This window comes from Cervus elaphus, chromosome 1, assembly GCF_910594005.1.
Source record: "Cervus elaphus chromosome 1, mCerEla1.1, whole genome shotgun sequence".
Taxonomy (NCBI): Eukaryota; Metazoa; Chordata; class Mammalia; order Artiodactyla; family Cervidae; genus Cervus; species Cervus elaphus.
The window spans coordinates 29,240,224-29,312,312 of record NC_057815.1 but is presented as its reverse complement, the minus strand read 5'-3'; positions in this window follow the sequence as shown (position 1 = coordinate 29,312,312).

Below are 72,089 nucleotides of genomic sequence, written 5' to 3'. Positions count from 1 at the left end.
TGACAACTCAAAACCTATGGGATGCAGCAAAAACAGTTCTAAGAGGGAAGTTTATAGCAATAGAATCCTACCTCAAGAAACAAGAAAAACATTGAATAGACTACCTAACTTTACACCTAAAACAACTGGAAACAGAAGAACAACAACAAAAAATTAGCAGAAGGAGAGAAATCATAAAGATCTGAGCAGAAGTAAATAAAAAAGAAATGAAAGAAACAATAGTAAATATTAATACAACTAAAAGCTGGTTCTTCAAGAAGATAAAAAAAAAAAAATTGGCAAATCTTTAGCCAGACTCATCAAGAATAAAAAAGAGAAGAATCAAATCAACAAAATTAGAAATGAAAAAGGAGAGGTTACAACAGACAATGTAGAAATACAAAGGATTATAAGAGACTATTATGAACAACTATATGGCAATAAAATGGATAACCTGGAGGAAATGGACAGATTCTTAGAAAAGTTCAATCTTCCAAGACTGAACCAGGAAGAAGCAGAAATTATGAACAACCCAATTACAAGTACTGAAAATGAAGCTGTGATCAAAAGTCTCCCAAAAAATGAAAGCCCAGGACCAGATGACATCACAGGAGAGTTCTATCAAACATTTAGAGAAGAGCTAATGACTATCCTTTTTAAACGCTTTCAAAAAATTGCAGAGGAAGGAACACTTCTGAACTCATTCTACAAGGCCACCATCAGCCTGATACCAAAACCAGACAAAGACAACACAAAAAAAGAAAACTACAGGCCAATATCATTGATGAACATAAATGCAGAAATTCTCAACAAAATTTTAGTAAACAGAATCCAAACAACACATCAAAAAGCTCACCCCATGATCAAGTTGGGTTTATTCCAGGGATGCCAGGATTCTTCAATACATACAAATCAATCAATGTGATACACATATTAACAAACTGAAAGATTAAAACCGCATGATAATCTCAACAGATGCAGAAAAAGCCTTTGACAAGATTCAGCACCCATGTATGATTAAAACTTCAAAAAATGGGCATAGAAGGAACCTACCTCTACATATATGGCTATATATGACAAACCTATGGCAAACATTATTCTCAATGGTGAAAAAATTGAAAGCATTCCCCCTAAGATCAGGAACAAGACTAGGGTGTCCACTTTTACCATTATTCGACATAGTTCTGGAAGTCCTAGCTACAGCAATCAGAGAAGAAAAAGAAATGAATACAGATCAGAAAAGAAGAAGTAAAATGCTCACTGTTTGCAGATGACATGACACTGTGTATAGAAAACCCTAAAGATAGTATCAGAAAATTACTTGAGCTAACCAGTGAATTTAGAAAAGTTGAAGGATACAAAATCAATACACAGAAATCACTTGCATTTCTATATACTAACAATGATAAATCAGAAGGAGAAATTAATCCCATTCACCATTGCAACAACAACAAAAAATATCTAGGAATAGACTTACCCCTTTTAAGGAGACAAAAGAACTGTACCCAGAAAATTATAAGACACTGATGAAAGAAATAAAAGATGATATAAACAGATGGAGAGATAGTCCATGTTCCTGGGTAGGAAGAATCAATATTGTGAAAATGACTATACTACCAAACTCAATCTACAGATTCAACCCGATCCTTATCAAATTACCAATGGCACTTTACACAGAACTAGAACAAAAAATTTCACAATTCATAAGGGAACACAAAAGACCCAAATAGCTAAAGCAGTCTTGAGAAAGAAGAATGGAGCTGGAGGTATCAACCTTCCTGACTTCAGATTATATTGCAAAGCTACAGTCATCAAGACAGTATGGTACTTACAGAAAAACAGAAATATAGACCTATGGAACAAGATAGAAAGCCCAGACTTAAACCCATGCACCTATGGGTATCTTATTTTTGACAAAGGAGGCAAGAATATACAACAGGACAAAGACAGCCTCTTCAATAGATTGTGCTGGGAAAACTGGAGAGCTACATGTAAAAGAATGAAATTAGAACATTTCCTAACACCATACAGAAAGACAAACTCAAAATGGATTAAAGATCTAAATGTAAGACCAGAAACTATGAAACTCTTAGCGGAAAACATAGGCAGAACACTCGATGACATAAATCAAAACAAGATCCTCTATGATCCACCTCTTAAAGTAACAGAAATAAAAACAAAAGTAAACAAGTGGGACCTGATTAAACTTAAAAGCTTTTGCACAGCAAAGGAAACTACAAGCAAGGTGAAAAGACAACCCTCCAAATGGAAGAAAATAGTAGCAAATTAAACAGCTGACAAAGGATTCATTTCCAAAATATACAAGCAGCTCATACAACTCAGTACCAGAAAAATAAACAACCCAATCAAAAAGTGGGGGAAAGACCTAGACAGACATTTCTCCAAAGAAGACATGCAGATGGCTAACAAACACATGAAGAGATGTTCAACATTGCTCATTATTAGAGAAATGCAAATCAAAACTACAATGAGTTATCACCTCACACCAGTCCGAATGGCCATCATCAAAAAATCTACAAACAATAAATGCCGGAGATAGTGTGGAGAAAAGGAACGCTCTTGCACTGTGGGTGGGAATTAAATTGATACAGTCACTATGGAAGACGGTATGGAAGTTCCTTAAAAAACTAGGAATAAAATCACCATATGACTCAGCAATCCCACTCCTAGGCATACCCTGAGGAAACCAAAATTGAAAAAGACACATTTACCCCATTGTTCTTTGCAGCACTATTTACAGTAGCTAGAACATGGAAGCAACCTAGATGTCCATTGAGAGATGAATGAATAAAGAAGTTGTGGTACATATACACAGTGGAATATTACTCAGCCATAAAAGGGAACACATTTGAGACATTTCTAATGAAGTGGATGAACCTGGAGCCTATTATACAGAGTGAAGTAAGTCAGAAAGAGAAAGAGAAATATAGTATACTAACACATACATACTGAATCTAGAACAATGGTACTGAAGAATTTATTTTCAGGGCAGCAAAGGAAAAACAGACCTATAGAATAGACTTATGGACATGGGGAGAGGGGAGGAGATGTATGGAGAGAGTAAGATGGAAACTTACATTGCCACATGTAAAATAGATAACCAATGGGGATTTGCTGTATGTCTCAGGAAACTCAAACACGGGCTCTGAATCAACCTAGAGGGGTGGGATGGGTAGGAAGATGGGAGGGAGGTTCAAAAGGGAGGGGGTGTATGTATACCTGTGGCTGATTCATGTTGAGGTTTGACAGAAAACAGCAAAATTCTTTTTTTTTTTTTGCTTTTGGGATGTCTTTAATTTTCATTACCTTTTACAGTTGTACGCAAAGTTAGATTAAATCAGATATGGTATCAGTGTTGGGTTTTCAAGAGAGCTATGTATAGAAGGATTAAGATACATTTTTTTATCAGTACCAGGTAATTTGATGAAAATTTATTATGTCTCAAGTTTCTTTTATTTTCCTAAGTAAGTTAATTCTAGTTTGACTGATACCTTGATATTATTTGTAGTTAAAATTGGTACCATCTGTGTATCTTTCAGTTCAGTTCAGTCGCTCAGTCGTGTCCGACTCTTTGCCACCCATGAACCACAGCACACCAGGCCTCCCTGTCCACCACCAACTGCCAGAGTTTACCCAAACCCATGTACACTGAGTCTGCGATGCCATCCAACCATCTCATCCTCTGTCATCCCCTTCTCCTCCTGCCCTCAATCCTTCCCAGCATCAGGGTCTTTTCCAATGAGTCAATTCTTTGCATCAGGTGGCCAAAGTATTGGAGTTTCAGCTTCAGCATCAGTCCTTTCAAAGAATATTCAGGACTGATTTCTTTTAGGACTGACTGGTTTGATGTCCTTTCAGTCCAAGGGACTCTCAAGAGTTTTCTCCAGTTCAAAAGCATCAATTCTTCGGCACTCAGCTTTCTTTATAGTCCAACTCTCACATCCATACATGACTACTGGAAAAACCATAGCCTTGACTAGACGAACCTTTGTTGACAAAGTAATGTCTCTGCTTTTTAATATGCTGCCTAGGTTGGTCATAACTTTCCTTCCAACGAGTAAGCGTCTTTTAATTTCATGGCTGCAATCACCATCTGCAGTGGTTTTGGAGCCCCCAAAAATAAAGTCAGCCACTGTTCCCCCATCTATTCACCAAGAAGTGATGGGACCAGATGCCATGATCTTAGTTTTCTGAATGTTGAGCTTTAAGCCAACTTGTTCACTCTCCTCTTTCACTTTCGTCAAGAGGTTCTTTAGTTCTTCTTCACTTTCTGCCATCAGAGTGGTGTCATCTGCATATCTGAGGTTATTGATATTTCTCCCAGCAGTCTTGATTCCAGCTTGTGCTTCTTCCAGCACAGCGTTTCTCATGATGTACTCTGCATATAAGTTAAATAAGCAGAGTAACAATATACAGCCTTGACATACTCATTTTTCTGTTTGGAACCAGTCTGTTGTTCCATGTCCAGTTCTAACTGTTGCTTCCTGACCTGCACACAGATGTCTCAAGAGGCAGGTCAGGTGGTCTGGTATTCCCATATCTTTCAGAATTTTTCACAGTTTATTGTGATCCACACAGTCAAAGGCTTTGGCATAGTCAATAAAGCAGAAATAGATGTTTTTCTGGAACTCTCTTGCTTTTTTGATGATCCAGCGGATGTTGGCAATTTGATCTCTGGTTCCTCTGCCTTTTCTAAAACCAGCTTGAACATCTGGAAGTTCACGGTTCATGTATTGCTAAAGCCTGGCTTGGAGAATTTTGAGCATCACTTTACTAGCATGTGAGATGAGTACAATTGTGTGATAGTTTGAGTATTCTTTGGCATTGCCTTTCTTAGGGATTGGAATGAAAACTGTGTATCTTTTTTTTTTTTTCCATTTATTTTTATTCATTGGAGGCTAATTACTTTACAATATTGTAGTGGTTTTTGCCATACATTGACATGAATCAGCCATGGATTTGCATGTGTTCCCCATCCTGATCTCCCCTCCCACCTCCCTCCCCATCCCATCCCTCTGGGTCTTCCCAGTGCACCAGCCCTGAGCACTTGTCTCATGCATCCAACCTGGGCTGGTGATCTGTTTCACCCTTGATAGTATACTTGTTTCAATGCTGTTCTCTCTGAACATCCCACCCTCGCCTTCTCCCACAGAGTCTAAAAGTCTGTTCTGTACATCTGTGTCTCTTTTTCTGTTTTGCATGTAGGGTTATTGTTACCATCTTTTAAAATTCCATATATATGCGTTAGTATACTGTATTGGTCTTTATCTTTCTGGCTTACTTCACTCTGTATAATGGGCTCCAGTTTCATCCATCTCATTAGCACTGATTCAAATGAATTCTTTTTAATGGCTGAGTAATATTTCATGGAGTATATGTACCACAGCTTCCTTATCCATTCGTCTGCTGATGGGCATCTAGGTTGCTTCCATGTCCTGGCAATTATAAACAGTGCTGCAATGAACATTGGGGTGCACGTGTCTCTTTCAGTTCTAGTTTCCACGGTGTGTATGCCCAGGAGTGGGATTGCTGGGTCGTATGGCAGTTCTATTTCCAGTTTTTTAAGGAATCTCCACACTGTTCTCCATAGTGGCTGTACTAGTTTGCATTCCCACCAACAGTGTAAGAGGGTTTCCTTTTCTCCACACCCTCTCCAGCATTTATTGCTTATAGACTTTTGGATAGTAGCCATTCTGACTGGTGTGTAATAGTACCTCATTGAGGTTTTGATTTGCAAGAAAACAACAAAATTCTATAAAGCAATTTTCCTTCATTTAAAAATAGATAAATTAGAAAAAAAAATCGTCTAATGGATTCTTAGTAAAAAGAGGCAATAAACACATATGCTCATTCCATGATCCTGAATTAGAAGTCAGAAGGAGAATTTTGTCTTCAATTTATCTCTTTCAGGAATTTGTGTAAGGATAGTACCTTCTGGGCTGTTTTTTGGTTTTTGTTTTTTAACTCAAAGCTATATGATATCAACAGAGCTTTAAGTGATTGGACTCACAGCAGAATAAGTTAGTTAAAAAGTATTGTGAGCATCTATGTCTTCTATAAGTGAGAGCCATAGCACCTACCTTATGTGATTTTTATGAGAATGTAAGAATAATATATACATATATGTAAATAATATATTTACTTATTTTGAACATGCCTAGCAAAATTCATAGATCATGGAAGGAACTAAATTAAAACTAGTTCTTTCTCCTCTCCCCTGTCACCTGCCATGTGTGTGCTAGCTTAAAATAACTATTAATTTTTAACTGAATTATTGATATCATCTCACCCCAACTTCTGCCCTGTAGCAGCCAAAAATTTTACATGCAATCGGCATAATTACAGGGCATTCTGCTAGTAATTTGAATGTAGTGTTGCTGATTCCTTTTTGGTTATTGTAAATAGTAGACTAAAGAAAGTTGAGCATTCAGTAGCTTTGGTTGCTATCATTTGTTTATTATTATTTTCTAGCTTGTATTACTTGAACTCCAGTTAGGTAATAGAAGAATTCTCTTCCCAAATCTTGAGCAGCTAATGGATTTTTCAATTACTGGTTTTAGGAAAAAAATTTACTAGACTTCATTTAGAAGGAGTCAATATCCAGTGAACACAAGTTCACTCCTTAAAAGAAGGAGTAGAGACTCCATGGGGCCAGAGGTAACTCCAGCCTGGAGAACACAGCCCAGAGTCAGCTCATGAGTCAGGAATGAACTCCATATTGTAAATAAGCCCAGAAACATTATACCAAGGCAGGGCTAGGTTGACACATACTCTGGGCATCGTTAGCTAGCTGGGTCTTGAAAAATATGAAGATCATGACCAGGCAGAGGCCTTTCCTATGATTCATTTTTTCCTGAATCTGACTTTTGCTGAGGCTCTGCAGCTTGGGGAAGCTATGTGTTGGGGTAGGATGAGCAAAGTTTAGGAGATAAAGACCCGTATTTAACCTTGACCTTACCTTAGCATTTATGTCCTTCAGCTATTTATATCAACCCTCTAAGATTTAGCTTCCTCACTTGAAAAATATGATTAATAATATTTACCATATAAGGTTTTGGTGAGGATTGAAGTTTAAGGTGTGAAGCAGTATGCTTGGCACAGAACAGATTTTCAGTATATGTTAGTTACTGTCCCTCCTTACCCCACCTTTACGGATTGTCCCACAGGGAAATAAGACAGTGATTACCATACTGACTAGAGCGGTCTATGAAGGCATTGAAGAACCCAGAAAGTGTTTGGCTTGATCCCAGCCTTTAAACACTTGCACTCTACATGACTGGGTGACTCATGAAAATGATGGGCCTTGAAATACAGGAACATAAATTTAGAATAACCAGAAGAGTTGGAAAGTGGATTAAAGTTATTTACAAAGCAGTGGAATGGTACAACCAATGTTCTAAGTTTTAACTTCTAAACAAATATATTGAACCTAAATTTTCTTGAAAGCATTAGGAATTCACAGTCATTTTATCTTACCCCACAAAAATCGTCTTTTTTTTCTTTTGTTTTCTTTTAGGTTGGAGATTTCTCTGGAGGTTGAGGAGATAAAGAACAAAAGCAAGCATCCTTTGCATATTAAGTCCACAGGGCATTTACCTCCTCTCTGGCTGATGACCTCAAACTAAACAAGTCACTAAAAAACCTGGAAGAAAAAGAAATATAGCAATTTTGCAAGCAAAGTTCTTTCAGCCTGGTCAAGACATACAGAATAGATTGCAAATAGTATTTCAAAACTTTCCAATTTCATTTGGTTTCTGATCTTGAAAGAAATCTAAAACAAATATCTAAAAAATTTCTTTAAAATCCCCCCAAAATACTAGAATTCCAAGGGCATAAGAACTCTAGATGACTAAACCATTTCCCCACCCCCTTCAGGATGTTTGGGGAGGAAATCTGCAAGACAAATTCCCAAATATCCCAAAGATCATTTTTCACGCCTTCTAATAGATTTCAAAAGCTGTTTTGGAGAGGTTGTGGGGCTGAACAGTATCCAGATGTATCTGAAATAATTTTTGCCTTTTGGCAAACAAGTTGGGCAACTTTTATAGTAGGTCCACTGAAAGCTCAGAGTGGGCCTACCAATATTTTTAAAGGTTTCCATCTCAGAATGGGTGCATGAAAAATGCATTGATTGAGTTAATTTGATGGGGAGAAAAAAATCCTTCCTTCTCCCCATATTCCAATTGGAAAACATTTTAATTCTACTTAAGTCTGAAAAATCTGCTGCTTCAGATTAATTTGCTGGGCTCAAGATTTTGCTCCTCATAGAAATTCCAAACCTCATCATGAGTCAGTTAATCATTTTTATTGTAGCTTGCATAATTTGACTGAGTAAACTAAACTTTTACTTGAGAGCTGGTTTTGATGAAAAGTCATAAATGGAGATAAGAGAATCCTTGGTCCTCTGTGAGGAGGGATCTTGGTGGAAAGGGGAATTACTGGTTCTTTCCTTATTTATTGCATCCCTCTGTTGAGACAGAAACTTACTTCGCTTTCCACTAGGAACCACCATTCAGGATACTAATAGAGAGGCACTGTTGTTGCTGGAAAGGAGCCCGAGAGCCCAAGAGTGGGTTCTTGTCTAACAGTGGGAAAGGAATTGACCAAGGAGACTCTTGTACTGACAGCAAAAGACTTTTTTGGAAAGGGGCACCTGGGTGGATGCAGCAGTGAGAACTGCTCATGTGACTAAGAGAACTGCTCGGTCACATGACATGCACTGTCAGGTTGTATGGTGATGGAGTTAATTTCCGGGTTGTCTCTGGCCAATCCTCTTGCTTATGCTCATATCTGGCCTGACTCAAGGCCATTCTTGGTGGTGGGCACATCTCTCAGCCAAGATGGATTCCAGACTGAGAGCTCTGCGGAGGTTGGCAGGGCACATTAAGGGCTGGCAACTCCTCCCTCCTTTCTGGTGTGTTAATCACTCAGCCGTGTCTGACTCTTTGCCACCCCATGGACTGTAGCCCACCAGGCCCCTCTGACCATGGGGTTCTCTGGGCAAGAATACTGGAGTGGGTTGCTATTTCTTTCTCCAGAGGATCTTCCTGATTCCGGGATTGAACCTGGGTTTCCTGCATTGCAGGCAGATTACTTACCACCTGAGCCCCCCGGGAAGCCCTCCGTTTGGCCCCTCCCAAATTATCCCAGTTAGTTTTCTGTGGCAGCATCATGTTTCTTACTGGGACCTCCTGTTGTGAGACAACTCGTGCAAAGGATTATTATCGTGCTTGGCCAAGGGGGGGTGGTTTCAGTCAACGGTTCCTTGAAGTGTAGCACAGTGGTCAAGCCAGACACTCTTGAATTCAAATTTCAGGCTTATTTACTAACTAGCTTAACATCTTAAACAATTTATTTAAACTTGAGCCTCAGTCTTCATCTTAACAATGGAAATGATAACAGCTACCTCCTAGGATTATGGTGAGAATTTGATGAAACCATACATTTTAAGGCTTTTTGGTAGTGCCTGGAGTAAACACTCAAAAAACTGTGGACATTGTCACCATCACCATCATCTGGTCCCAGTAGGTGTGACCTCTGAGCACAAATCATCTGTTATCAGTTAGCTGCTGCCTAGCCAGATTCAGTTCTATTTGATCCTGGGTTTTCATCTGTCCTTTCTTGAGCTGTGAAAAGCAAGGCACACACATCACAGCACACTCTGACTTAGGGAGAGGAACAGGCTAACAGGGACTCATGCACACTGGGTCTTGAACACCTCCCTAAAGTTGGATCTGTGTCATATTTAAGACCCCAAAGTCCTGAATAAGAAGACAGAAATAGTCACAGAGAACTGTGGATGAATTTTTTGGATCTAGATATCATGGTATCTTTTCAAGATGTGCTAACTCTCTTCCCGGGCCTGTTTTTAAAATGTTTAAAAGGTCTCACAGGGGGAGAAAAAAATAAGTCAAGTTTTTGGCCTGCTTCCACACCCTATGGAATCTCTTGGGATATTTTTCTTCAATATTCAGCCATCATGTGAATGTGGCCCCATGATATGACTTTTGCGAACAGCTCTGTGCTAACAATATGATCTTGTTTCTCTCCCCCTTTTCAATTCCCCGTGGAATTTTGGGGGATGATGAGTAGAGCCTTTTTATCTTGAAAGCAAGAATAAGTTAGTATCCAGTTCTCTTTTTACTGTCTTCCCTCCCCCACTCTCTTCAAATCAATCTTCATTCAGGGATTTGTACTGTGAAGAAGACAAGTCCTGAATTGTTCTGTTATGTGCAAAGTTGAAAGGAGTCAGAGAAAGAGAACCATTCCCCAACCTCAGGAGCTTTGGAAAAATATATTTTATTCATAGAAATGCATTCAAAGGCACACCTTTCCAGTATATATAAAAGGGACTATTTTCAAAAAATCACATGGCCTTCCCAAGAGCCTCCTTGAGACTGACTCACTGAGAGTCAGTCTGAAAATGCAAATGATGAGCCAGGAAGCTCAGAACATCACATGTGGGCCTCATCTGCACAAGAGATTTGTAACTGAAATGACAACTTAAGATATGACTTAGGTAATGTAGATATGACTGACTCGATTTCCCCATTTGCATTCTGTGGAAAGTCCAATCCTTCCCAAGATTTCTGCAAATCCCCAGGGGACTTACATGCCCATGATAACCTTTGAACTGAGCAATTTACACTGAATTTCAATTAATTCCATGAATTTTAAGCTGACCCTCTTTTGAACTAGGTATGGAACAATCCCTGATGCTTACAAAACTCTGCTCTCATGGCCCTTTTTTGGAGATTTGTAAAAGCAGAGAAGTAATTAGAAAGCAACATGCATGTGTATGTGCTCAGTCGCTCAGTCATGTCTGACTCGGAGACCCCATGGACTGTAGCCCGCCAGGCTCGTCAGTCCATGAGATTTTCCAGGCAGGAGTACTGGAGTGGGTTGCCATTTCCTCCCCCAGGGGGATCTTCCTGATCCAGGGATCGAACCCACATCTCCTGTGTATCCTGTATTGGTAAGCAGATTCTTGACTACTGAGACATATGGGAAGCCCATAAAGCGACATAGGCACCATTTGCTTATTAGCCAAATCTGTCTTTGAAGATGTGCTTTAGATACATTCCAGCTTGGGCAACAGCCTCCCCCCAAGCTGATGGGCTTCCTGTCTCTTGTCCCCTATCCTACTCATTCCTAGTGGAAATTTATCAAGCTCCCTTTCTTGCTTTTTCTTTCATTCTTTTTTTCTTCTTCCTCTTCTCCTTTGGATTGTCTCCTGCTTATGTGTGCCCACAGAGCACCATACTTTCAACCTTTCAACACCCAGGACTTCCTAAGGTGCTTTTCTGTATAAAACCAGTTCCTTTCCAGAGAAGAAATTTTGAAGAAAGCTGCTAAGATAATAGTGGTTTTCAAAACTTTTACAAATATGCTCTGGAGTTGTACAAAAGTTCGCTGAAAAAATGACTCCAATCTTAATTTGAGGAAAGTTCACTATTTAGAAGATTGATATGTTGAAACCACAGGAAATGTGAAAAATTCTTATTTTGGATTTCCAGACTATTTTAATGAAAGAATTCTAAGTTGTTCTTCTTTCTACTTGGCACCAGGATGGATGGAAGGGCTCTGTGATATTTCTTTCCATAGGAAGAAGGATTGTGGCCAAGCTATTTATTAGCTTCTAAAAGGAGATGCATACCACATGCTTTTCAGCTGTATGTCAAGCAGTGGTGTCTAGGCCTCGTCCCCAAATGGAATGCACACATAAACACCCAAACCCACCACACAGAAGAATCTCTCTCTTATGTGTGGAGGAAGAGGCAAACAATTAAACTGGCATAATTTAGGAACAGGGAGGAAGAGTCTTTTTCTTTCCACAATAACATCTCCAATTTCATTCTGACTCCTGAAAAGTCTGATTTAATCCTCTATTCTACAGTTTGATGTAGGGCTTAAAATTCTGTCCAAGAGAGGGAGCATGGGTAGTATATATTCATACATTTACATTCAGATGTGAATTAGTATGATATCTTTTTTCTTAATAGCTATTTTTTTTTTTACAGGAAAAAGTAATCCCAGAGGCCTTGAAGTATGGGGAGTTGAAAAAGTGAACAGAATGGAAATGCTGTGATGTAGATAAAGTCTATCTATAAAAGAGAGAAGATTAGAAGGGAAAGGGGACTGATGTCCACTGAGTCCTTGCCTTATGCCAGGCAAAGTTCTGGGATTTTACCAATGTATATAATTTTACCATCATATATAATCCCCAAACACTCTGAAGGATACGAAAGAGTGCCTTTTGTACTGAGCCACATCTGCCTAACTTTTAGTCACCCTAACCCATTCCTTAACTGTAATAATGTAACAAAGCTCTATGGACTACCTCCAGCTACCCCATGTCCCCACTCACTCCTACACATAAGCACAATGAGGTGCAAAGTATCCGATATGGATCATTAGGAACTAAAAAGTACCACTCCCCAACACATGTTTACTCCACTATCTGCTTATCTCTGTTTTGTGCAACCATGCTAATATAATATAACCATGCTAATACATGCTTTGTGCAATCAAAAATATAAAACTTGTTCGAGTGGAATTGGTGGGTCTTATGGTAGCTTTATGCTTGCATTTGAAGAAGTGCCAAGACTGTTTTCTAAAGCAACTGTGGTGTTTTTTTGTTGTTTTTTAAAAAGTAATCTCTTTCTTTAAAAAGAATTATTATTCAGTCATGTCCAGCTCTTTGTGACCCCGTGGACTCTAGAGCCTGCCAGGCTCCTCTGTTTAGATGTCTGCAAAAAGGGCCACTCTTTCATATATCAGAGGAAAGAAAAAGGATGCAGAGTATTAAGGAAATAGACTAATGCCCATTTTCTTCCTGTGTTGAAGGCAAGGTGGTGTGCGTGTATGTGCATGTGTATGTGTAAGTACACTTTCAATGTATGAAGAGGCCTGGACACAGGTGGACAACCCTAGTCACCTTAAAAACACGTAGTGTAACTCCACCATTAGATCCTAATGATGACCTGACCATGAAATTCTCTACTAGGGAAAGGAATTTCATAGAGCATTTTCCTTCCATTTTTATGTCATGTAATCTAGAACAATTCATAGTTCTATTGTTTTAAACACCTAGAAGAAATAATCTAAGGAGTAATTAGCCACATTGCTAGTGGATTCAATGTAGCGGCCCTCCCAAAAGGAGTTTTCCTTGGTTACTTATGGGTGCTTCTGAGCCTCATGTGGGGAGAAGCCAGAAAAAGAAACTGACTTGACTGTTCAAGAGAAATTTCACCTTGAAACTAAGTTCAAGTACAGTTGTTTTGAGGCCCAGGCAACAAATTGCGGCACTGATTCTGGAAGGAGCATCTTCTGTCTCCTCCCATCACTCTTCTTGGCTGTGGATGCCATCAACTCCCGCACCTTGAGACGGGGACATTGACAGTGTCTGGAGGGAGTGGCTCTTAGGTGGATAGTGGTTGCGGAAAGCATTTTTCTTTGCTGCTTTGCAGGTAGCTGCTGGGGACAAAGGGGAACTAAAGTGAGAGAGAGGCTGACCTGAGGCCATGTGCTGGCCACAGCTTTCAGAATGGTTTAAGGAAAACTGCAAAAACCTCCTTCAGGGGATCTGTTATTATTGAAGGGTAAGGGTCAGAGGGTACTCTGTAGAGGTTGATTGGGGTCTTGCTCAGATGAGAGCTGTCAGGTTTATAGATATTTGGACTGTGCAGACTTCCTTACCTTGATGAGATGAGGTGGCTCCTCTGGTGGAGGGAATATCCATCAAATATCCAAGAGCAATACATAACTTATTTTCCCCAACGCACATTGATCATGGGAGAAACCAAGGTTCCTATCAGGCCCAAAGTAACAATCAAAGAAATTTAACTCCAGTCCCACAAGGTTGTTGCCTGTGCCCCAACACCAAAATCACCCTCAGCCTCAGCATCCTGTCTTAGACCTTTTCTCCTGGTAATAAGGACAGTCGTAAGAAATTACTCTTCCTAGAACTAAAGAGCCTCCTGATGAAAGTGAAAGAGGACAGTGAAAAAGTTGGTTTAAAGCTCAACATTCAGAAAACTAAGACCATGGCATCTGGTCCCATCACTTCATGGGAAATAGATGAGGAAACAGTGGAAGCAGTGTCAGACTTTATTTTGGGGGGACTCCAAAACCACTGCAGATGGTGATTGCAGCCATGAAGTTAAAAGATGATTGCTCCTTGGAAAGAAAGTTATGACCAACCTAGAGAGCATATTAAAAAGCAGAAACATTACTTTGCTAACAAAGGTCCGTCTGGTCAAGGCTATGGTTTTTTCCAGTAGTCATGTATGGATGTGAGAGTGGGACTATAAAGAAAGCTGAGTGCAGAAGAATTGATGCTTTTTTGAACTGTGGTGTTGGGGAAGACTCTTGAGAGTCCCTTGGACTGCAAGGAGATCCAACCAGTCCATCCTAAAGGAGATCAGTCCTGGGTGCTCATTGGAAGGACTGATGTTGAAGCCGAAACTCCAATACTTTGGCCACCTGATGTGAAGGGCTGACTCATTTGAAAAGAACCCGATGCTGGGAGGGATTGGGGACAGGAGGAGAAGGGGACGACAGAGGATGAGATGGTTGGATGGCATCACTGGCTCAATGGACATGAGCTTGAATAAACTCTGGCAGTTGGTGATGGACAGAGAGGACTGGCATGCTGTGGTCCATGGGGTCATGAAGAGTCAGACACGACTGAGTGACTGAACTGAACTGAACTATATTTTGCTAACCTCTGACATCTCCTTTCACCACCATAGGACTCAAAAAGGAGCCATAGAGACTGGACTAGAAGACAAATTATTAGAAGAAATATGACCCTATGAATGGAGAAGAAGGACAATTTCTTCTAGGGCTGAAGTTTGACAGTCTGATTTCTCTCTTAGGTTAATTCTCTCATTATCTCTAATGCAAGAGTCCCCAACCTCTTGATCTAATGCCTGGTGATTTGAAGTGGAGCAGACACAACAATTGATGCTTTTGAAGTGTGGTGTTGGAGAAGACTCTTGAGAGTTCCTTGGACTGCAAGGAGATCAAACCAGTTAAATCCTAAAGGAAATCAGTCCCAGAAAGACTGATGCTAAAGCTGAAACTCCAGTACTTTGGCCATCTAATGTGAAGAACTGATTCATTGGAAAAGACCCTGATGCTGGGAAAGAGGGAAGGTGGGAGGAGAAGGGGATGACAGAGGATGAGATGGCTGGATCGCATCACCGACTTAATGGACATGAGTTTGAGCAAGCTCCGGGAGTTGGTGATGGACAGGGAGGCCTGGCATGCTGCAGTCACAAACAGTTGGACATGACTGAGTGGCTGAACTGAACCGGAACATAACAATAATAGAAATAAAGTACACAATAAATGTAATGCATTTGAATCATCCCCAGATCATGCCTCTCTCCCCCACCCAGTCTATGGAAGAATTGTCTCCCACAAAACTGATCCCTGGTGCCAAAAAGATTGGAGACCACTAACAATCTAATGCAAACAGATTGTTGGCAGTGTCATCCACCCAACCTATCCAATGCAGTCTGATGTATCTTAGTCTCAGCAAACACTGTTTGGGTCAAGGTTAAGGAGACTAGTTAGGTTAGACACAACCTAATGTCAAACTGAAACTCCAATACTTTGGCCACCTGATGCATAGAGCTGACTCATTGGAAAAGACCCAGATGCTGGAAAAGATTGAAGGCGTGAGGAGAAAAGGATGACAGAGGATGAGATGGTTGGATGGCATCACCGACTCAATGGACATGAGTTGGAGAAAACTCCTGGAGATAATGAAGGACAGGGAAATTTGGGATGCTGCAGTTCACGGGGTCACAAAGAGTAAGATATGACTTAGCAACTGAACCACAACATTCATGTCAAAGGATCTGTCTGCTAGTTCCAAAGTCCCTAAGCCATGCTGTTCTCTCTCAAGTGATCTGAGAGACCCTCATTCAAAGTGTATGCCTTGACTTCTCAGAGTTCTTGAAGTGGGCATGCAGATTGTGTTTCCTGGCATCTCCTTTTTGATAGAGCACATAATTAAAAAAAAAAAAAAGACAGTGATGCAACCAGCATAAGCAATGGCCTGGGGTAAGAACAAGGTAAAAACAATTCATTCCAACTGGGAGATCAGATAAGATTTCATGAAAGAGGTTAAATTTGGATTAAGGTCTTTTAAACACTGGGCAGAATTTCAGCAGATGAATAAGCACTAAAGGCATTCATTCATTCACCCATTCCACAAGCATTTACTGAGATTCCATTGGCTGGCTCTACTTTAGGCCCTAAGAACGTACATTAAATAGGGTGTTCTTGCCTCCAGAGAGCACGCAGAATCCTCCTTGCTGGCTGAAGAGACAGCGTGAGCAAAGGCACAGACAGACATCCACAATACATATGACAAATTCAGAGAAGAGCGTGATTGAGACTGAGGTCCGTTGTGTTAGGGATCAGGAAGAAAGTACAGGGGAGAAAGAGGCAGGAAAAAAGGCTGGAGACCAAACACAGAGGATTTTAATACTACCGTAGAAGGTGTAAATTATTCTGTATGCTATGATAAGTCACTAGCAGTTTTGAGCTGAAAAGGGGCATGATTAATTTCTATTTTAGCTGAAAGTATTTCACTGGCTTCCCGTTGCCTAAAACACTTCAGAGGTTCTTCATTACTCATGAGATAAAGAAGAAAGTTTTCAGCATTGATTTTAAAGATTTGCAATGTCTGGCCCCCACCTATCTCTTTAGTCTTATCTTAAATCTCTCATCCCCACTTGGAGCATGTGGGCCTCACTGATCTCCCATGATCACAACACACTACAACCCACCACAGGGTCTTTGTACACTTTGTTTCCTCTTCCATGAATCCCTTTCCCCTTTGCTTAATTCTCCACCTTCAGATCTCCGCTGAATCACTGTTTCTTTGAGAAAACTTTTCCTGATCCTCTCTCCCATAGATCTAATCCTCTAGTATGTCCCCATGTGTATCTGTGACTCCTACTTTTTGTCTCTTTTGCTAAGATACAATCAAGAGCAAGGACTTTGTTTTGTTCATCATTTTCTCTCCAGCTCCTACCACAGTGCCTGGCATATTGTAGGCATGCTGTAAACACTTATGCAAAGCAAACTAGAAAATCTTTTTTTTTCTGTGACAACACAGAGGATCATTTGGAGTAGGGGGACTAGGTTGTAGGCAGGACTCAAGCTTGTACCCAGGGTACCAGCACATACTCTAGTCAAGCATGTAGTTGTATATGAATAATCTCTCCTTCTGGCAGCCCTGGACAGCCTGGAAGACAGCCCTGGAAAACATCAAAGTGATGTCTTCCCCTAGCAGCTGATTAGGCTGAATTCAGGGGCTGATGAATCCTTTTCTCCAGGAATCATCTCAGTCTTGTTTTTTATGTTTATTTGTTATTTTTGTTTCCTAGTTTATCCCCATTGGTTATTACTAATTATGTGCAGTGACTGGTCACAGATCAGAAAGGTGAAGGTATCACATTGAGTGAGAACATGCAGAGAATGGAAAGGCAGTGAATTTTAGCCGTATTATGGATGAAGTGGTTAACATTCAAATCACAGAAAGGAGACGACACATGGAAAATTGCTTTATCACAACTGTCTCTGAAACTGTGAAGGGTTAGAATAAGTGGGCGGATGAATCAGGGCTTCTCTTCTGTAACCTCACTCCCTGCTCCCCCCTACTGAGGACTGCATGAGAGAAATGGTCTCCATCCACAGGGAGAGAAATTTGAGCAAACAATTTCTCAACAGATTTCCAGAGGGAGTTTATAAGGTCTTTGTTTCTGGAGAAAGAATAAGGTGGAACCAATAACTTTCACTGATGAGCACTGCCCTGTCTTGAAACAGTGTGAGCTGTGGCAGTGGGGAGTGAGGAGCATATTGTCCCCCAACTATGCTGCCCACATTGGCATTACGTTACCACACAGGTTTCTGAAGCTATGGAATGGCTGCTCTGCATGGTGTTTCTTGTTTGACTCTTTTAATGCTTTGCAAACCCCATGAATCATCACATATACCATGCTCGAAAGATTTTGACAAGTTTTATGAGTCCACCTAGTGCTATTTATTTTCGTTCTCTCTCATTCCTTCCCTATAGGGAGGCATTCTTTCAAGGGCATCGTTCACAGAATTGGCCAGGGGCCACAGTGACAAATCTAACTCCATCATCCTGGGGCAAGGAGTAGCATGTTTTGCTTTTGCCAGCTCCCTGGCATGATGTTAACATGACTGATGGAGTCAGCTATTTGCACAACCAGTAACAAGGGCAGACTGCAGAAATTGGTGTGGGCAAGTGAGATGCTATTTTTCTAACATAAATAAGCCATGCTGGGATGTCCAGACCCATATGTTTGCTGAGGACCTATCTGGTAGAATTGAAAATTCACCCACAGTCTCTATCCCAAATATTTCCAACATGGCCCACTGTCTGAACCATCCTCCATGATGATTCATTCTGTGGGATATGGCACTGAAAGAACTATAAATAAGCAAACTTGCTATGTGGAGATAGTAGCAAGCAAAACAGTGTTATTTTATCATCTAACTAGATTATTTGGCTTAATTACTAAATCTGTGTTGCCCAATACAATGACCACTAGCCCACATATAGTTATTGAGAGCTTGAAATATGACTAGTTAACTAAATCATCACAGTCTACTTAATTTCAATTTTGTGAGATTTTGATTAGTATGAGACTCCAAAACCAAAGTGAGATCCATGCTCAGTGAGTCTGAGAACTCTGACTTTTGAAAAGTTAAACTTCTTTTCTATAGCACAATTTCTAACAGTCTTCAACATATCAATATTCATGATGTCTTTCTCAGAAAAGGATGCTATAGGCCACTTTTACAACAATATCTAACCACAGGAGAGATTTTTGTCTCTTTCCAAAGTGTATCTCAAGGAATACCATTTGGGAACTGACACTTTTCATGGATAGAACCCAGAAATAATATTCCAGACAGAGCTCTATGCCTTTAATGAAAGAAGGTGTGTCCCAAAAGCAGATCCTGGAGTGTGAACTGCAGGATGGTAAAACTTACTATAATTTCTTTATTATGTATATATTCATACTGTTTTTGTGAAATTTGACATCTTTTGTGTCTTTATCTGTCACTTTTACCTTATACTTGGAGAAGGAAATGGCAACCCACTCCAGTATTGGTGCCTGGAGAATCCTATGGACAGAGGAGCCTGCCAGGCTATATAGTCCTTGAGGTCTTAACGAGTCGGACACAACTGGGTGACTAACACACTTCACCCTACACTGACTTTAGTGATATTGTTTCTCCTTTGGAAAAAAAGGGAAATTGTTAAGATGAACTATATGGTCTTCTCCAGGTTTAAAATCCTACAATCCATTCTTTGACTTTAATCTTTCAATTTCCTACTTTTCAGTTGGATAGTGCCTGAATAAGTTGAAAAATTAGCTGAGATTCCTGTGGATGGTAGCTTTCTACTTCCCCGAGTGCTTCCTGCCTGTAGGAAAGGAAAGCAGACCATGAAGAGAATGATATGATCCTGAGGGTCATGCATGTGTGCTAAGTTGCTTCAGCTGTGTTCAACTCCATGTGACCCTATGGAGCCTGCAAGTCTCCTTGTTCATGGGATTATCCAGACAAGAATACTGGAGTGGGTTTTCATGCCCTCCTCCAGGGGATCTTTCTGACCCAGGGATCAAACCCACCTCTCCTGTGTCTCCTACATTGCAGGTGGATTCTCTACCACTAGCAGCACCTAGAAAGTCCCCTGAGAGACATGAAAAGTGGAAGTGAAAGTCGCTCACTCATGTCCGACTCTTTGCAACCCCGTGGACTATACAATCCATGGAATTCTCTGGGCCAGAATGCTGGAGTGGGTAGCTTCTCCAGGGGATCTTCCCAACCAAGGGATTAAACCCAGGTCTCCTGCATTGCGGGCGGACTGTTTACCAGCTGAGCCACAAGGGAAACCCAAGAACACGTGGTAGACATATGCGGTACCAAACTAAGAAGTTGATGCAGAAGCTGGAAGACAGGGTAAAATCTTTTTTTTTTTTTTTTTTTTAGTAACTAAATTGGTCTGCAAGGGCTTTAAATTATGAGTTTATGTTGATCATAATTTTGAGCCCCTGAAGACAGAGAAGTAATAGGATCACTGACAGACCAGGAGCAGAGAGTGGCTGGGGAAGTATCAGTGTGTAACTGAAAGTGACATGAACAGATCAGAAATACCTCTTGGAAATAATAGCAATTATTCAAGTGAGAGAGGTTGGCAAAGGATTATGCCCAGGTTTTTGACTTGGACAACTAGGTAGAGGGAGATATTCATTCTAGGAAATAGGAGGGATGGAAAAATAGGCAGTTTGGAGGGTGGGATCAATATAATGATATCTTCAACTTGGGACCTGTAGATTTTGAGGTGGCTGTAACCTTGTCCAAGTGGTGATGTATGGTAAGAAGTTGGGAATTTAGATCTGAATCTTAACAGAGAGAACATGACTGGAGGTGGTATAGCAGAGTATAGTAGGAAAGTGAAGGTGTTAGTGGCTCAGTCTAGTCTATCCTTTGCAACCCCATGGACTGTAGCCCACCAGGCTCCTCTGACCTTGGGATTTCCTAGGCAAAGATACTGGAGCAAAGTGCCATTTCCTTCTCTAATGGTATAATATAATATAGGATAGTTGTGCGTGCGTGCTCAGTCACTTCAGCCATGTCTGACTCTCTGCGACCCCGTGGACCATGGCCCACCAGGCTCCTCTGTCCATGGGATTCTCCAGGCGAGAACACTGGAGTGGGCTGCCATTTCCTTCTCCAGTGATAAAGTATGAAGTGAGTGAAGTGAGTGAAGTGAAGTAGCTTGGTTGTGCCCGACTCTTTGCAACCCCATGGGCTGTAGCCTACCAGGCTCCTCCGTCCATGGGATTTTCCAGGCAAGAGTACTGGAGTGGGTTACCATTTCCTTCTCCAATAGGATAGTTGTAGTATAGCATGATATAGTAAATATAGCATAACCTAGTATACCGTGGGCTTCCCTGGTGGTGCTGGTGGTAAAGAACCCACCTGCCAATGCAGAAGAGACATGGGTTCCATCCCTGGATCAGGAAGACCCCCGGAGGAAGGCATTGCAACCCACTCTAGTATTCTTGCCTGGAGAATCCCATGGACAGAGGAGCCTGGAATATGATAAGTGCAATAAAATTGCTATTAACAATAATAATGAAAACAGCAACATCCTCTCCAGCATTTATTATTTATTATTATTTGTAGATTTTTTGATGATGGCCCTTCTAACCAGTGAGAGGCAATACCTCATTGTAGTTTAGTGACACTGACCATCTTTTCGTATGCCTTTTGACTATCAACATATGGGCAGAAGATCTAAACAGACATTTCTACAAAGAAGACACACAGATGGCCAAAACTGCCTCCTTTTAGAACTAACTCAGGCGAGCTTTGTGGAGGCTGGAGGCCAGAAAGGGGTAGGTGGAGAAAGTGAGCAAGTGTGTGCCAGATGTTCCCTTTGTAGGAGACAAGAAGAATCAGAGGGCAGAGCTTAGGGGACCTGGCAAAGCCGAATGGCTGTTACTCTTTAGCCTGGGCAAATGGGCTTGGGAGGAGTTGGATACAATAGAAAAGTTTAAATCTCTTAAGTCTGAAGATCTCTCCTGACAGTGGCCTCATCTGGTATCGACTGGAACATATCCTCAAAAGAAATACCTCTACAAAATGAAGCTTGGAAGATAGGCAAATGGGAGACAAATGAGACCAGTGGTAGAGAAAACACACAGGGCAAAGTAAATCTAACTTCTGGTTTCCGACTCTCTGATCCACTCATGTAGCTTACGGATTTGCTTATGATTGTCTGCACAGTTGAGAATCTCTGGGGCTTCTTGTTGCTTCTTCTTTCAAAATCCAACACAGCAGGATCCAAGTTTTATGCTTCTATTCCCATTTTATCAGGAAAGAACAGAGAGAAAACTTTTGAATTTCCCCCCTGCCCCACTCCCAACATTAACCGACATGATTTAATGCCTCATAACAGAAGTAATTTTGTGATAATGACACAAAGGCAGCAATTAAAAAGTATTGCTTATTTCAGGGCCTATAAATTGACTGTTGGTAATTGACAACAGAATGTGTTTTCTAATCCACTGAAATGATATCCTACTGCAAGCTGGCATGGTAATTACTGTATTTGTACAGTACCAGAGGAGTTCCAGCCCGAATTTGACAGGGAGTTGATTAAATCACCCAGGTGTAATTGAAGGTTTTGATTGCATTGCCTGTTAGCTGATCAGCATTAGTAATAGCCCAGCTTTCTGCTGTCATGTGTTTTTAGAGCTGGTGGTGTATCAGCCTCTTCAATCTCCCTCCCAGTCCTCAGCCTGTTCTGTCGTGCCAGTGTCAAGGGGAGCAAAGAGAGCCCCTCAGAGCAGAAAAAATGAGAACAGACAGCAGATCCTTCGTGCTGGACCTGAATGACATCATCTGAAACAAAGAGAAACCTGTTTCTAACTGCCTGCTTTGTTTCCTTGGGCAGAGAGGGCAGGACTACGGCATTCAAAGACGCAGCGTGCACACGGCCTGTCAGTGCAGCATAAGGACATACGTCCGTGTTAGACAGAAAAAGGTTTCTGTTCGTGACTGGCTCATTTGGTGATTGCAAGAAAATTTTTTTTTAAGTATCACTTTTCAAAAGGGGGAATTTAACTTGTTGATCTTAAATATAGCATTTCAGTGAGTTATCAGGAAAGATTTTATGGTGCTGTGTTGTGAAGTACCCTTGAATTCATTGATATTGTTCCATTTATTTAAGTGGTATTTTCTGAGTACCTCTTTTGCATAAAGCACATCACCAAAGAGAAGATAAATAATTTCCCGTACAAAGCTGAACATGGTAAAGGCCTTACAGTTAATATAAACTTATTGAGGTAGAAGTACAGAAAATATTCAGCATATTTCAAACACTTATCAACCACGAGCTAAGATTATCTATAGGTGATAAGAAGATGAAGGAAATGAGACTTCTTTCCTTTAAGAGTATACAATCTAATCAAGAAAACAACAGACAATAAAATGTTAATAATTACTTTTTTAAAACATGCTTTATCTCTGAATTTTCATAGAAACTTCCGTGGGAGATGCAACCTTTATTTCCATTTCACAGCTTCATAAACTGTGTGTAAAGAAGTTAACATCTCCAAGGCAGACTTGGAGACTGATGATGAATAATTTGAGTCCAGATTCCTCACAATAACTTGACAAAATAATTGTTTTCCCCACTTATGAATAAGAAAACTGAGGTAGAGGGATTAAACAAATTGCCTAAGTTCAGCTGTTAAAAAGTGGTAAAATAGAACCATAAACCAAAGCAGAAATAAATGTTTTAGCATATCAAACAAAAGTGCTATGTGAGCACTAAGGAAGGGGGAAATAATTCAAATGAGGTTTGATTGAGGAATCATTCATAAAGGACTTAGTTTTTTAATTGAGACCTGAGTGTAAGAACTGAGAGGTGGAAATGTTCCAAGGGCGTCTTCATGTTGGGAAGGTGAAGTCCAAATCAATCAATTTTCTTGTGCTACCTGTCATCAGATCCAACAAGGAACTGGGCAAAATGGAGAGAATTATTTTAAAAGCAAATTTTCTGATACAGTTGGGAATTTTGAAGTATCTTTGAAATTCTTCTGTCCACCCATCTTCCCACTGGTGTGATAATTGATCACTGATTAGAAAATTCAGATCTCTTCTCTCCAATAATTGGGCTTCCCAGATGGCTCAGAAGGCCACAAATCCACCTGCAATGCTGGAGACACAGGAGATGTAGGTTCGATTCCTGGATTGGGAGAATCCCCTGGGTTGGGAAGATCCTTTGGAGGAGGGCATGGCAAGCCACTCCAGTATTCTCGCCTGGAGAATCCCATGGGCAGAGGAGCCTGGGGGAGCTACTGTCCCTAGGGTCTGACACGACTGAAGTGACTTAGTGCACGCAGGCAAGCAGTCTGTGAGCCAACTTTCCTGTTTTCTGGGTAGATGGAAACTCACAAAAAAAGGGGCCCCCTTTCAGGGTTCTGTTGGTCTGTTGTTTTGTAGCATTAAGAGGAAAACTGAGCCTAGGATGAAAAAGCCTTTCATCCCATGCTCAGCTGTTGGTTGTGTAGCAGACCCAGAAAGACATTGGGTCACTTCCAGGGAGGACGGGAAGAAATTATTGGGGGTTCCAGGTGGACATTTCAACATGTTTGGATGTTGCTTCTTAAAGGAATGTCATAGTCGCAAAGCCTTAGAAAGAGTTAGTTCTTCCTAGGATGGCATCTTTGCGTAGATCTGCCTCTAGCCAGCCTCTAGAAGCCAGTGCCGCACATTAATTGTCAAGATTTATTTTCTCAATACTTAAACCAGTGAGGCCATTTGACATTATTCCCTCTGGACAATATCAATCTCTATCTATAACGATTAAGAGGGGTTTTGAAACTCAAAGGAGAGGAATATATATTTCTGAAGGTTGAGCACATTGAGCAAAGAATGAGCCAAGATGGAGTTTATCTCCTATGCAAACTAGACTGCGAGGCTCAGTTCGAGAACAGGTTTGGAACAGTGCCATTTCCTGTGCTCATGTGGCCCAAATCCTTTTTAATCCTCTTGCAGAAGGGCAAGGTGGGGACAAGGGTGAGGCAAGTGAGGCACCAACTTTGGGTACAAATTTAAGGAGGCATCTTAAATTCAGAATCTAGTTAATGTCTGCCCAAACCCAGCCTTAAACATAAAGAAAGACAAAATCAGTATCACAGATTTTTTTTCCTCTTACTTCAGGTTCCAATACGGGTTGCCAGACCCTTGCAAAGGGGTGACACTTTGGAGGTACCCTGATGTGCGGCTCCCAAGGAGAGGGAGAAGAGCCTTCTACAGCACTTGAGATCCTAAAGAAAAAGTCTGATACTCTGAGGATGTAATAGACCAGGATCTAATTAGCAACATGGATCTTCTTCTATTACCCAAGTAATTACCCAAGTATTAATTACCCAAGTCATTCAGAGGATTCCAGGGTATCTCAGGCCTGCTGTCTACTGACACAGTTTCGTTAGGTGTGCCTACTATTGTTTGCAGTTATGTGTTGGCAGCCAGAAGTTAGAGGCTTGTACGTACAGTCAGGATGTACATTTGTAGTCATAATGCATGTGGAGTAACAGACATGTGAACTACAGTAGTGACTAGCTTGTTCTCATTGCTGAATAAGTAAATGTATGAATAAGTGAACAAATGGAAAAAATAGGACAGAGATATAGGACAGTCCAGGAAACTCTTTTTGCATGGTTGCTGGTTTTCACTTATTTGCATATCTGTGGTGAGAGCACACTTGGGCACTTGGTTCCCTACTGAGCTTAAAATAGTGAAGACCCCTGTTGCAGGATGATCACACGTTTATTTAGCAGCTACTATACTTAGCTCTAGAGTGGGCATTTAGATTTGTTTTGCTATGTTTTTAAAGCTAGGTTTCTCATCTGTTAAAATGGGGATAATTAAGTCTAAGGTGGTGATCCAGATGGCAAGGTGGCAAGTTTTATTATCCTTGAAACAAGGCTATGGAGGAAAGACAAAATATAGTCTCTTCAGAGTGCAGTATGTTGGCCTGAAGTTAATGGGAGCTGATCTTATATTTCTTCACAAGATAAAGTAATTTCTTATTATCCACAGGGTTTGGCACATTGCCAGTACTCAATAAATGTTTACTGTGTAAGAAAATGTGATGTAAGAGACATTACATTAATTTAACATCTTTGGAAGGAATCACAAAGGCTTTTCAATTTTTTTTTAAAGATGCAAAAGTAAAAAATACATCACATCTACTAATTATGTGCATTGACTTATTGAGTGACAAGGTTTAACATCTAGCAGGGGCCAATCAGAAATAAGGCTATATTATTTGCAGTCTCTCCATGTATAACCATAATAGAGTTACAGAAAACTCCATCTACTGTCACGGCATTTAACCACAATTTAATCAAGAGTCACATCAATCCCAGTTCATCTGGACTAGAAGCTGCCATTGTTGGGTGCATGGATTCATTGAAGAGAGCTGGAAGAAAAGCCTCAGTTTCGTGACATGGTTTATCCTGAGACACACTGTCAGGAAATAGATTGTGGGAAATTGAAGAGAACAAACTGTTGCTCATCTTTAGGAAACAAGACTCAGATGGGCAAGGAGATTTCCAAAGGTCACACAGCAAGGAAGAAGCTCCAGGTTTCAAAGTCGGATCTTCAGATTCCAAATCCCAACAGCATGCCACAGGGTCACTGCAGGAAGATTTTCTCCCAGCTTCCAAGTGAGTTCTCAATGTGCACATCCCACCCCACTATGCTGTTTGCTCCTGTCTTCACCTATGGCAGGGGTTGTTCTAAGCCATTAATCACCTCTTAATTTTCAAATCCAATTACTTTGATACAATCTTTATTTTCCTTGCCCTCTCTTTAGTGTTCCACCATGCCCTCTATCCACCTTGAAACTGTTTTTCCTTGACCTCAATTGTGAACAGAATGACCCATCCAGTTTTCAGATTAGAAACCTAGGCAGCATCACTGTCATTAGTAATCCCCCCTCTGTTCTTTAACTATCTTTCTTTCTCACACACACACAAATACCACACACTGGATTTCGGTAACTAATACCTAGCAAATATGGGTTTCCCAGGTGGTACTAGTGGTAAAGAACCTGCCTGGCAATACAGGAGATGCAGGAGACCCAGGTTTGATCCCTGGGTCAGGAAGATCCCCAGGAGGATGGCATGGCAACCCACTCCAGTACTCTTGCCTGGAGAATCCCATGGACAGAGGAGCCTGATGGGCTAATGTCCACAGGATTGCAGAGAGTTGGACATGACTGAAACAACTGAGCACACAGCTAACAAATATGCCTTTTTAAACATCCTTCTAACCCCCCGTTCTGGATCTTCACTGTCTCTGGCTTTGTTTATCTTCTGTTGACTAGAATGCATTGCTGGAGTCCCCTGTGTGGACAACTTGTTTCGAAACCATCTATTTTTCCTCCATGCTCCCACCCATCCCATTCTTCACTAGATGAAGAAAAGTGTGTTATCATATGGCAGTAATTCCAACATGTCTTCATGGGCCAACGGTCCTTAGAGGAGATCTATAAGTATCGAGGCACCTCTTCATTTGCTGGAGGTGCCCTTCTCCTCTCCTCGAAGTCCTTTACCTTCTGCTAGGTGGTTCACAGGGAGGTAAACTATGAGCAGACAGAGCTACATGGAGGATGTGAAAGTGTCCTGTGGGTGCAGATGCAGCATCAGGTGGTGGAAGAAGCACTGAGGTGGAGTCCTATCTCAACCACTCCCTAACTTTGTGACCTTGAGCCAGTCCCTGAACTCCTCTGAACTTCAGCTTTGAAGTAGAGTGATAATACCTTCCTATTAGTTATTCTGTGGTTTTAAATAAATATTAAATGGAATAAATATAATATCACCTCTTCAACCTTTTATATAAGTATAGGCAAGTTAGTTATTTTATTTTAAAACTATAAATGGAGAGAAATTTGGAAACTGTAGCTATAGAGAAGGTAAAGAGAAGAAAATAGTGGAAGTGAAATAGGGAGAGGGCTAAAGATATAAATTGGGATGCAGCAGAAATGGCTTAATCTAAATGGTTGCACTTAGATTCAGAGAAATTACAACCTAGAGTTTATGAGCACCAGGTTAACTTGTCCTGTATTGGAGTTCTAAGTCTCCACTTGAGAGTTGTGTCCTTCAGACACATGAACAACTCCAAAATAATTTATTATTATTACTATTTTCCATAGCCTTTATTAGTATATGTGCTAGACCCTGTTCTAAAGGGTTACATGATTATTTCTGAGTTTCAGTTTCTTTGTGTATGAAATGAAAAGCATAACTATTATGCTTTCCTTGTAGGATTACTGTGAGAATCAAATGAATTAAATGGAGCTAGTTATGTACATACAACTCAAAACAAGGCAGCCATCATTGTTATCATTAGCTATAGAAAAACTAAGGGTGAATACAAGTGAGTGGGTAGATACACTTCTCTTTTCCTCCTGCTAAGTATAGTTCCAAACCCTGGACATTGTATATAAAACAAATACAAAAAGACTCAAAGATAGAGTGATGAAGACAATCTTGCTGGGCACCTTGGACCATGGCAGTGAGTTTTTTGGGCTTTCTTTGTGCCTCACATGTCCCAGACACCAAGCTGAAGGGCCCAGCAGCCTGGAAATGTCTGTAGGAGAAATAACAAAAGCTCCAACAAAAGCCTGCTGTCTCAAGCCAAAGATCAGGATTGGGGCACCCTAGCAAGACAGAAAACTTTTAGAGAAAAATGATTCTCCCACAGCCTCCCCTGCATTAGCCAAGGCTGAATGGGGAACCTGGCTTGGTTATTTACAGCCCCACTAGCTTGGATAACAAAGTTACAACAAAGTTCTTAACCCCACCTCCTGCCCAGTGGTGTCAGAGAAGACAGAGTGGGGAGCCAGGACTTCCAAACCCATCTGGTGAAAATGTGCTCCGCATAGAAGCCCACTGGAGGACCGCATCCAGGGGTAATAAGGCTCTCCTACCTCTTCCTGCAGAGGCAATGACAGAGGAGGCCAAGGGGGGAACTTGGACTTTCACTTCCAATGGCAGTAAAGATGAGTGTTCCCACCTTCTTCTGCCAGAGTAGTGACAGACGATGCCTATTACAGCAGAAGATTTAAAGAAGATGCAGACTTCCGTGACAAATACTCAAAATGTCCAGATTTCAATAAGAAAAATACTCATACATATCAAAACCCAGGAAAACATCAACTTAAAGGAGAAAAAGTATTCAACCTCCACCAACGCCAAGGTAAAATAGATGTTGGGATTATCTGAATAGAATACTAAAGAAGATATCCTAAAAATGCTTCAGTGAGGAGTTATGAACATGCTTGAAACAAATGAAGAAACAGAAAATATCAGTAAAGAAACAAAAGATACATAAAAGAACCAAACAGAAAATTTTAAATTGCAAAATACAATAAAAACAACAAATGGGCTCAATAGCAGAAAGGAGAGGATGAAGGAAAGAAACAATGGAGTTGAAGACAATATAAAATACTCAGTCTGAACTACAGAAGGGAAATATCCAGAGAGAGGATCAAAAGACTTGAGAGACCTGGGAGATCTAGCATTTGTGTTTTTAGACACGAGGAGGGCAGTAAAGACACAGGGATGAAAAGCTATTCAAAGAAATAATGATCACACTACGGTCGTAATCATAGTGTGATATATAAGTGCATCAAATCAACTGGCTATACATCTTAAAATTGGGTGGCTCAGTGGTAAAGAACCCACCACCAATACAGGAAACGTGGACTCAATCCCTGGGTCAGGAAGATCCCCTGGAGAAGGAAATGGCAACCCACTCCAGTATTCTTGCCGGGGAAATCCCATGAACAGAGAAGCCTGGCAGGCTACAATCCATGGAGTCACAAAGAGTCAGACATGACTTAGTGACTAAACAACAACAATAGCAACTTAAAGTTACACAATGTTTTATGTCAATTATATCTCAAAATAGTAAAAAATAAATAAAAAGTTCCAACTCATAGGAAAAAACCTAACAGGCTAACTTAACAAAATTAAGATATTGAAACAAAAGAATGACTGAAAATTTCACAAATTTGGCAAAAAACATAAACTTACATATTCAATAAGCTGAACAAACACTAAACAGGATGCATTTAAAGAAATCCGTAAGACGGTATGGATTAACTCAAACTTCTGAATGCTGAAGACAAGGAAAGAGTATTAAAAGCACCCATAGAGAAATGATACATAACCTGTAGGGGAAAAACTATTTCAATGATAATGGATTTCTCATCAGAAACCATTGAGGATGGAAGAAAGTGGCACAATAGTCTTCAAGTACTGAAACAGAAGAATTGTAAACCCAGAATTTTATATCTAGGGAGAATATTCTTTGGAAATGAATGAGAAATCAAGACTTTCTCAGATAAGGAAAATCTAAGAGAATTTTCACCACAGATCTATCCTAAAAGAATGGCTAAAGAAAGGTCTTGAAACAGGAAAGAAAAAAAAAGATTAAAATATTCATATGTCTGGACACAAGAAGAAATAAGCAACAACAGAAAGATTTAAAATATGGATAAATTCAATAAACTTTCTTCTGTTGAGTTTTCTAATTTATATTTGATGACTGAAACAAAAATTATCACATTGATGTGGTGTTCAATATATATATTAAAAAAATACTTAAATTGTTAATCCAAGGAGGAAAAGGGAGTTAAAGGAAGGTAATATTTCTACACTTTATTCAAACAAGTAAAATGTTGACATCAGTCAGCTGCGACAAGTTATATGCGCATAGTATAATGCTACAGGCATCATTTAAAAAATCTATACAAAGAAATATATCCAAAAATACTGTAGATAAATCAAAAGGGAATTCTAAAATTTGTTCCAGTAACCCATAGGAAGGCAGGAGAAAGAAGAGAAATTAAAAATAGAAATAAAAAAAAAATCAGAAAAATAAATAGCAAGCTTAAGCCCTCATAGATCAGTAGTTATATTAAATGTAAATGGCCTGTGGTTCTATTTGTATGACATTTTTGAAATGATAAAATTAAAGAGATAGGGAACAAATTAATGGCTGTCAGGGTTTCAGAAAGTTGGGAAAGATGAGTAGATGTAACTGGAAAGGGGTGTTTTGTGATGATGGAAAGGTCCTGTGTCTTAATCCCAGTGGTGGTTACATGAAACTACACCTGAAAAAATGACATTAAACTATACACACATTGTATCAATGTCAGTTTCCTAGTTCTAATAATGTAGATGTAACTAGTGGGAGAAATAGATGAGGGATTGGAGGGACCACTTTGTACTATCTTTACAGCTTGATGTGAAACTTTTCTATTTGAAAAGTTTATTACTTTGCTTTGTCTTAAGTAAGCCCAGAAAGCAGCAAGGGAAGTAGCTTGTTTAGCATCCCCCCGTCAAAATTCTCAGGCAAGTCGGGATTGGGAGTGAGATTTTGAACACCTTTTATTCCCTCTAGGTTTCACTTCAGTTCATTTTTTTAAATCTTGTATTGAGAATGGAGGATTCGATGCCTTCCATTGACTGCTAAAATGTGAGGTTACTTGTAGTTGAAAGCAAAAACTTGTCAAAGGCTAGCAGTCTGTCTCCAGCTTTAGCCAGATTAAGCCTCTAAACATCATCAGGCAGAAAGTTTCAGCCACCAGTCAAATGTATCACTAGATGAAGTTCAATGCTGGGGTCAGGAGAGGGTGAAAAGGGAGACAAGGAGTATGGCACATTTTCACACAAGACAGGCCCCGTTTTTTGGTGACTGAGTATGTTCTCATGATCTGCCAACAACAACATTCAGGTTTGAGATCCAGTTTTGGATAGTAAAACCTTCAGCACTTTACACAGCTGAGGGTTTCTTTTTATTTTACTTTTTTTCTCCTTCACATGAACATGGAGATTCGATTACCTTCCAAGGGTGAAACAAGAGCGGGTGCAACTCTGTGGCTAAAATTGTCTCAGAACATCCATGTGTAATCATATAATCTTGTGCGGTAATGGGGCATGCCTAGATTGCAGTCATACTGAATTAATTATATTGTCTTTTGCCTGAAGGAAGAGTGCTAATGAAATAAAAAGAAAGAAAAGAATAATAATGAAAAGAAAGACCAGGCCACAGGGATTTGTCAGCCTTTGCCCAGAACTGTAAAAATGGTAGAGACAATGAGTCTCGCTCAGCCCAGCCGCATGCTGGCCTTTTACCCTCAGGATCTCTGATCCTTACCTGTCTTCGTGTTTTTCAGCCACGGGAGAAGACTCTCTGCTTCTCTTGTGTCTTTCCTCTAATAAATTGTCAGTATGTCTAGAAGAGACCTCAAGCTGGTATCATTCATTATAACCCAAGCAAGTACAAGTAAAGTGAGCTTTTCTTTATGTTTTAGGGTAAAGACTAGATTTTTATATATTAAAAAAATAAGGCCATAAATCACTGTGGCCTAAATAAATGAGAAAGTAGTAGTCCAACAGTGAGAAGTGCAATTGGAGGAGATGCTTCAAGAATACAGGTTTCCTCTTTCTTGTTGCTATGCTATCCTCAGTTGTTCTAGCCACAGGCTTGGATCTGGGTCTTGCCAAGTTAACATTTTATAGCCTGTGGAAAGGGCAAGTTTTGCTGAGAGTGTATCCAGTGTTACAATTCCATATCAAAGTCTGATTTGACTGCTCACATCCTAAACACATGGATTTATCCAGATATAGGGAATCTATAAAATACAGGCTCTGGCTCTTGAGCTGGGCAGTCATGTATCCTAGGTTAAATGGAGGGTAGTTGGTGTGGATGTCCATCCTCAAAAGAAAGCAAGAGGCAGTAGGTACTGAGGGGACAGTCAGCATCTCGTCCACATTTCCCATCTCACCATCATTCCCCTAGATGTCCCAGATTCCAACTCAGAAGTATATTTGTGTCCTGAGATGTTAAGATCTCCATATGAGTCAGTCAATAGGGACAGAGCAGAGTCTCAGGATAAAGTTGGTACCAATCAGTCAATCTGTGCTCTGAAAGTTTTTATAGCCTTCACAGGACATGGATGGGAAGAGGAACCAATGAGAAAGGTAAAGCTTAAATGGAGTTCCCTCCACTGTATGCTCTTCTGATGTTTATCCCAAGTCCTTCCATTCCCCTGAGACCTCATTTTCTAAAATTCAATGTCTAACTTCCTCTGCTCTGGTTTTTTAGCTCTGGTCTTCCTTCCATAAGGTAAAAATACAGACTGGGAAACTGAATAAAAGAAGGGTGGGCCAGAGGGATAATAGAAAATTGCAAGAAGGAAATTAACAATAAATTTAGGAGTATATACTTTATGCGTCTTTATATTCTCAGACCCCAGAACAGTAACTGACATGTAGTAAGTTTTAAGAAATGTTTCCTGAAGTGAATTATATTTTTTAAGAGCAAAGATAATTCTGAGTTAGTCTCCTGAGATACCAGACAGGAGGTTTTACTCCACCATTTTCCTCATTAGCCCCTGCAGTACAGTTCTGCCAGGTATTTAGTAACTAAGTTTTTGCTCCAGAAACCTCAAGAGCAAACCATGTAGACACTGAAATAACATAGGTCAGGATTCAGCTTGCTTCTGTGTTCCAAACAAAAGATAAGCTGTTCCCTTTCAGACAAATAAACCACATTAAGTTTACTGTGCTATTGCATTAACAACAAATACCGCATTGATGGCTAACAAGAAACATGTAATGTTCATTTATTTAATCTATCCACTTGGCAGATTTCTGATAAAGTTAAGTAGATCTTTCTTTTTCTCATTTTTTTTTTCTTATAGACTTTTCCTCAAATTGTATACTCATTTGTTCTTTAAGGGCATCTTGTTTTTCATATTTAACTCAATCATTTTCATCATTCAAAGGCCTTCTTCCTTTTAATTAATTGGAGACACTCTTTCTGAGTATATCTTGACCTTAATCAGTACAAGACCCATCAGACATCTTCTTTTATCTCACAAAATGGTTACATGTTCTAAATAATGAAAACTTCCAAATAAACCTTCATGTAGCTTTTCTGGGCACATAATGTACAACACAAAATATTACATCAGAAATCAGGGCTAACATTTTTTTCTTTTCTGCACTTTATATTTTATACGTCAGCGTTCACTTTCATTATTTGACAATTTTCACAACTTCATAATGAGTTATTTTTATTATCTAAACTACATAGATGAGGAAATTAGGGCTCAGAAACGTACCTAAGGCGACACAATCAAGATCCAAATTCAGGTCCACTGACTTCAAATTCTTTCCTACACCAACATTTCCCCCTTTTGTGCTTTGTTTACAAAATGTCAATATTTGTCGCTGAAAGTCAAAGTTTCTCATAGACTTTCTCCCATAAGCTGTTGTTGACCATGGAAATATATCAAGAACAAAAGGAAAGTTTCAAAGACAGTCTGGAGACATTTGTGAATGTAATGTCCACAAAGGATGGTCAGCATGAAAGATAGTCAGCTTTGCATGGCCAGACAGGTAGTGGAAAGTAACATTAGTAAGAAGAGCTGAGTTTGGTTTGCTCCTCCAGAGCTTCTCAGTCCCCATTGCCAGACAGTAAACAGTGAAGCCATGTTTTTAATCCAAATCTCTGATTCCAGCACCACAGTTCAGAAGCATCAGTTCTTCAGTGTTCAGCCTTCTTTATGGTTCAACTCTCAACTGTGGTGCTGGAGAAGACTGTTGAGAGTTCTTTGGACAGCAAGGAGAGCAAACCAGTCAATCCTAAAGGAAATCAACCTTAAATATTCATTGGAAGGACTGATGCTGAGGCTGAAGCTCCAGTACTTTGGCCACCTGATGCGAAGAGTTGACTCATTTGAAAAGACCCTGATGCTGGGAGGGATTGGGGGCAGGAGGAGAAGGGGATGACAGAGGATGAGATGGTTGGATGGCATCACCGACTCAATGGACATGAATTTGAGCAAACTCTGGGAGATAATGTAGGACAGGGAAGACTGGAAGACTGGTGTGCTGCAGTCCATGGGGTTGCAAAGAGTTGGACATGGCTGAGCAACTGAACAACAACTGATTCCAGAGATAGACACCATTCCTATGCTCTCCTATCTCCCTAATTACACTTAGAGTCTTCAAAAACACGCTACGTGATGACAGACAGAGGTGAATTTGTTTCTCCACGTAATTCATAATGGTTGGAAAATAAAAGAGGCTATGTGGTTAATTTTTTTTAAGATTTAAAAGATTCTTCTTTGGGGACAATCATGAGTTTTCTATACTGGCAGCTCTAGAGGAATACTTGTCAGAAACAGTTACGGGAGGAACTCTGGAAAAGGAAAATCATAGAGAAGGGCTTTGTGTATTCTAAAAGGATTTTTCCTATTGTCAAGAAATGAGTTCTTTCTTAGGAAGTCATTGAAATAGATACCTGTCCCTCTTGCTATGGTTCCATTTATTTATTAATTCATCAATTTTTTTATCATCTCCTATATGCTAAGCTGTTTGCTACCTGATGAATAAAACATGGGTCCTGACCTCAAAGATTTGTGGCCTCTGGAGAAATGGGAAGGGAGAGTGAGAAATGCAGATGAAGACACAAAAATGAACAGGCAAGTTCAGAATATTGTCATCAAGGACAGAATGCTGCCCAATCTCCTCTAGTAAGGAATCTATCCCAACTTTGAGGATCAGGAAAGACTTACAAAGGGCTAACACTCAAAGTGGATCCTGAACTAGGAATAAAGAAACTGAGCAGATTGGATATGTCAAATATACCTCCAGAAAGCAGTTGGGTTTAGAGGAAGATGAGGAAGCTAAAAGTCAAGGGTATTTACTTACCTTATTGCACATGCCCTCTCCAAGGCCCATGGAGGAATCCTAGAAATGGATCCATGGTCATTTGTTTTGTAAAATTTTAGCAAGTAGATTCATAGCTCCAAAAGATTAAGAATCTTGTTTCTCCCTTTCCACTATGATTTTCCCCCCAGTTGGGCTGTCAGAGTGGCTGCAGTCATTTCTGAGATCCAGTCTAGGAGAAGCTGAGTTGGTGATACCTTTATTTTGCACCAGATGGGATAAATTTTACGATTTATCGTCTCCTCCTTGCGTGTCTCCTGTTCATATACTTCCATACCAAAGGGCATGTTTCATGACAGAATGATCTTTGGTCCTCCCAACTGCATGTTACTCCTCTCCCAAGCCCTCCTAAGCAAACCCTGCTACAGGGGAGGCTGAATTACTTTTCTGTTCTTTTTACAGAAAATAATACTACACAGTTGGTTGTCTCGTGGAGAGGCAGTTAAAGAGTATGCAGCCAAAAATGGATATATTTCCCCTGCACATCCAACTTGGAATATGACTGAATTTGCCATCCCAGAACATAATAAATTACTTCAAAATTTTATGAACATATACAAAGTTGTGTTCCATCTTGTGATGCCCTGCTCATATCCCCTGACCTTCCTCAGAAGTCACAGGCTTTCAGGCATACAGATCACTTTCTGTGTGTCTCTTTGTTGACAGCATTCGAATAGCTAGAATGTATGCTCAGTCTGAAAACAGGACAGGGTGAGCTGATGGGCCAGGAGCAACCCTGAGCCAGTGAGGGACTGTGGTTGGTGGAAAATGCCCCAACATTTTCTTCTCGCAGTGGGTTAGTTCTGAATCATGTCCTTCTGGCTATCATGATAACATAGCCCTCGATCTCTGCCTCTGAGTCTCCTTTGCTATGACAGAGGACCCTGGATGGACACTCTGCTGTGTGGGTGTCCACGCCTGTGGATCAAGCATTCCGTGTGCTCAGTCACTTCGTCGTGTCTGACTCTTTGTGACCCCATGGACCCACCAGGACCTCTGTCCATAGAATACAGGCACACGTTGCCAAATCATAAGCATTCCATAAGCCTTGGTTAATGATGCTAGCTGAGATTCAGGGGGCTGGAATGGCAAACCCATACCCAGAAATTGAATCTATCCATTTCAGAATGAAAGGGTCCCATGTGGTCAGTTTCACACTGAGGTGGCTTCCTCAAGAAACAGGGCCATATCAAGGATTCAGAGCTGCTCACTTTTGCTGGCAGGCTGGTAATCAAGAGGTAATAGGAACTAGTAGTCTTGGAAAGTTGGTACCCACATTGTTGAGTGGTCTGTGTTACAAACCACTGCCCTAATGGGTACTAAGTGCCAATCTGGAGTTACTGATAACCAAGGCTGGCTAATATCAACTAGCAACTTGGTTGCTCATTTTGTCTACTCAGTTGTTTGGTGTGTCTTCAATGATGGATAATGATGAAAAAAATAATCTGTTCCAAGTCCATTGCATCTAACCAGACTTCCTTGTCTCCAGTCTTCTAATTCTTTTTATTCCAAGCCCCTGACCAAACAGCCAAGTCATTGACCACTGTCTAAAAATCTGCACACGGTCTCCCTTTGGGCTATTTCTCTTTTCACATAAAGTGGAAGACCAGATACATTGCTCCTAGCTCCACCCACTGAGACGATTAGTCCCCACTTCCCTGTCTTTCAAGGCCCCTAGAATGTCTATAATGGAGTTGCCATCCATTTTTGGCTTGTACCCATGTACCACACTGACCCTTCTGTAAACTAAGCTTGAGATTTTTCCTACTCCATCAACTGCTTCTGTGGGATATCCTGCCCCAGTATGATCATAGGAGTCAGTTGGTGCAGTTGAGGAGAGTAACATGGGAGTCTGGACTATCTACTGGTGTAGTTACTCATGTTCACAGATCCTGCTCAGTCTCAGCCTGAATGTACTCCTTCCATCTTCCAAGGAGCTACCGTTATGCCCATCTGACTTTGTGACTGGGCGGGTTCAACAGGACTCAGCTTACAATGGACAGTTCCAGTGGCATGGCCACTTGGCACCACATAGCCAAGTGTTCTTTCTTTACCAGGGCACTATTCCAGATGCTGTTTCTCAAAAGGCATATAATTCTCTGCTGCAGATGGCATGGCCTCCCTCCAGAATCCCAGGGGCCTGACGTGTGATTCTTGCCCTGAGGCTGCCATAGACGCTGTATGAGGTCTTTTCCCACCACAGACACCTCCAACACCAGGGAGTCTTCTCTATCATATGGCGAAAGTGGCTGGACTGCTTGCATTGCTGTTAGAGCTGGCTGCAGAGTCCCTTCCTGCTGCGGGCCCCACTCAAAGCTGTCTCAGCAAATGGGCTAGAACAGTATCCCAGGTATGGAATGTTATGTCTTCTTATTCCAAAGAAGTCTAACAGATATTGTGCTGCTTGTGTGTGTGTGTGTGTGTCTGTGTGTCTGTGTGTCTGTGTGGTGGTAATGGAGAGAAGACGCACTTATTTTCCTCTTACTTTGGAGGTTATACTCCTTATGCCTGGACCACTAAAAGCTTAGCTGGTGACAGTGTTCCTGAATCTTCATAAGGCTTATCTCACATCCTCTGCAGCTTATGAGTCTTCCAAACAAATTAGTCAACTTTTCCTCATCCCATCTGAACAGCATGAGGTCATCCATATATTATATCCATGACAATCTGTAGGATGGACGTTCAGGTCATTCTGATCTCTTATGAAAATATGATGACAGAGGATGGGAGAGATAACACAGCCCTGAGGCAAATCTTCCCCCTTCAGCCAGATGATCCAACAGACTTTATGAATATTGTTTTCTGTCCTACATGAATGAATGCAAAGTCTTTCTAATCTTCTTTTCTAATTGGAATGGAAAACAACACATCTGTCAAATCAATCTTACATACCATGGATTTGAAGGCTTATTAAACTGCTCTAACTCTGATACATGTCTGGCATAGCAGCTGCAATTGGGGCTTCTATAACACTTGGTTATGCCTTCAGTGAATTGACTATGCTAGTGAAGTCATTCATTCTTCAGGATACATCTGATTCCTGCAGGAGCCAGACTGGTGTATGAAACAGATATGATTACTATCTTTTATCTTGCATCTTCTGGGTCTTTATTTAATGGTAGCATTATCTCTACCATGAACTTCCTTGGTGGCTTAGATGGTAAAGAATCCGCCTACAATGCAGGAGACTAGGGGTTTGATCCCTGGGTTGGGAAGATCCCCTGGAGAAGGGAAAGGCTACCCACTCCAGTTTTCTTACCTGGAGAATTCCATGGACAGAAGAGTCTGGAGGGCTACAGTCCAGGGGGTTGCAAACCCCCTGTGCAACTGGGGAGGTGTTATTGTTTTTGACTTATTGTCTTGACCAGGGTCAAGGGCAGTTTCAGAGGTATCTGTTTGTTTTATCCACCATAGTAGCTCTTATCCTACAAGCCAGTGGTCCCCAACATTTTTGGCATCATGGACCAGTTTCATGGAAGACAATTGTTCTGCGGATGGGGAGTGGTGTGGAGGGTGGGGACGGTTCAGCAGGTAATGCAAGTGATGGGAAGCAATGGGGAGCAGCAGATGAAGCTTTACTAGCTCACCCCATTTCTCCCCTCTTGCTGTGCAGCCCCATTTCTAACATGGACCAATAGTGGTCCATGGCCTGAGGGTTAGGGACCCCTGCCAAAGACCAATGTAGAGATTATTCCAACTTCTCAGTGTATCAGTTTCCATTATACATTCCAGGACAGGGAAAACAACCCCTAGGTGGGCTCCTGATTCCAGTGAGTTCACTGGAGGTCAGATTTTAACCAGGACTTCTTATTACCTGGCTCTCCTAAGTCCCCACTCTTACAGAGGGGCCATGATGTATTTTGGGTCACCAGCTATAGATACCAGTTCAGGTTCTGTGCCCAATAGTCCTCAGAATGTCTAGGCACTTCCATTTCTTCAGTGTACAGTCACCTGAACAAATAGCCACCAGTCACTAAGGGGGATGATTTGGAGAATCATTAAAATTTATATTTGCCATGATATCACAGGGCATTCCTTCCTGGAGACCTGGTCTCCTCTTCAACTAATGAGCTTCTAAATGAAAATTGGTTCAGCTCTGGGGTCATGACTTTTTATTGGGGTGAACACCGTCAGTAAGTCTTCCGCTCTCCCATTCATTCATTTATTCACTCATTCATTCATCCTCTCTTTCCCTCCCTCATCTTCTCTCGCTTCCTTCCTTTCTTCCTTCCTTCTTTCCTTTTGTTTTTGATTATATGTTTACCAACATCTTTGCATGCTGCCCACCTATTTTGCCCCTAGGAATCCCAAGCTCTTTTAAATATTTCCACAACTCCTTGGGTGTCAAACTTCCATGATAGTGTCCTCCTGCTGCTGCTAAATCGTGTCAGTTGTGTCCGACTCTGTGTGACCTAGCTTCTGTTAATTAAGTGCTGCCACCTGGCCCTTCTTATTTGGAGACCACATAGTTCCCACGGCTGTTAAAGCTCTGTGATTGTCTGTCTACTATCAGCCCTGGCCCGCAGAAGACAGCCACCCCTTCTCAGAGGTTCTGCCGCCCCTTCACCTGTACATTCCTGATGGCCTTGATAGAAGTTGTGTCCTCTGGTCACTTCTGAGAAGCATAATCCTCTGGGGCTTTCTAACTTCATAAAATACATCCACGCCTCTTTGCTTCTTCCTCTAGCCTTGACCAGGTTAAAACAGGCACTGGTGCTTCACTCAGTACGTCACTGATCATTTTTCTCTAAGCTTCTGAGGGCCAACCTAGCAGCAAGGTTGTCCCATTCCCTGAGGTTCTTGAAGATGTTAAACCCCAGGTTCCAAGGAAGTGTTCCCAAATCAATAATTCTTATTTTCCCAATCTCTCATTCCAGTCCTCTTGATCAAGTACCCTCAAAATCCTGTCCTAGTGGTACTGCATTTTCTCCTTCTGGTACATCTGATTCCATCTTGAAATCTGCTTCTTGCAGAATCAAATTAACATACAGTCCTTTAGAGAATCCCAGTGTGTCAGCCCCAGCTGAACTAGTGGAAACTTGCTCATTAGCATACCCCTTTTTGGCTTTTCTGTCTTCATTGCCTAACCCCCCAACTCTCTTACGTGTTTCCCAAGATCTCCTTTCAAATAAACTGCTGCTGCTGCTGCTGTCACTTCAGTCATGTCCGACTCTGTGCGACCCCATAGACGGCAGCCCACCAGGCTCCCCTGTCCCTGGGATTCTCCAGGCAAGAACACTGGAGTGGGTTGCTATTTCCCTCTCCAATGCATGACAGTGAAAAGTGAAAGTGGTGTCCGACTCTTCGTGACTCCATGGACTGCAGCCTACCAGGCTCCTCTGTCCATGGGATTTTCCAGGCAAGAGTACTGGAGTGGTCAAATAAACTACTGGCATCCAAATGCTTGCATCAGAGATGACTTTTGGAGGAACCCAAACTAAGACAATCTCTCTCTTAAAGCGTAGCTACAAAAAGGGAATAAATGATTTCCAAAAATGTTTATTTGCTAAAATCTTTTTTATTCAGCAATCATCTTTATTTTCTGATGTGTGCTTCTTTTAGAGTTATGGTAAGTTGTGATTGGATGTCATTTAAAATGACCTCTCTTACCTCAAAGAAAGTTTAAACAGGGGTCAGAATCTCTTTGCTCTTTAAAGTCATTGTTCAGTTACACCCATGGTGCTGGCCGGCAGGTGGTGACAAGCCTTTTTGAACACCTCTGAGGACCAAAGGAACTATGCCAGTTCAGCAATCCAGACCACTTTCATTTCCAAAAAAAATTCCACCTTTGGTAAAGGGCAGAGTTGTTCTCTGTCTCTGGAGATCATGAAATTTCCGTTTTATTGTGAATAAAAGAATCTAAGTAAGACGAAACTTTAAGGAGTGAGGAATGAAGCAATATTTTTTCCCCACAAACCCTAATAGGGCTTATATTAAACTTTCAAAATTCTTGAAAACCTTTCATTTTATTATATTATTTCTTTTAAAATATGAATTGATATCCTCAAAATCAGCAGTGAAAATTGACATGCTGGGAAATCTGATTTGTTCTCATAAGAATTCATATGTTTTCACTGAATACTGCTGCTCAGCCCAGCTTGAGAATTGTGGCTTTCCGCTAGAAAGACCCCCATGACCTGTAGGGTTCGAAAAGAAAGTGAATTCTTGAGAGCAGTGATATGAATGCATATATGAATATAAATGTATGCATGATGTAAACTCTGCTATGTTTAAGCAGTTCCCAAAGATTTACATGTAAAGGTAAAATGAAAAGAAAAATGGTTTAAAAAATCAGGGGGTAGCATGAAACAAGGGTATCAGGGTATAAAGAAAAAACAATGAAATTAGTATATTCCCAAGTCTTATGCACAGGCTTGAACCCCAATGGAACATGAGAAAACTTAATCAAACCCAGTGCTGCACAAAATATGAAGGGTAAGAGGAAAATAGAAAAGAGATTCCCAGTAACTCTAGCCTAGAGGAAAAGTACATCTATGAACCACCACAAGAAAAAGCAGCCACAAAACCTAAAATTTCCCACAGTGAAGGTAGTAAATTCCATGAGATAAAATGCCTTAATGTTAAATAAACACTGGGGACTCTGAAATCTCTACTAGTCCATCAATCTAATGAAATTCCAATTGAAATGCTATTTTTCGCCACTCTTTAGAAGAAATATTTGAATCTGACTGGATCAATTAACTCTCTATTCCTTTATCGATGCCTGCTGAAAGTTGGGTCCATGATTGGCACACATATCACTCAGTTGGGGATCTTGAAACTATCCTACTTGTTTGGCCTGCCTGCCCCCGCCCATCAGGACGAGTGGTGGGAGGGGTTACCTCTTGGCAGCTGGGCAGTAAAGCCAGTGTTACAAGGACCCGGCACCTGGACAGAGATGCTACGCTCAAAGTGGTGCCAACTCTGCATGCCCCACTACCCTTGTCCCTAATTATACTTTGCCTTTAGCTATTCATTTATAATAAAGTGTCCTGGAACACTGAAGCATAACGAATTTGGGGAGAGATTCTGGCAAGTGTGCAGATTGGCTCTCTGTGGTGTATATACAATGCCCCTGGGGCAGCAGGTGAGGCTGTTATAAGGATGAAACATCCAGAATTGTCTCTGTCTGTGCTTCTGGCAGAAAAAGACAGTGTCTGCTCAGGGCGAAACACATTCATCATTCAGAGGAGAATTCAAATGCAGTCTTGACATCTCAGAAAATGGCACCAGAACCCACCCAGTCACTGGGGCTGAAAACCTAACAGTCATGATTCTTTTTAACTTTTTCTCCCTCGCACACTATTTCCAAACCACTGGCTTGTCTGCTGTAGTTCTGAAACCATCCTGAACCCACCCACTTGTCTTTACGTCTGCAGATCTTACCGTGGTGCAAGCCGTCATTTCACACCAGGCTCCTGGAACGCTATCTTCGTTGGTGGCTCTGATTCTTTCTTGCTCCCTTATCATACATCTTCCTCACAGAAGCTGGTTATCTGATTTTGAAATGTAAATCAGATCACCACTCTTCTGCTTAAGATTTTATCAGTCTCATACTGACCTTCAAATAAAACCCAGAATTCTCACCATGACTTTGCTCTCTTCACTGACATCATCTTAGTCCCCAATTTTTGCCCTATTTTGGGCATTTTTTTTCCTTTAAGTTTAGTCTCACCTGAGCACCTTTGCACTTGTTTCTGCCCAAATCTTCCCACTTAGGACTTTGCTCAAATATTGCCTCCCCACCCTAGACTTTATTGATGAATATGTCTAAAGTACCTCTCCCTATAGCCAAACCTTGCTCAGAATAGTTTGCTGTTATATCATACTCTTTTATTATCTTCATAGCATTTATTGCTAATGCAAATCATCTTATTTATTTGCATGTGTATTTATTTTCTGACTCTTCCCACATAGAAAACAGACTCCAAGACAACACTTTTGGTTTCCAAAGCTTACATCAGTGCCTGTCGCATCGTAGACATCTAAAACACATCTTTTGAATGTATGGATCAATCAACTGAACAATCAACCAATGGAAACTATGTTTTCTTCCCAGTAAAAAGGAACCCTGCCACCTTTAATTTAGTAGCCCTAACAAATACCTAAATTTTTCTGGGGCATTTGCTTGATGATTGGGTGAAATTCATAAGGCAAGTCTCTTAGGGTAAGGTTTTTTTGTGATTAAAGATATCATTCAGATAATTTGATGTTAAGAATGAAATCAAACTTCCCTCATAGGATAGAACCTTCCATTGACCAAAGAACTTTGAATGCTAGGTATTCCAGGATCAGAGACTGCTGTGGGAAAAGAATAATATAAATGAGTTCCTTTAACCTGTTTACTCTTTTTTAAAAAATAATTGTATTTATCTTATTTATTTCTGGCTGTGCTGGGTCTTTGTTGCTGTGAGGTCTTTTCTTCAGTTGTGGCAAGCAGGGGTGATGCTCCATTTGCGGTGCACAGACCTCTCATTGCAGCGGCGTCTCTTGCTGGTGAGTATTGGCTCTAGGAGTTCAGATTTCAGTAGCTGCAGCCTGTGGACTCAGTTATTGAAGCTCCTGGGCTCTAGCACACAGGGTCAATACTTGTGGCACACAGGCCCCGTAGCATGTGGGATCTCCCCAGATCAGGGATCGAACCCAAGTCTCCTGCACTGGCCGGCAGATTCTTTACCACTGAGCCACCAGGGAAGTCTTTACCCCCTTACTTTTGACCTAATCCTTCTCTGACCACACAGAAGAGAAACCTTGGATGGATTCCCCAGGAAACACATTCTGAGATGGAGCTTAGCATGCAGGAGGTTTATTATGGAGTATTATTGGAATCAACACCTGTAGAAAGGAAGAGAAGGAAGCATTGAAGAAGGGAGAAGTTGAGCTGTGATTCAGTCCCCCTGGAAGTCTTAGTCAACCCTGTGGGGAGTTCTGAAGCTGGAATTACCTTTCTTTTGTCCCAAGTTGGAGCAGGGAGGCTGAGCTTTAATATTTCCACTGGGATCCATCATGGGATGTGAGACACTCGGGAGAAGGGCATGGTTTTCAGCCAGGCAGCTCTCTTTAGCAGAGGGAATCACCATAAGGGAATCAGAGATGCTGGGGCTCTCCACTAGCCGTACTCCCCATCAGCTGGGAGAGTAAGTCCGTCATCCCCAAAGGGAATCTAGGTGATGCATCACAGCATCACCACAGACCCAGAGTCCAGCGAGGACTGAAGTTGACCCTTCCTTACCAGAGAAGGAATGTAAGGAACTTATGCTCTCTGCCTTGAACCAATATCACAGAGCGGGCAATGTGGGGCATTCTTAAGCATGACATTCAGCAGCTGCTTTTAAAAAAGAGTCTTGTTCTTTTTTGTTTGTTTATTTCCTACTTAAGAAATGGAAAATCTTTCTGCTCTGCTCTGCGTCAGCCTGTGGCTAAGCTCTTGTAGATCTAAACTCCTGCCTTGGCAATGGAGCCTCCTCTTTTAATGACTCTCTTCCCTCCATACCAGCTTCTAGGTCATAGAAGGGTGCATTTGAAAGAAATACTTTGCTAAATCCCATAGTGACCGAAAACTAGCGGGAGGAGTTGACCTAAGAAAAAAATCTATGATGAGTAAATGTCTAAATTTCCAAAAAAGAGGGGTAATTGTGCCAAACTGTCTTACTCATGTTTTCTGCTTCATTTTGTTTTTAATTCACTCTAACGTCCCTGATGATAACAATGTCTGTCTCTTTGGACCTCAAACTATAATGTGTCCTAGAATAAGCTGGTGTGCTTACGGAAAACATATTGTTGGGCTTCCTTCCCATGGAGTCAGAAGACCCAAGTGGGACCCAGGAATTTGCATTTAAAAAAGTACTCCAGATGATTTCTGATGCAGGTGGCCCAGACATCACACTTTGAGAAGTACTAACTCATTTCATGGCAAACACTATGTACCTAACGAAATAGCTCTTGCACTGACTGATTCTTAGGAGCGATACAAGCAATGTAATTTGAAAAAGAACTTAAAGACAGCCTATTGTCTTGCACAACTTCAGGGAACTCCGTTCACACAAAGCACAGTTGGGTTATGCTCCCAGAACTCCATTGTTCATGTTGCAATCTCCTCTCTGTGAGCAGCGCGTGCAAACTAATTTGAGAGGTGGCTCTGTTAAAGGAAATACAACCATCTCAGGATGAGTGGCAGGCCTAGGTCCTCACTCAACTCCTGCAAACTCTGGTTTCCTTTCAGAGAAGGGCAAGAATGGCTCTCGCTCATCTGGAAAGTAACAAGCCTTCTCCCAGCTGCAGTCCTGGGGGCTTCAGTTAATTCTCAGGCGCCCTTCAGAGAAAGAAAGTTTCTTACTCCCATCCATACCATGTTACCCAAAGCACAATCTTTTCTTAATTTCTCTCCAGAGCTATCTTGAACCCTGGCTGTCAACTCTCTCATATAATGCTAAACTACAGCTTTATGGGAGGCAAGGAGCATTCCTTAGCATTCTTTCTCATAAGCCCCTCCCTTGAACTTCTCTCAGTTAAAGAAAGTATCCTCTAATTGATAACCTACCTCCTCTGATGGCTCAGACTCTTTTCTTTGGACTATTTTAAAACCACCAAACAAAACACAACATGTTATGGTTATGAATCAACTTACACACATCTCCCACAATTACAAGGTGCCCAACCTAAAGAAGCTATTTGCTTCCCAGGGTCAGGAAAGAAACCATATTCATATTTGCTATCAAAAGCTCTGTTCTGAAGACCAGCTGTGTAAATTAACCCTTCTTTAGGTCGAAGACTTTATGCTTGCATAAGCAGATTTTTGGAAGATGGGATTATGCCCTTGAAATATACCAAATACTGTACCCAACATAGTACCTGTATTAACTCATCTTGTTGTTTAGTCACTAAATTATGTGCAGCTCTTTTTGATCCCGTAGACTGTAGCCTTCCAGACTCCTCTGTCCATGGGATTTCCCAGGCAAGAATACTGAAGTGGGTTGACATTCCTTTCTCCAGGGGATCTTCCCGACACAGGGATCAAACTCATGTTTCCTGCATTGGCAGGCAGATTCTTTACCATTGAACAACCAGGGAAGCCTACCAACTCATTTAAGCCTCATTAAAAACCCAAGATGGTAGTATTGTTAGTGTCTCCATTTTACAGATAGGAAAGCTTACTGTGTGTGCAGTGTGCTAAGTCACTTCAGTCATGACCAACTCTGTGACCCTATGGACTGTAGCCCACCAGGCTCCTCTGTCCATGGGATTCTCCAGGCAAGAATACTAGAGTGGGTTGCCATGCCATCCTCCAGGGGATCTTCCCAACCCAGGGATCAAACCTGCATCTCTTACGTCTCCTGCATTGGCAGGTGGGTTCTGCCTGAGAAAGCTGAGGGAAAAGTTAATTTTTGATGATCACAGAGCAAGAATTGGCAGACCAGGATTTGTACTGAGAATCATAATTAAGCACAAAAATACACTTCCCAGGGCAAGGCTGCAGTCTATATCATGAGGTCCTACCTGCCCCTAGGATGTCTTCCCCTAGTTCTGCTACCGTAAAATTCCTATCATGAGACAAATTCTTGATTTGAGACCATATTTTCAGAAAACCATCATTAAAGCCAGAATATAGCCTAAAAACAACAGACCTTTTCCTCTTTTACACATAAGCACCACTAGAAAACATTTCTGAACTATTTTAGGAGATAATCTGCTCCAATGTTGAAAACCAGAGAACAGGAAGCCTTGGAAAAGGAGCTTTAGGACTGGTACTTTTTTTTAATTTTTCAAATTTCAGTTTATTTTTAGGAAACTTTTAAAAATTTCTTATTTGCTTTTCAAAAAGTTTTTATTTTATATTGGAACATACCTTATTAACAATGTTGTAAAGGTTTCAAGTAGACAGCCAAACATATACATGTATCCATTCTCCTCTAAAATCCCATTCCATAGTACTGGTACATTGTGGTGGGGGAATGAAAGGAAAGTTCTGGGTATTGAATCACTGATTAAATTTCACTGTACATTTCTGGGAAGCTATGACAAGTGAGCCTACTTTGAGAAAGTAGAATTAAAGGAAGAAGGCAGGTAAAGTCAAGAGATGTGCTATCCAGCACAGATTTGGTCAATTTTTACCACTTTGCTTTGTTCTTTACAGTCTTCTTTTTAATTTGGCTTTCAGAAATCAATTTGCCATGTACAGCTTCAAGCTTTCTAATGGAAGATCAATGAAACTCCTTTTCCAGATCTGATAACTGAGTGTTTATCAATCAGTTAAAGTGAAAATGAAGTTGCTCAGTTGTGTCTGACTCTTTGCGATCCCATGAACTGTAGCCCCCCAGGCTTTTCCATCCATGGAATTTTCCTGGCAAGAGTACTGGAGTGGGTTGCCATTTCCCTCTCCAAACAATCATTTACAGTATTTCCCTGTTTATCATGTCTCTCTGTCAAGATAGTAAATTCCATGAATTCGTTAGTTGTCTTCATCCCTGCATTGCCAGCTCCTAAAACAGTCTCTAAAATGTAGTAGGTACACAGTGAAAAGTGAAAGTGAAAGTCACTCAGTCATATCCTACTCTTTGCAACCCCGTGGTCTACACAGTCCATGGAATTCTCCAAGCCAGAATACTGGAGTGGGTAGCCTTTCCCTTCTCCAGAGGATCTTCCCAACCCAAGGATCAAACCATAGATATTTAGATGAACTAATAAATTATGGTATAGACTACTGTAAGAGGTACTGAGGAAGATCATATAAACATTATTTAGTGTTTACTATTTCCCAGGCCTGTTTCAAGCACTTCACAGCCATTCAGCCCTTTAATATTCATTATATTTTTATAAAGTAGATACTATTATTATCCTCATCTTACAGGTGAAGAAACTGAGGCACAGGAGTTTATGTAACTAGCTCAATGTCATGACTAGGGCAGGGTGGTTTCCTTAAACACCATACTAAAATAAGACAAGACACCACCAGATTGTTTGGGAAAAGATGTCTTACCCACATGAAAAATAATGAAGCTGATAGTGAATAACAAAGGAGGGATGATCAACTTTTCTAAGGGCTGAGAGGAGAGAAGCCTCCTGGAGGACTGAGATGGTCAAGGAAGGTCTCAAAAAGAATCTGAAATTTGGCTGGTTCTTGAATAGTGGTTTGACTGGTGATAGATATCTGTCACTGAAGTCCCACGGATTCCAATAAAGACATAAAAGACAGTGATTACATGACACATGAACATCTTTTTGAAGGTTCTGTTTGCCTTGGCTTCAAAACATTTGCTGATGCTTATAATCAATCAGGGAACAGAGGAAACAAAATGAAATGGCCTGAAGATGTCAGTCTCCTGAGATATTCTGGGGGAGACATCACTGCTTTGGGGACCCCAGTTCCCAGGAGTCAGTCCCCTGGAGAAAGCCAGACAATTGAGAAACACTCACCCTCTTTCCTCCATTCTGTCTCCCATCACTGCAGTGAAAACTGAGCTATTATTACCAAAATATTTAGAAAGTCAGAACTTTGTTAAGAACAACTCATTTGTGGTGGGTGGTGATCTCCCAAGGGAAGTCAAGATTTCAATACATGATTCAATACTGATCGCTTTGATGATTTTTAAGATGTCAAAAGATTGGCATTGCTGTCAATGAGAAATAAAGTGGGTCATTCCCTTTGGGGTTATGATCTATAGAGTCAAGCACTGTACGGTTTCAGTGAGGGGAGGAAAACAACATGCAAGACATAGCTCCCATTTTTCACTTTCCCATCCAAGGCTAGACCACAAGATTCCATTAGTGGTGCTCTCAATTCCTTCTATTCATCAGGGTGGCAGGATTCATGATTCAATGAACTAAGAATTAGAATCTTTTCTCTTGAAAATTGGTTTTTGAAAGTGCCTGGTGGGTATGACTAAGAGGTTTTGTTCACTGAGGTTTCAGTTGATGTTTGTATTTTTTTTCTTATTATGACTTAAAGGAAAAAACCAAAATCTAAAATTAGCACTTGTTTTTTTCAACTTGGAACTTTGTAAACAGACCAGCAAGGGTGTGTGTGTATGTGTGTTTTGCAATAAGCAGTATTACAATTTTTTGACATTTTCATTGCTGTTTCTTGACATATTTAGTGAGGTTTTAAAGGTTTCTTTAGAGAGAGGGGGGAGAAAAAGAAAGAAGAAAAAAATGGCTGGCTTCCAAATCACCATATGTTTCCAATTGCAAATTTAAAAGCAGAAGACAGGCCTGAACTCCAGCTGTACAGACTTTTGTGGGAGTTAGAGAGCTAGAAAGCTAGGTCCTCTTTTAAAATTTTGCTAGTAGGATTTCAGTGTTACCCAATAACAAGTGATTAGGAAGAAGATAAAGTGTTAGTTGCTCAGTCGTGCCCAACTCTTTGCGACCCCATGGACTGCAGCCCACCAGTCTCCTCTGCCCATGGGATTTTCCAGGCAAGGATACTGGAGTGGTTGCCATTTCCTTCCCCCAGGGGATCTTCCTTACCCAGGGATCGAAACCAGGTCTCCTGCACTGCAGGCAGATCTTTATCAACTGAGCTATGGGGGAAGCAGAAAGAAGATAAAGCATTCAGCAAATATTCATTGAGTACCATATACTCAATGATGGTACCGTATACTCCAGTATGGTACTGGATGGGTGAGGGGGGCGAAGACGTTTAAATGTGGTGTAGTTGGGGACACAAGATATGAGAAAAAGCAAAAATCCAATAAAAGATGGTAAGTGTATTCAACCAGAAATTCTCCAGGAGATCAAAGTAAGGATTGTGAAAGAAGGATTCATAGAAGAGGTAAGATGTGAACTGAGTCTTAAAGATGGACAATGGAATATTCCAGATGAGAGACACTAGGGCCAAAGTCACAAGGATGGATGTGCAAAGCACATTCAGGTGTGGTCACTGAGTCTGTGCAGCTGCAACTGAGTTTGTGTCGGGGTGGAGAAGGGAGACTGGAGAGAAGATTGGAAAAGTAAGTGGAAGTCAGAATATGGCGAACTTGAAAGACAAGTAAATTTTATTGAGTCCAAACAATTCCTGAGTTAAGTGTTAATTATTAGCCCCATTTTATAGACAAAGAAACTGAAGCTCATAAAAGCTAAGGAGTAACTGTCCAGAGTCAAATAGTGAAAATTTGCTGAAACCAGACTGGAACTGAGGTCTCATTCAGTTGCTCAGTCATGTCCGACTCTGTGCAACCCCATGGGCTGCAGCATGCTAGGCTTCCCCGTCCATTACCAACACCCAGAGCTTGCTCAAACTCATATCCATCGAGCTGGTGATGCTATCCAACCATCTCATCCTCTGTCATCCCCTTCTCCTTCCGCCTTCAATCTTTCCCAGCATCAGGGTCTTTTCTAATAAGTCAATTCTTAGCATCAGGTTGCCAAAGTATTGGAGTTTCAGCTTCAGCATCAGTCCTTTCAAAGAATATTCAGGACTGATTTCTTTTAGGACTGACTGGTTTGATGTCCTTTCAGTCCAAGGGACTCTCAAGAGTTTTCTCCAGTTCAAAAGCATCAATTCTTCGGCACTCAGCTTTCTTTATAGTCCAACTCTCACATCCATACATGACTACTGGAAAAACCAAAGCTTTGACTAGACAAACGTTTGTCAGCAAAATACTATCTCTGCTTTTTAATATGCTGTCTAAGTTGGTCATAGCTTTTCTTCCAAGGAGAAAGTGTCTTTTAATTTTATGGCTGCAGTCACCATCTGCAGTGATTCTGGAGCCCAGGAAAATAAAGTCTGTCAATGTTTCCATTGTTTCCCCATTTATTTGCCATGAAGTGATGGGACCAGATGCCATGATCTTTCTTTTCTGCAGGTTGAGCTTTAAGCCAGTTTTTTCACTCTCCTCTTTCATTTTCATCAAGAGGCTCTTTAGTTCTTCTTCACTTTCTGTCATAAGGGTGGTGTCATCTGTGTATCTGAGGTTGTCGATATTTCTCCTGGCGATCTTGATTCCAGTTTGTGCTTCATCCAGCCCAGCATTTCTCGTGATGTACTCTGCATATAAATTAAATAAGGAAGGTGACAATATACAGCCTTGACATACTCCTTTTGAGTACTCCAAATTGACATACTCCAATTTGGAACCAGTCTATTGTTCCTTGTCTAGTTCTAACTGTTGCTTCTTGACCTGCATACAGATTTCTCAGGAGGCAGGTAAGGTGGTCTGGTATTCCCATCTCTTTAAGAATTTTCAACAGTCTGTAGTGATCCACACAGTCAAAGGCTTTGGCATAGTCAATAAAGCAGAAGTAGATGCTTTGCTGGTATTCTCTTGTTTTTTCTATGATCCAACAGATGTTGGCAATTTGACCTCTGGTTCTGCTGCCTTTTCTAAATCCAGCTTGAACATCTGGAAATTCACATTTCACATACTGTTGAAGCCTGGCTTGGAGAATTTTGAGCATTACTTTGCTAGTGTGTGAGATGAGTGCAAGTCTGCAGTAGTTTGAACATTTTTTGGCATTGGCCTTCTTTGGGATTGGAATGAAAACTGAACTTTTCCAGTCCTCTGGCTACTATTGAGTTTTCCAAATTTGCTGGCATATTGAGTGCAACACTTTCACAGCATCATCTTTTAGGATTTGAAATAGCCCAGCTGGAATTCCATCACCTCCACTAGCTTTGTTTGAAGTGATGCTTCCTAAGGCCCACTTGACTTCACATTCCAGGTTGTCTAGCTCTAGATGAGTGATCACAGCACTGTGGATATCTGGATCATGAAGGTCTTTTTGTATAACGTGGTCCACAGGAGAAGGAAATGACAAACCACTTCAGTATTCTTGCCTTGAGAACCCCATGAACAATATAAAAAGGCAAAAAGAACTGAGGTCTAGTTGATTCCAAATCCTCTTAATCTCTTTACCTACAATGGTTGAGCAGACTTGAGTATAATTACTGTTGGCCAATGGGTACAGAATTCCAGCATAAACTCCTATTTTAGGAAGTGCTATTTTATGTCAAGGCCAAGAAATAGAATGTGTAAATTAAATATCAACTGCTTAGACCAAGAGGAGAATAAGCATTGTGGAAGTGGCAAGACCCCTAGAGCTACTGGGCCCTGTATGAATCTTCAAGAGGGACTTCGTCATTGAAGGCTAGACTTCCTAACCTCAGAGTAGGACAGTCCTCCTTCCAACACTGTGTATGAATGGAAGCACATTCATTCATTAAGAAGCCTATATTGTGTAGGGAGTCATAGAAGCTAAGGGTGTTTGGATCAACGTCCATCCAACATTTCCTATTTGAATAATTGTCCTCCTCGGAGAATTAAAGGATTTCCAAGACTCAGGTCCTTGAGTTGAATCCAGTTAATAAATATCCCAAGGCAGTGTGAGTCACTGAAGTGACAGAGGCTAGGGCCTCTGAAGTCACTTTGCTTGCAAGCAACATATCTAATTGTACAAAGGGCTTATTGTTTCATGTCACTGTGAAAAACAAAGAGCTGAGTTGACTACAAGTATAGCTATTAATAGATCCAGGTGCTTAGAAAAGATATGTGATTCATTTTACCACCTCTTAGCTTTGTTATTCTCAATAATGGTTTCATTCTAGGATCATTTCTCCACGTGGTGGTAAAAAATCACTAAAAGTTCACATAATCCAAGGGAATGAGGATAAGGAGACAATGCATGCCTGCTAAGTCATTTCAGTCATGTCTGACTCTTTGTGACCCTATGGACTGCAGCCCGCCAGGCTCCTCTGTCCATAGGATTCTCCAGGCAAGCATACTGGAGTGGGTTGCCATGCCCTCCTCCAGGGGATCTTCCCAACCCAGGTATCGAATCTGTGTCTCTTATGTCTCCTGCATTGGCAGGCAGGTACTTTATCACTAGTGTCATTTGGGAAGCCCAGGGGTAAAAGTGGAGTGTTTCTCTTTCCAAAAATGCAACAAAATTCCTAACACTAGGTCTTAAGGACCTAGCTTGAGTCACATGCTCATTCCTTAACCTATTACAGCAACCAGAAGATGCCATGCTCTGATTGGCTAGTCCTGGCTCACAAAGCTTCCCCCTATGAAACTGGGAAATGGATGATTCTCCAGGGGGAATGGGGTTGCCATTACTAAAAGATAAGCAAGGGTTGCTGGGCAGCTTCACAATAGTGTTGAAGGTACCGCTGATATAAGGAGTGGAGACAGGCCAGAGATAGGAGAAAAGAGCCATCTACCACTGTGATGAAGTAGACTGGCTTCTAAGCTTCCCATTTCTGTGGGAAGTCTGTGCCTCCCGTCTCTCACAACTTCCTTGCCACGCCCTTTGCTCTGGACTTGCCAAACAAGCTGGGCCCCGTCATGCATCCAGGCCTCTGCAAGGACTGGTTGTCTGTCTGGAATGCAGACGCACCCCGACATCCTCCTCATAAGTCTGTATTTTCACATCCTTGAGCATACCTCCCAGCAACACATCAGACATTCTTTTCTGTCTGTTCCCATGGCAATTCAATTTTTCTGGAGGGGGAGTAGGGTGGTGGAGTAGGCAGTGGCCATTTCATGTTATGAGCTTCCCTTGGGAACAGTGACATATAGTATGCCACCTTGATAAGCCCTAAGAGTTTCCTGAAAAAATTGCTTGCTAATTGCTGTCTTTGAGGGGGCAAAGGAACCCTCACAGCTGACATACACATAGGACATGTATGTCTTAATATCATATGTCACTTAATATCAACCCTCAGCAAAGGCATGACGCGTTTTCTGCTGAGCATTACAGAGAGCCAACTCTGCCTTCCTCACAAAACATAGATGTCTTTTAAGGAGACATCAAAATAGAAAATCTTCTAGAACTTTCTAAGAGAGTAATTTAGATCCTTCCCTTACTGCTGTGACTCAGTGCTAGATAAACCTTTGAGGTCCCTTCTAGTCGTGTGTGAAGTGGCCTGATCCTTCCCACAGAGGCTTCCTAAAAGATATCACAATTTGAGAGACCGTTAGGACAGATGAAAGATGGCAGAATATTCCATATTTGATGTCAGGCCCACCATTCATCTTCAGGTAACCCAGTTTATTCCATGTGAGGAACCCCAGGGAAGCCTACTTGGGATTAACATTCTTGCCATCATTTTTCACAATGTGGCATATTTAGGACAGGAACTGTCAGGCATTTTATAATGGTGCTTCCCTGGAGGCCACTGGCAAACCTTAGTTCTTCACAGGGCAGAACTTTCACATTTTTTAAGTTGTGAGAACTGTAATGGTGAGCTTGCCAAGATACCAGAATGCAGCAGGTCCTGCCCAACCAGCCCGGTCAGAGCGAGGTGATTGATAAGCCAAAGTCTGAGGCACCAAAAGGAAAAAAAGAAGGGAAAGCCTCTGAAGGGGGCAGCTAAGAATAATTTTCATTCTTCACCTTCCCATGATGCTCTGGGATGGTCTTGGTAAGTAGGTGGCTGCATTCATCTTGGGAAAGTCCATTGCATGCATAGTCACAGCAGATATTAGTGATCAAGCAGGGCATTCTTGCTCTCATGACCTAAGCTGGTCCTTCTTATAACTGAAAGTGGGGTCCAGCTGCTTGCCTCTCAAAAGCCAAAAGAGGGACAGGGTTGGTGGAAAGGAAAGTTTGCTTTATTTTGCAAGCTGGCAACAAAGAGGGAGTGCAGATGCCTGTCCAAAGGTTGACTGCCCCCCACCCCCACCCACTGACAATCAGTGGGAGTGGGCAAGAGCTTTCATAGGCTAAGGGAAGGGGCTACAGGCAGAAATAGTACAGTCAGCTCTGAAAGTAATCTTGTAATTCGTTACCAGTCGTTCGACTAATGTCATCTTGATTGTTGTAAGCACAGTGAATCTTCGGTTCCAGGGTTGGTTTGTTCCCATTTCCTTGAGGCCAGTTCTTGGAATTGAGGCAGTTTATGTCATAGCTACACTCCGGTCATTGTGTAGTTAACTTCTACCACCCGGTGGTGGTTTCAATATCTATAAGGCAGCTCACAGGATATGGCTCAGAATATTATCTATAGTCCTTGAAAAGCAACTAAAGGTTAGTGACTACATTATTATCATTTGGTCTCCTTTGGCTGTTTTCCTTTGTTTCTGCATTTTCTCACTTCTCTGATTAAACTTATTCTTTGGCTAAAGTATATCCACAGACAAAAAGCAGGTAAAGGACTTGGGGGACAAGGAGTGCAGGGTCTTGCTCCGTTTCATCATCACAACCAAATACTTAGAAGAGGCACCTGAAATGAAACTCATTCTTTTCTAGTATACTTTTCTATGGCTTCCCAGTGAGTTCTAGTAACACCTTTTCCTACTCTAGCCAAATTTCACTGATTCTCTAATATATCTCCTCTCTAAATCCTATTTGAGACTCTTCATCATCCCAGTCAATTCAGCATTCACTTGCCCTCTCTATTTATCTTAAGGCTTTCCAGTAAGATCATAAAGGATCTTAATGGGTTCTTCTGTATCCATAACTTCCACAGTTCCAGCCAGAGGAAATTAAATTGCCCACTGATTGGCAAATGAGTTTTGGACAAATAATTTAGCTGCTGAGTATGTGGGGGAGGAAATAACACTTACACAGCCATAGCTGTGTGTCGGGCACTGTGTCAAGTGCTGTACACACTTTATCTAATTTAATGCTTGCAGCAGAATTTTGAGGTAAGTGTTATCATCCCTGTTTTACAGGCTCAGAAACTGAAGTTCAGAGGACTTATAGACTTGATTAGGTGGTGCAGTGATAAAGAATCCACCTGCCAAAGCAGGAGACACAAGAGACATGAAGGGTTCAATCCCTGGATCAGGACGATCCCTTGGAGGAGGGTATGGCAACCCACTCCAGTATTCTTGCCTGGAACATTCCATGGACAGAGGAACCTAGTGGGCTACAGTCCATAGGGTCACAAACAGTTGGACACAGCTGATCAACTGAGCACTCACACACACAGTAATAAAGATACCCAGAAAGAATGGCATTACTTAGAGAAATCCCACAGAGAACTTGAGATATATAAGACATCATATTTTCTGAGGTTCAATATATTTGATAAGTTCCATATTAGGATAATGGATGAAAAGAGAATAATTTAAATCATAATTACCATGAAAAATTTTAAAAATGTGGCAACTTCAAGAATATAAGAATTTAATATATATATGAGAATATATTTATTACTTTATTCTTACCAACAAGACTTCTTTTTTCCAAATTCATGGAAATATAATTGACAAATTAAGTATACATATTTAAAGTATACAATGTGATAATTTGACATATGTATACACTGTGGAATAATTACCAAATCAAGTTAATTAACAATCCATCACCTAATATAGTTACTTTGTGTACATGTATCTACTGAGAATGACTAAGACTTACTCTCAGCAAATTTGAAGTATACAATATGTAATATTGACAGTGACATTCTGTACATCAGATGCTCAGAAATTATTCAACAACTCTTGTTGTTGCAAATGGCACGATTTCCTTTTTCATGACTTAATAATGTTCCATTGCACATATAGCACATTTTCTTTATTGATTCACTCATGCATAGACACTTAGGTTGTGTCCATATGTTATATATATATGTATATATATATATATGTATATATATATATATATATATATATATTTAAATTCCCATTCATTGTCCTTACTCACTCTCCAAAAGATACTCACTGTTGCCCATGGCAGCCCCACTCCACTGGCTGGTCTGGGAGTTCAGCCAACTGGTGGAGCCTTTTCTGATAAACTGCCACCCTGAAAGGTATTCTGATCCCTTAAGGCCCAGGCATGGGCCCTCAGAGGGGGTGTACCAGAGAGGCCCAGCTGCTTGGCAGGTTGCTTTTCCTGAACATGATACAAGCACATGAAGGTAATTGGAGTCCCCTAGGCATGGATAAATTTGCAGAATCCAGAACAGTTCTCAGAACAAAGATCCTGGAGGAAAGATTTACAAGCAGGCCACCATTGAATCTCTGAAGAGGTCAAGCCCTGAGCTTGTGGAGTCGGAGCACTGGCTCCAAGACTCTAGAACTAACCTTAGGGAGTATCAAGTAATGAGAACTCACGCAAAGGAAATCACTTGAAGACAAGACCCAGCATCACCCAGTAACCACAAGTAGCACCCTGTGCAGGACATCTCATATAAACAACAAACAAAACAAAAATACACACCCAATCAAGAGAAGACAGGATTACCACCTCACTCAGCCTTGCCCATCAGAGGAAAAACAAACAAGCAAACAACAACAAAAATTCAGCACAAATCTCTCCCTATATGAAGCTTACACAAACCACTGGACCAAACTTTGGCAGAAACCAAAAAGAAGAAAGAATTCAACCTCGAAGCCTGGGAAAAGGAGACCTTAAACACAATGAGTTTAAAAAAAAAAAAAATGAAAAGGCAGAATAATAATGCACAAATGAAGGAACAAAGTAGAAACACAAAAGTCCAAATAAATGAAGAAGAATAGGAAAACTACCTGAAAAAGAATTCAGAATAATGATAGTAAAGATGATCAAAAACCTTGAAAACAAATGGAGAAAATGCAAGAATCAATTAACAAAGACCTAGAGAAATTAAAGAATAAACATAAAGAGACAAATGACACAATTAATGAAATTAAAAATACTCTAGAAACAATTAATAGCAGAATATCTGAAGCAGAAGAACCAATCAGTGAGCTGAAAGATAAAATGGTGGAGATAAATTCTGAAGAGCAGAATAAAGTAAAAAGAATTAAAAGAACTGAGGATAGTCTCAGAGACCTCTGAGACTATATCAAACACACCAACATTCAAATTATAGGGGTCCCAGAAGAAGAGAAAAAGAAAAGGTATGAGAAAGTTTTTGAAGAGATTATAGTTGAAAATGTCCCCAAAATGGAAAAGGAGATAGTCAATCAAGTCCAAGAGGCACAAAGAGTCCCATACAAGATAAATCAAAGGAGAGACATGCCAAGACACGTACTAATCAAACTACCAAAGACTAAAAACTAAAAAAGAATATTAAAAGCAGCAAGGGAAAAGCAGCAAGTAACATACAAGGGAAACCCCATATGCTTAACTGTTGATCTTTCAGCAGAAACTCTGCAGGTCAGAAGGGAATGGCAGGATATATTTAAAGTACTGAAAAGGAAAAATTTACAACCAAAATTACTTTACCTGGCAAGGATCTCATTCAAAATTAATGGGAAAATTAAAAGCTTTTCAGACAAGCAAAAGCTAAGAAAATTCAGTACCACCAAACCAGCTTTACAATAAATGTTAAAGGGATTTATATAGTCAAGAAATACAAGGGAAGAAAAAAGATCTACAAAATCAACCCTAAACAATTAAGAAAATGGCAATAGGAACATACATATCAATAATTACTTCAAATGTAAGTGGATTAAATTCTCCAACCAAAAGAGACAAACTGGCTGAATGAATCAAAAACAAGACCCATATATATGTTGTCTACAAGAAACGCACTTCAGACCTAAAGACACATATATACTGAAAGTGAGAGGATGAAAAGTATATATTCCATGCAAATGGGAAGCAAAAGCTGGAGTAGCAATTTTCATATCAGACAAAATAGACCTTAAAATAAAGACAATTCCAAGAGATAAGGAAGGATACCACATAATGATCAAGGGATCAATCCAAGAGGAAGACATAACAATTGTAAATATTGATGCACCCAACGTAGGAGTACCTCAATACATAAGACAAACACTAACAGACATAAAAGGAGAAATTGACAGCAACACAATAAGAGCAGGAAACTTTAACACCCCACTCACACCAATGGACAGATCATCAAAACAGAAAATTAATAAGGAAACACAAGTCTTAAATGATACATTAGATGGGAAGGATCTCATTGATATCTTCAGAGCTTCCATCCAAATGCAGAAGAATACACCTTCTTCTCAGGTGCACATGGAACATTTTTCAGAATAAACCACATCTTGGGTCACAAATCAAAATTCAGTAAATTTAAGAAAATTGAAATCGTATCAAGCATCTTCTCTGACCACAATGCTATGAGACTAGATATCAATTATAAGAGAAAGGTGTAAGAAGCACAAACACATGGAGATTAAACTACATGTTTCTAAATAACCAACAGGTTACTGAAGAAATCAAAAGGGAAATCAAAACATTTCTAGAAACAAATGACAATGAAAACACGACAACTCAAACCTATGATGTGGAGCAAAAGCAGTTCTAAGGGAGGTTTATAACAATACAATCCTATCTCAAGAAACAAGAAAAACACCAAATAGACAACCTAACTTTACACCTGGAACAACTGGGAAAAGAAGAAGGAAAAAAAAATTAGTAGAAGGAAAGAAATCATACAGATCTGAGCAAAAATAAATGAAAAAGAAATGAAAGAAACAATAGTAATGATTAATAAAATGTCTACAAGCAATAAATGCTGGAGAGGGTGTAGAGAAAAGGGAACCCTCTTACACTGTTGGTGGGAATGCAAACTAGTACAGCCGCTATGGAAAACAGTGTGGAGATTTCTTAAAAAACTGGAAATAGAACTGCCATATGACCCAGCAATCCCACTTCTGGGCATACACACTGAGGAAACCAGATCTGAAAGAGACACGTGCACCCCAATGTTCATCGCAGCACTGTTTATAATAGCCAGGACATGGAAGCAACCTAGATGCCCATCAGCAGATGAATGGATAAGGAAGCTGTGGTACATATACACCATGGAATATTACTCAGCCATTAAAAAGAATTCATTTGAACCAGTCCTAATGAGATGGATGAAGCTGGAGCCCATTATACAGAGTGAAGTAAGCCAGAAAGATAAAGAACATTACAGCATACTAACACATATATATGGAATTTAGAAAGGTGATAATGATAACCCTATATGCAAAACAGAAAAAGAGACACAGAAATACAGAACAGACTTTTGAACTCTGTGGGAGAATGTGAGGGTGGGATATTTCAAAAGAACAGCATGTATACTACCTATGGTGAAACAGATCACCAGCCCAGGTGGGATGCATGAGACAAATGCTCGGGCCTGGTGCACTGGGAAGACCCAGAGGAATCGGGTGGAGAGGGAGGTGGGAGGGGGGATTGGGATTGGGAATATATGTAAATCCATGGCTGATTCATATCAATGTATGACAAATCCCACTGGAAAAAAAAATAATAATAATAAAAAAAAAAGAAAAGCTGGTTCTCTGAGAAGATAAACAAAATGACAAACCTCTGGCCAGACTCATCAAGAATAAAACAGAGAAGAATCAAATCAACAAAATTAGAAATGAAAAAGAAGAGGTTACAACAGACAATGTAGAAATATAAAAGATTGTAAGAAACTATTATGAACAACTATATGACAATAAAATGGATAACCTGGAAGAAATGGACAGATTCTTAGAAAAGTTCAATCTTCCAAGACTGAACCAGGAAGAAATAGAAATTATGAACAACCCAATTACAGGCACTGAAATTGAAGCTGTGATCAGAAATCTCCCCAAAAACAAAAGCCCAGGACCAGACGACTTCACAGGAGAATTCTCCCAAACATTTAGAGAAGAGCTAATGCCTTTCCTTCCAAAACTCTTTCAAAAAATTGCAGAGGAAGGAATACTTCCAAACTCATTCTATGAGGCCACCATCACCCTGATACCAAAACCAGACAAAGACAACACAAAAATAGAAAACTCCAGGCCAATATCACTGATGAACATAGATTCAAAAATCCTCAACAAAATTTTAGCAAACAGATTTCAGCAACACAACAAAAAGCTCATATACTGTGATCAAGCTGGGCTTTTTCCAGGGATGCAAGGATTGTTCAATATATGCAAATCAATTAATGTGATACACCCTATTAACAAATTGAAAGATAAAAACCATAGATCATCTCAATAGATGCAGAAGCAGCCTTTGACAAAATTCAACACCCATTTTTGATTAAAGCTCTTCAAAAAATGGGCAGAGAAGGAACCTACCTCAACATAGTAAAGGCTTAACATATGATAAGCTTATGGCAAACATTATTCTCAATGGTAACAAACTGAAAGCATTCCCCCTAAGATTAGAAACAAGACAAGGGTGTCCATCTTCACCCCTATTATTCAACATAGTTCTGGAAGTCCTAGGTACAGCAATCAGAGAAGAGAAAGAATTAAAAGGAATCCATATCAGAAAAGAAAAAGTAAAGCTCTCACTGCAGATGACGTGATACTGTACATAGAAAATCCTAAAGATAGTATCAGAAAATTATTAGAACTAATCAGTGAATTTAGCAAAAGTTTAAGGATACAAAATCAATACACAGAAATCACTTGCATTTCTTTATATTAAGAATGAAATATACAATGAAAAATCAGAAGGAGAAATTAAGGAATCAATCCCATTCACCACTGCAACAAAAATAATTAAATATCTAGGAATAATCTTACTAAGGAGACAAAAGAACTGCACACAGAAAATTATAAGACACTGATGAAAGAAATCAAAGATGACATTAACAGATGGAGAGAGAGTCCATGTTCCTGGGTAGGAAGAATCAATATTGTGAAAATGACTATACTATCAAATGCAATCTACAGATTCAATGTGATCCTTATCAAATTACCAGTGGCATTTTTCACAGAGCTAGAACAAAAAATTTCACAATTCATATGGAAACACAAAAGACCCAAATAGCCAAAGCAGTCTTGAGAAAGAAGGGGGCTGGAGGAATCAACCTTCCTGACTTCAGATTATACTACAAAGCTACAGTCATCAAGACAGTATGGTCCTGACACAAAAGCAGAAATATAGACCAATGGAACAAGATAGAAAGCCCAGACCTAAACCCATGCACTTATGGGTACCTTATTTTTCACAAAGGAGGCAAGAATATACAATGGGGGCAAAGACAGCCTCTTCAATAAATGGTGCTGGGAAGACTGAACAGCTACATGTAAAAGAATGAAATTAGAACACTTCCTAACACCTTACACAAAGATAAACTCAAAATGGATTAAAGACCTAAAGGTAAGACCAGAAACTGCAAAACTCTTCGAGGAAAACATAGGCAGAACACGCTATGCCATAAATCAAAGCAAGATCCTCTATGACCCACCTCTTAGAGTAATGGAAATAAAACAAAAGTAAACAAATGGGACCTGATTAAACTTAAAAGCTTTTGCACAGCAAAGGAAAGTATAAACAAAGTGGAAAGACAACCCTCAAAATGGGAGAAAATAATAGCAAATGAAATAACTGACAAAGGATGCATTTCCAAAATATACAAGCAGCTCATACAACTCAATACCAGAAAAATAAACAACCCAACCAAAAAGTGTGGAAAAGACCTAGACAGACATTTCTCCAAAGAAGACATACAGATGGCTAACAAACACAGGAAAAGATGCTCAACATCACTCATTATTAGAGAAATGGAACTCAAAATTACAATGAGATATCATCTCATAGCAGTCCAAATGGCCATCATCAAAAAGTATACAAACAATAAATGCTGGAGATGGTGTGGAGAAAAGGGAACGATCTGGCACTGTTGGTGGGAATGTAAATTGATGCAGCCTCCATGGAAGATGGTATGGAGATTCCTTTAAAAACTAGGAATAAAAGCACCATACGACCCAGCAATCCCACTCCTAGGCATATACCCTCAGGAAACCAAAATTGAAAAAGATGCATGTATCCCATTGTTCATTGCAGCACTGTTTACAATAGCTAGAACATGGAAGCAATCTAGATGTCCATCAACAGATGAATGAATAAAGATACACGGAATATTACTCAGCCATAAAAAGGAACATATTTTAGTCAGTCCTAATGAGATGGATGAACCTAGAGCCTGTAATACAGAGTGAAGTAAGTCAGAAAGAGAAAGATAAATATTGTATTCTAATGCATATATACAGAACCTAGAAAAATGGTATTGAAGAATTTATCTAAGGGCAGCAATGGAGAAACAAAGAGAATAGGCTTATGGACATGGGGAGAGGGGAGCAGAGGGTGAGATGTATGGGAAAAGTAACATGGAAACTTATATTACCACATGTAAAATAGATAAGCAATGGGAATTTGCTGTATGGCTCAGGAAACTCAAACAGGGGCTCTGTGTCAACCTAGAGGGGTAGGATGGGGAGGGAGATGGGAGGGAGGTTCAAAAGGGAGGGGATGTATGTATACCTATGGTTGACTCACGTTGAGGCTTGACAGAAAACAAAATTCTATAAAGCTATTATCCTTCAATAAAAAATAAATTATTTTTTCAAAAAAGGTGTTCACTGTTGGTGGTAAAAATTGCGCACCTTCAGTGTTACATTTGGTGTGGAATTAGCCAGACAGGAGGGAAAGTTTGGGAAGTTGTGCTCAGAGAGTGGAGCACAGAGAATATCATTCCAAGCAGAGGACCCGGCAGACGTAAAGGCACGTAGGAAAGAAACCAGACAGCTTGGGTAGAGACTATGTATCTAGTCTGACTGCTGCAGCATAAAATGAGCAAATGAAAGCAAATCAAGATGGAGCAAGGGAAATAAGCCTGGGACATATTCAGAGGTCACATTAGATGCAGCTGACAACAAGCACGCTACAGTCACCAAGCTATCAGACACTGGTCTGGGCGTCAACCTGTGTGGACAGGCGTTACCATTTAGACGCTTGATTAGGGAAGAAAGCCCAGAAAGCTTGGAGGTGGGGCAGGGATGAGTGGAACGAGATGTTGAGCTCAAGACGGGGAGCTGGACAGGGGCCCAGACAGTTCATCTAGAGTAACCATGGTATGTATGCCAGTGAGGAGATGTGGTCTGGAGCTTGTGGAAATTCTTTTCTAATTGTTTGGCTTTTCCCAGTGAAATAGGAAGCCAGGCCATCAGCTAAGCTTCAGGATGGAGCAGAAGGGGCTGGAGATTTGTTGAGGGATGAGAAGGTCTCATATAATCCCGTGGAAGGGAGAATGAATCAGAAGGATGTGCAGGGTTGCTGGGGAATGCTAAGAACCCATTGAGGTTAATTATCATGAGATGGAAGTGAAACTCATCAGTATGATCCTGTGTTTTTCCTCTGTCAATGCTGAGCCCCCTGAGTGCTGGTGTGCAGCAGGGAGAGTGTTGGATTTAGACAAAGTTGTGCTTTTTTCCAAGTAGATGTGAATGAGAAGTTAAGGCCTGATGTCATAGAAGTATCTATACGTCTATGTACAGACAGTGTTTCCATACTCTGTGTTGTAAAAGAAGACTGAGGGACTTCCCTGGTGGTCCAGTGGCTAAGATTCCATGCTCCCAAAACAGGGCGCCCAGGTCCAATCTCAGGTCAAGGAATTAGATCCCACAAGCCACAACTAAGAGTCCACATGCAGCAACTAAGACCCAGCACAACCAAATTAAACAAATAAACAATTTTAAAAAGATTGGATAGAGCAAGTCTCACCCTATCTCTTAAATCAGTTTTGCATACAGGCCCCTGACATCTTGCTCCTCCTGTTCACAACTGAATCTCTTGAAAATGTTGTCCACACCAACTGGCTTCATTGTTTTGCATCCCACTGAGTTTTCACCTTCCTTCTCTGGACATCTCTTCCAGTCTTCTTTGTGAATTTGTTTCCATGTGTTCATCTCTGCATGCCTTTCGACGCTTCCCATTATCCCATTTTAACTCCTTCCACAGTTTTCATGCCATATACTTACAGGCACTTCCAAATCTGTGTCTTCAGTTCTTATCTCTCTTTGAGCTCTGAGCAGCCTCTCCCACTCCTTCTGTGGCTAACCATTCAGATGTTATTCGCACATCACAAGTTCAAATGTACTAAATGATTTATTATCTTTTTCCTAATGTATAGCTCTTAGAGCTAATGTTCCTCTCTACCTCAGTGGTTCGAGTCAGAAACCTGAAGAAGTGAAGTGAAAGTTGCTCAGTCATGTCTGACTCTTTGCAACCTCATGGACTGTAGCCCACCACGCTTCTCTGCCCCTGGAATTTTCCAGGCAAGAATACTGGAGTGGGTTGCCATTTCCTTCTCCAGGGGATCTTCCTGACCCAAGGATTGAATCTGGGTCTCCTGCATTACAGGCAGACTCTTTACCATCTGAACCACTATACTCAATTCCCCCTTTCATTGTCACATATATCCTATTAATCAATCAGCAAACAACCATCAATTCTACCTTCTTGATATTTTTCTGGATTTCCAAAATTACTGGCAATAGATATTTAATCAGAAAACTCTTAATTAAAGAAATATTTTTTAATGTCAAGTTGACACTGGTGCTCAGATCACCTCCACACTCTTGGGAAACTTACCACAAACATTTGGCAAAATTGTTTTTTTTTTTTCTCTACAAACAGCCTAGCAGTTTTTGGCTTCTGCAAAAAGAGACTGAGGGCAGAGCTATGAATATTTAATCTGTTTCTCATTGAATTATCCAAAAAAACAGAAATGGAAACCCCACCCACTGACCAGCCCTGGTTGCATAAGTCAACATTCTCACATTTTATGGTTGGGGCCACAGGAGAAAATTCAAAGAAAAATTATGGGTCCTTTATCTTATTGTGTCAGAGCCTTTCATGGGCTCGTGGGCTGACTGTGTACCTCTCCATTTAGAGCTGCTGCACATCATGACTTCTAAAAGGAAAGTAAGCTGGACTGATTTCTTGGGAAATGCTGGATGGCTGGGGCATATCAAAGGGAGCTTGGAATGGTTTATGTGGTTTGAAAATTCTTGGGGCAAAACTGCCTTCCTGTTGCTTTTGGAAACTGCAGTCCAGAATTGGGAAGGAGGGAAACAACAGAAACTCCCTCACCACTTGGTTTCTTTCCCGTTTGTACTTAGCTAATTATTTTATGCTAACAAGAGAGCATGTTTCTCCACAGTCTTTTTTTTTTTTTTTTTTAAGGTTGGCTGCAATCATGGGACACTTGGAAGATGAAATCAGTTCACTTTCCATTTACAAGTTTACACACAAATGGAGCCAGTTGTCTTCTGCTGTGCAAACCAATGAATGAACTTTCTCATCTGCTTCCCTGCTCTCTCTGTTCCATGGTACCTAAAAGGGATGGAATTCATTTGGGATGTGATTAGCCATCATCCAAGGCTAGCAGTACTGAAAATCCAAAGCAGCAGTTGTTGTTCAGTCGCTAAGTTGTGTCCCATTCTTTGTGACCCCATGAACTGCAGCATGCCAGGCTTCCCTGTCCTTCACTATCTCCCGGAGTTTGCTCAAACTCAAGTCCATTGAGTTGATGATGCCATCCAACTGTCTCATTTTCTGTCACCCTCTTCTGTGATCAATCTTCCCCAGCATCAAGGTCTTTTCCAGTGAGTCAGCTGTTCACATCAGCTGACCGAAGTATTGGAGATTCAGCTTCAGCATCCACCCTTCCAGTGAATGAATATTCAGGGTCGTTTTTCTTTAGGATTACTGGTGTGCTCTCCTTGAGGTCCAAAGGACTCTCAAGAGTCTTCTCCAGAACCACAGTTCATTTGAAGCATCAATTCTTTGGTGCTTAGCCTTCTTTATGGTTCAACTCTCACATGTGTAAGTGACTACTGGAAAAACTGTAGCTTTGACTATACAGGCCTTTGTCAGCAAAGTGATGTCTCTGCTTTTTCATCCACTGTCTAGGTTTGTCATAGTTTTTCCTACAAGAAGCATCTTTTAATTTCATGGCAGAAGTCACCTTCTGCAGTGATTTTGGAGCCCCCCAAAATAAAATCTGCCACTGTTTCCATTTTTTCCCCATCAATTTGCAATGAAGTGATGAAACTGGATGCCATGATCTTAGTATTTTGAATATTGAGTTTTAAGCCAACTGTTTCACTCTCCCTTTTTGCCTTCATCAAGAGGCTCTTTAGTTTCTCTTCACTTTCTGCCATTAGAGTAGTATCATCTGCATATCTAAAGTTGTTGATATTTTTCCTGGCAATCTTGACTCCTTGTGAGTCATCCAGCCCGGCATTTCACATGATGTACTCTGCGTATAAGTTAAATAAGCAGAGTGACAATATACAGCCTTGATGTACTTCTTTCCCAATTTTGAACCAATCCACTGTTCCATGGCTGGTTCTAATTGTTGCTTCTTGACCTGCATACAGGTTTCTCAGGCAGCAGATCAGATGGTCTGGTATGCCCATCTCTTGAAGAATTTTCCAGTTTGTTGTGATCCACATAGTCAAAGACTTTAGTGTAGTCAACGAAGCATAAATAGATGTTTTCATGGAATTCCCTTATTTTTTCTACTATCCAATGAATGTCTGCAATTTGATCTCTGGTTCCCTTGTCTTCTCTAAATCCAGCTTGTACATCTGGAAGTTCTTGGCTCACATACTGTTGAAGCCTAACTTGAAGGATTTTGAGCATAACCTTGCTGATATGTGAAACAAGGGCTACTGTGCAGAAGTTTGAGCATTCTTTGGCACTGCCCTTCTTTGGGATTGGAATGAAACTGATCTTTTCCAGTCCTGTGGCCACTGCTGAGTTTTCCAAATTTGCTGGCATATGGAGTGCAGCACTTTCACAGCATCATCTTTTAGGATTTGAAATAGCTCAGTAAGAATTCCATCACTTCCACTAACTTTGTTTGTAGTAAAGCTTCTTAAGGCCCATTTGACTTCACACTCCAGGATGCCTGGCTTTAGGTGAGTGACCACACCGTCATAGTTATCAAGTCATTAAGACTTTTTTTGCACAATTCCTTTGTGTAGTTTTGCCACCACTTCCTAATCTCTTCTGTTTCTATTAGGTCTTTGCTGTTTCTGTCAATAAATTGTGCCCATCTTTGCATGAAATGTTCCCTTGGTATCTCCAGTTTTCTTGAAGAAATATCTAGTCTTTCCCATTCTATTATTTCCCTCTATTTCTTTTCATTGATCACTTAAGAAGTCTTTCTCCTCTCTCCTTGCTATTCTCTACAATTCTGCATTCAATTAGGTATATCTTTCCCTTTCTCCTTTGCCTTTTGCTTCTCTTCTTTTCTCAGCTATTTGTAAGGACTCCTCAGACACCCATTATGCCTTCTTGCATTTATTTTTCTTTGCAATGGTTTTCTCATCACTGCCTCCTGTACAGTGTTAACAACATCCCTAGTTTTCAGGCACTCTTCTATCAGATCTAAACCCTTGAATCTACTATGTCACTTGCACTGTATAATCATAAGGGATTTGATTTAGGTCATTCCTGAATGGCCTAGTGGTTTTCCCTACTTTCTTCAATTTAAGTGTGAATTTTGCAGTACGGAATTCATTATCTGAACCATAGTCAGTTCCAGGTCTTGCTTTTGCTGACTGTATAGAGCTTCTCTGTTTTAGGCTGAAAAGAATGTAATCAATCTGATTTCAGAATTGACCATCTGGTGATGTCCATGTGTAGAGTCTTCTCTTGTCTTGTTGGAAGAGGGTGTTTGCTATGACCAGTGCGTTCTCTTGGCAAAACTCTGTTAGCCTTTGCCCTGCTTCATTCTATACCCCAAGGCCAAACTTGCCTGTTACTCCAGGTATCTCTTGACTTCCTACTTTTGCATTCCAGTCCTCTGTGATGGAAAGGGCATCTTTTTATGGTGTCAGTTGTGGAACCTGCTGGTGAATCTCTCACTTCATTCTACATCCCCGTCAGGAGAGCTTTGGGCTATTACCTTCTTCCATTCCTCTTCTATCTGCAATTTTTGTCCAAAAATTTGCTCTCTTGTCACCATCTCTGCTATTCTTTTTGCTCTTATGGATTACCACATCTTTCTATTCCTTTACTATGATGTTTTATAAGGTCTGGGGAAGGAGAGATGGTAAACCAGGAGTGTCAGTCACTAACATTTAACCAGAACCCTTAATTATTTTGGTATTTATGTTTCTGCCACTAAATTCCTTCAAGGCAGAACTGGGTTTATTAATTTCTTTCCCAACTACTTCACACAATGAACAGTTGGCATTTTCAGTCATGCTTAAGAAAAAAAGGGAAAAAGATGGAATGAATGTCTCCAAGAGTTGTTTTGCTATGCTCATGCCTACAACTAGATATGAGCTATACCTAAAAGTTTAAACAGATAGTGGTTACAGAGCAGATAATGATATTAGAAAATGGGTCAAACATACTTTGGGATCTACAGAAAAGTTAAAATGCATTTTCCTAAGTGGTGTTTTCAGAGATTTGATACTTGTCTTTGACTCCTATGTATTATTCAGGTTTCCAAGAGAAGTTTTCCTATTGCCCAGATGTGCAGTTTCCCATGTGTGCTAGTGGTAAAAAACCTACCTGCCAATTCAGGAGACATAAGAGACACAGGTTCGATCCCTGGGTTGGGAAGATCCCCTGGAGGAGGGCATGGCATTCCACTCCAGTATTCTTGCCTGGAGAATCCCATGGACAGAGGAGCCTGGTGGGCTACAGTCCATAGGGTCATACAGAGTCAGGCACAGCTGAAATGACTTAGCACGCATGCGCAGGGCATATTTATATACAGCAAGTCTTGGCCCCCTCACTGCCCTTCCTCTCCTGCCACCATTAACCCTGACCATAGCTGCATCCCCTCTGAGTTGTTCTGAGGGTCAGGGTGCCAGCACTCCCGAACTCCTAGCTCAGACAGTTGAGTAGGAGAAGAGGTGGGTGGTTCTGTCGTTTATTTTTGCATGCCTGATTTCAACCGTGCCCTCCTCACCAAATGGGAGATTTCAGCTGTTAAAGAAGATAGCCCCTTTTCGGGCATCCCCTTTTTGTTTCTCTGCCTTTCAAGCTGCAAAGATGCCTTTCCCCAGATCAAAAGATTAAGGTTCCTTCCAGAATTCCATACCAGCTGGTTCTGAGCATTTTAAATGTGCCTGAAAAAAGCATCTGCTCTTTCCATGTTACTTCTACCTTCCCTTTACACTAAACCTATTCATTTATGTCTGCTAAGGCTGAGAAGTGGAGAATCTCTAGTTTGTAAATGTAAAGCAGAACCCTCTGTCACGCACTTACTATGTCCCTAATTTTGCTGGTCCCACAAAGACTCTAAAATAAGGCTTGTGATGCCTGTTTTTCACCGGCCGCCAGCCTGCTGTGCTCCATGTTGGCTGGAACTATCTTTCTTGGGGTAGAACATGACATTCGCACAAGAACCTGGCATATATATTTTGATAAATTTAAATCCTTGAGAGGCTTTCTTGAACTGCTGTTTTGAAACTTCCTAATGCCCCAATTAAAGAGGCTTTCCATTTTCTTTGAGTTTAGCCTGGTGTAATCTGGATTGGAATAGTTCCAAGAGAGGAGGTCAAAAAAAGTGCAGATTCATACATAATGTATGTAGGATTTTAATAAGCATCCTTTCATACAACAGCTTCCCTTCATGGCTTCCCATAAAACTTCGCAAGCCACGGGCTCTATGACTATTATTTTTTAAAACAGTAACAGAAGGAAATGTTCAACTTCTCGCAATCTAAGTTGCTCCAAGAATTACAATGTCTTTATACAGATGCCTCACAACAAAAATCTGTACTCTATGGCAGTAATCCTCATCAAAATTAGATAACTCAAGCTCTATGAAGTTGTATCAGGCTTGAGAAATTTCAACACTCATCTCCCACTTATAAAGTGAAAGTAAATTAAATTAATGTCTAATGAGAAAGGAGGATTGAGCAACTATCTACTAACACTAGAGATGGAATAGACCAGAGGATATAATTTAAACAAAACAGACTAGGAAAAGCATTTTTTAAAGTTGATTTTGTTCTATTTTTATTTCATAGGATAAGGCATATCAGATTTGAATGAGACCTTGGAGAATATATGAGATACTCAACAAAAATCTCTGCTGACTGGTAAGGCACATGGGATTGACTGTCTACCCAAGAACCATCCCCAAGCATCTTTCTCTTTCATTAACCTTTAGGAATACATCTCAGCACTAAGAGAAGTCACATCAAGCCTTGATAGATCAACTCATCGTCTAGAGCTTATGGACTGAGAGCTGAATACAGTTCTGGATGAGATTTTAAGTTTCCTCTCTTCGGGTAGTGACTGAATGCATTTCGTAGATGTGGTTACCATCCACTTACTGGATAACCTCCAGGGAAAGGGAACTCAAAATAGTCTTTTCCATTCTTGGCTAATCTGAATGTTAGGAAATATTTTCTATATAAGAAGCTGAGGACTAGCCATAAATATCTTAGTTGCAAGTCATAATTCCTAACTCAAATTATCTTGGTTTTTTAAGAGTGGACTAATTGAAGAGCCCCCCAGAGTTGTTTAGGCTTAGCTGGATCCAGAGGTTCCAAGGCCCTGAGAAGCTTGATTGAACTGTCTCCCACTCATCTGTGTGCCAGTAACTGTAGTCGTGAGCTTAGGGGATCCTGGTCCATCAGCTCTAAGTCAAACATCCATCTCTTGGGACCAAGGGCTGGGGGAAGAGAAATCAGTCCCTCTTGAACCACATAGGCTGAATAGAATCCCCATAAAACAAGAGAAAGAGAATTACACAAAAGAAGGAGTGAAGAATGATATTGCATAGACAAAACCTCATTCTTGGTGCACAGATCATTTCGCATATACCCATCTCCCCACATGATGTCAATTGCTCCATATACAACAGGAAAGAAAGGACATTCTCTGCCAAGAGATATATTCAGCTACCACTAAGTCCTGCACTTAGTTGTGAACTAAGATTGTCCAACTGACAAGCATTCTTCTAGGGCAGGGCCAGATGTAGGCCTTATAATACATTACTAAGTGATATATTAAAGCAGTCTCCCTCAAAAAAAGAACATGCAGTACGCAGGGGGAAATAAAATATTTGCAATTCAAATTCCCAGTTGGAAA